General features: G+C 47.0%; 4 protein-coding genes across 4 annotated transcripts; 3 read left to right on the plus strand and 1 right to left on the minus strand.

Annotated features, from left to right (window-relative positions):
• Positions 1 to 3,357: 3,357 nt before the first annotated feature.
• LOC122946680 (torsin-1A-like) lies at positions 3,358 to 11,804 on the plus strand. Its single transcript, XM_044306442.1, has 5 exons — positions 3,358 to 3,562; positions 6,264 to 6,529; positions 7,482 to 7,657; positions 9,897 to 10,024; positions 11,214 to 11,804. The coding sequence occupies exons 1-5, from the start codon at positions 3,391 to 3,393 to the stop codon at positions 11,456 to 11,458; spliced, it is 987 nt and encodes a 328-aa protein (XP_044162377.1). The 5' UTR covers positions 3,358 to 3,390; the 3' UTR covers positions 11,459 to 11,804.
• Positions 11,805 to 15,350: 3,546 nt separating this feature from the next.
• On the plus strand, positions 15,351 to 29,925 carry LOC122946081 (torsin-1B-like). The gene is made up of 5 exons (XM_044305411.1): positions 15,351 to 15,575; positions 18,430 to 18,695; positions 21,204 to 21,379; positions 24,670 to 24,797; positions 27,100 to 29,925. Exons 1-5 carry the CDS (start codon positions 15,362 to 15,364, stop codon positions 27,342 to 27,344), a joined length of 1,029 nt encoding a protein of 342 aa, XP_044161346.1. The 5' UTR covers positions 15,351 to 15,361; the 3' UTR covers positions 27,345 to 29,925.
• A 7,656-nt stretch (positions 29,926 to 37,581) lies between these two features.
• Positions 37,582 to 43,074, plus strand: PTRH1 (peptidyl-tRNA hydrolase 1 homolog). The gene is made up of 5 exons (XM_044306430.1): positions 37,582 to 37,711; positions 38,596 to 38,815; positions 40,698 to 40,797; positions 41,859 to 41,904; positions 42,006 to 43,074. The coding sequence occupies exons 1-5, from the start codon at positions 37,616 to 37,618 to the stop codon at positions 42,213 to 42,215; spliced, it is 672 nt and encodes a 223-aa protein (XP_044162365.1). The 5' UTR covers positions 37,582 to 37,615; the 3' UTR covers positions 42,216 to 43,074.
• Positions 43,075 to 47,990: 4,916 nt separating this feature from the next.
• On the minus strand, positions 47,991 to 57,165 carry CFAP157 (cilia and flagella associated protein 157). The gene is made up of 9 exons (XM_044268461.1): positions 56,866 to 57,165; positions 55,452 to 55,723; positions 53,617 to 53,770; positions 52,997 to 53,264; positions 52,298 to 52,428; positions 51,115 to 51,265; positions 49,447 to 49,625; positions 48,265 to 48,436; positions 47,991 to 48,175 (listed from the first exon to the last, which is right to left on the minus strand). The coding sequence occupies exons 1-9, from the start codon at positions 57,003 to 57,005 to the stop codon at positions 48,074 to 48,076; spliced, it is 1,569 nt and encodes a 522-aa protein (XP_044124396.1). The 5' UTR covers positions 57,006 to 57,165; the 3' UTR covers positions 47,991 to 48,073.
• Between the last annotated feature and the right edge of the window lie 1,702 nt (positions 57,166 to 58,867).

Genomic DNA, 58,867 nt, shown 5'->3' on the forward strand with positions numbered 1-58,867 from the left:
CTACAAAAGATCTAGGAAGACCGAAGCTGGGCAAATCACAAGTGGAGATGGTCTATACCTGTAGACCACAGGACAACCTGCCTCCAAAGCAGTTATCTATCCTGAAGAGCAGCGGACAGAACGGCATGCTGGATGACGACATAATCAACAAGGCCCAAGAGCTCCTGCAAAATCAGTTTGAGGACTTTGATGGCCTACAGCCCGCCGCTGCTCTACTGATTCCAGGGTACTGTGTACTAAAGGAGGCAGTGCAAATCCATTACGATGAGGACAGGGTACATTGGCTGACAACCTGCTTTAAAGATGGCGACATCTTAGTGGCTGACAGCATTAACAGGAACAAGCTGCCTCCATCCATCTGTGAGCAGATAACAAACATCTACGGTGTAATGGTCCATGAGCCTCTGAAACACCTGAAATTTCTTAATGTGGATCAGCAGAAAAACAGTTATGACTGTGGGGTATTTGCCATAGCGTTTGCATTTAAGTTCTTGACAGATGATGGTGACCCCACAGCTATCTTCCGGCACCAGATGATGAGGGAGCATCTAGTATCTTGCCTGCAAAACGGCAGGATCACAGGATTCACAAAAAAGGTCAATTAGTAACTCCATGTTTTTCATGACATGTCGAGTCTATGATGACCTTCAGCCTGACACCAGCCAAGACAAGCCAAGGTCCTCCATCTCACCAACGGTCTGTAATAACCAAATGAGTCAAATAAACAATCTCTATGATATTAAGTAATGTTGTGTCTGAGCTTCTTTAAGGATCTTCATCGTACTTAATAGAAAAAAAGTGGTCAACCTCGGTGGTGTGACGTGACTATAAAGGGTGCAGGGTCACACCTTGGCCCGGATCACTATAATACCCCAAGGCAGCTACACGGTCTGTCCCTAGGGTATATGGGCCCTCGCCTGCAGCCATTTTCTCCATACAATTGGCTTGTAAACAGCTTAGAACCTGAGACACGGACAATAAGTCACATTGGGTTCTGGGTGAAGCTCCACTTTTCCGATCTTATGGTAGGAGCGGTTTTTGATGTAGATAGCCACAACCTGACTGTGTGATAATGACCTGAGCGGTGCCATGCTGGCCATACACAGTAGATGACTGGCGGCTGAACATTGCTGCGGCCTGCAGTTAAACGTAATTACCCCATTAACATGATTGTGCCAACCAAAAACACGCACGTAACCCCTAGGCAGGCGGTAGACAAGTGGTTGTTAGACAAGTCCCTATTCTAATACAATAAAAACAGATTTTGCATAAAACGCATAATCAATATCTCAATAGAAGACTAATGGGAATTTAAAAAGTTTTGGGGAAAAAGTTTTAATCCACTTTTCAGTGTGCTCTGCTGCCACCCAGTGGATCTAATTGATCATTACATTTTTGTGACTGCATAAATCCAGCTCTAAAAAAAAAAAAGTGAACGGGACGGAGGAGCTGTAATTACACTGTCCCGCCGCTGCGATGGCCAGCAGGTAAATAGTGAAGAAAACGTGCGCGTGCCGTGGCTGTTCACACAGCTGATCAACGGAGGTGCCAGGAGTCGGAACCCCGGAGATTTGATAAAGATGACCTGTCCCGAAAATAGATCATCAAGAAGATAAAACTGGACAACCCCTTTAGGGCTCATGCACACAACAGTATGCCCTCCGAGACATACGTTCTGTGAGCGGGCCATATGTCCCGGAGCGGCATACATAGATTACAATGATGCCGTGCATGTCGGGCCACCCGCGGGGCGATGGTCCCGCACTGATATGATTTTATGAGTGCGGGACAATAGTCCCGCGGGCGGCCCAAAGTGCACAGCATCACAGTAATCTATGACGCTGTGCGCACAATGTATGCCGCCCCGGGACAAATGGCCCGCTCACGGACCGTATATCTCAGAGGGCATACGGTCGTGTGCACGAGCCCTTAAGAACACAGTTTTTCCCATTCTCTAGAGCAGGGATCAGCAACCTTCTGCACTCCTGCTGCTTGTGAAACTACAACTCCCAGCATGCGCACTTACTCGGCTGTATTTGGAACTCCTAGAGAAGTGACATGAGGATTCTGGGAGTTGTAGTTTCAGAACAGCTAGAGGGCCGGAGTTTACTGATCCCTGATCTAGAATAATTATAACTAGGGATGAGCGAATCGACTTCGGGTGAAACATCCGAAGTCAATTCGCATAAAACTTTGTTTCAATACTCTACGGGGCGAGCGCTCCGTACAGTATTAGAATGTATTGGCTCCGATGAGCCGAAGTTATTACTTCGTGAAGTCTCGTGAGACTTCGCAAAATAACTTCAGAAATTGATTTATACTGTAAAAAAACGTTTTGCGTACCACTTGGAACCGAACCCGAGTTCGGGAAATGTTTTTTACAGTATACGTAAATTTTTTAAGTTATTACCTGAAGTCTCGCAAAGTAATAACTTTGGCTCATCGGAGCCAATACATTCTAACAGTATTGAAGCAAAGTTTTATGCAAATCGACTTCGGATATTTCATCCGAAGTCGATTCGCTGATCCCTAATTATAACATTTACCACATTTCCCTGGAGACCCGGAACATTTCTAGATTTTTCGACGTGGCGGTACCAATTATGTTTATTTTATATGTAAAAGTAGGAAAGGGGGGTGACCAGGATTAACCTTATCTCTGATCCCGGTTGGGTGTCGGTTGTACTATATGGAGCAGGACCAGCTGATGACCCCTTTAAACGCACCTCTTGCGTACTCTTGTGTCAGGGGCCATGCCGTATTACATATGTCATGCACACGACCCTATGCATTTTGTGGTCTGCCCAAAAAAAAAAAAAATGATGACGTCTGTGTTACATCTGCTTTTTTTGCGGATCCATCGTAACAATGCCTGTCCTTGTTCGCAAATGGACAATAATAGGACATGTTCTATTTTTTGGGGGGAACGAACCTGCGGACATATGCATACGAAATGCACGCGGAGTAAATTTTTTTTTAATTTTTTTTAGGCCCCATTGAAATGAATAGGCGGCAAAAAAAACGGAACAGAAAGGGACAAGAAATACGTTGGTGTACATGAGCACTTCGTTAGCAGCCATCTTTTTCTTGCTTTGATGAAACTGAAATTAAAAGTTAAACATCTTTGCATGAAGACTTTATGTAAAAAGAGGAAAAGCTATACAGCTCCTGAGCAGACTCATGCGTTTCCATGGTTACAACCTGCAAACCCGTGTGACAGTAACTATCGAACTCCATTCAGTCCCGACCACTCCGTAGCAGGAGCAGCAGGTGAACCAGAAAATCGACCCTGTTGCCCTTTCTAGCAATGGCCGCCGCGGTGCAGCGGAAGTGACGTCATGACAAGCGTATCGCGCCCGCCCGCACCGATGCTATTGCTATGTCCGTGTTATGAAGTGGCTGGGGGTGGCGCTGTGGTTACTGCTCCCGGTGATATCCCGGGGTGAGCCCATCACCATCACGGTGGGGACAGTGTCCGTCATCACCGGGATCATCTCTTACTATGGGCTCCATAACTACTTGTGGGGCAGCAGCCGGATGGAGGGAGCTGTCAACGTCACAGGTAATGGAGACACTGCCTGGGGCCAGCTTACTGATCTCTGCGAGAGGTTCTGCTGAGAGTTGTAGTTCCATAGCAGCTGCAGATCACTGTGTGTCGTCATGCTGGGAGTTGTAGTTCCACAGCTGCTGCAAATTACTGAGAGTGGTCCTGCTGGGAGTTGTAGTTCCCTAGCCGCTGCAGATCCTTGTGAGTTTGCAGATCCTTGTGAGTGTTCATGCTGGGAGTTATAGTCCCTCAGCAACTGCAGAGCTGTAGGCTGCTGACCACTGAATGGACATGCTGGGAGTTGTATTTGTTCCACACCAGATGCAGAGCTACAGATCACTGTGTTGTCATGTTGGGAGTAGTGGTTCTACAGCAGGTACAGATCACTGTGTGTTGTCATGTTGGGAGTAGTAGTTCTAAAGCAGGGCAGATCACTGTGTGTAGTCATGTTGGGAGTAGTAGTTCTACAGCAGGTGCAGATCACTGTGTGTAGTCATGTTGGGAGGTGTAGTTCTACAGCAGCTGCAGGTTGCAGATCACTGAGTGGTCTGAGCGATTTACTGTGCATCGAAAGGGACCGTGAGTGCTGGGCACACCCCCTGCCTCCAACCATGACTAAGGGCACTTACACACTTGCCTCAAACTTTTCCGGCACTGAGTTCCGTCCTAGGGGCTCAATACCGGAAAAGAACTGATCAGATTTATCCTCATGTATTCTGAATGGAGAGTAATCCCATCAGCATGCGTCAGGGTGTCTTCACTTCAGTCCTTTTACGGTATTTGGACAGAGAGAAAAAAAAACGCAGCGTGCTGCATTTTTCTCTCCGGCCAAAAATCCTGAACGCTTGGCGGAATGCCGGATCTGGCATTAAAATTGCCGCATTGACTGATCCGATCTTCCGGTCTGCGCAGACCTTTAAAAATATAAAAAATAAATACTGGATCCTTTTTTCCGGATGACACCGGAGAGAGACGGATCCGGTATTGCAATGCATTTGTGAGACGCATCCGGATCCGTCTATAAATGGTTTCCATTTGCATACAGATTGCCGGAATCCAGTGAACGTACCCTAAGGGCTCATGCACACGACAGTATTTTGCGTTCAGTATACTGGACGTTTTTTGAGCTCAGTATACGGAACATATACTGAACCATTCATTTCAATGGTTCAGCAAAAAATACTGAAGTGTCTCAGTGTGCATTCCGTTTCAGTATTTCAGTATTTCCGTGCCGTGAAAAGATAGAACATGTCCTATACTTGTCCGCAAATCACGGTGCTTGGCTCCATTCAAGTCAATGGGTCCGCAAAAGAAACGGAACACATACGGAAATGCATCCGTATGTCTTCCGTTTCCGTTCCGTTTTTTCCTGAACCATCTATTGAAAATGTTATGCCCAGCCCAATTTTTTCTATGTAATTACTGTATACTGTATATGGCATACGGAAAAACGGAACGGAAAAACGGAAAGGAAACGGAAACACAACGGAAACGGAACAACGGATCCGTAAAAAACGGACCGCAAAACACTGAAAAAGCAATACTGTCGTGTGCATGAGGCCTTAGGGTGTCCTGATAGCCAAGACCAGACATGATGATGTTTACACTGCCTGGCCCTGTCAAAGTGCAGAGGGCGCAGCAGTTGCAGAGAGAGCAGAGCCTCTAGGTGTAATGGTAACGCCCCCGTTGCTCCTAGAGGCTCCTTTGCATATAGTAAAACATCATTTTTCTCAGCAATGCGGGCACATATGAACATGGGACCAACACAGACGTCTTCAGCTGCCAAGTGCACATGTAACAGGTCAGCCAGTGTCATAGGTACAAAACTGCTGACAGATGCCCTTTAGAAAGACATGGTTGCCTTCTGCCAAAAACAGCGCCACACCTGTCCTTAGTTTGGGCGTGGTATTGCAGCACAGTATGAAACACCAGCCTTAGGACTCTTGCACACGACCATATCTAGCATCTGTGCCCGATCCACATTTTTGGTGGATCGCACACGGATCCATTCATTTCTATGGGTCTGCAGAAAAAAAAAAAAAAAACAGCACACGGATGTAATAAATCATGAAAATCTGATTGCTGGGGCCTGACGCCTGGGACCCCCACGATCAGCTGTTTTAAGAGCTTGCCACAGCACAGCGCTGTCCATTGTATAGTGGCCGTGCTTGGTATTGCAGCCCAGGCCCATTTACTTGGAGGCCATGTGACCGATGAACGTGACGTCATCAGAGCGCCGTAAGCTGATTGGCAGACCCTCACTGATCAGACCCTGTATTAAACATTAGGACAACCCCTTTAATGTATCTCCATCTTGTTCCTATTCACTGACAGCAACAGCATTTTTACCAACAACTCCTATAAAACCAGCACTGGTTGACCCTGCATACAGCAGCCTAGATCTCTGCTTCCTGCAGGTTTGTGGGGGATGGGCTATCAAGCTTAGATTCAGTTGAAGGGCATCTGTCAGTAGATTTGTACCAGGTCAGCCAGTTTCATAGGTACAAAACTGCTGACAGATGCCCTTTAGGGTCCATTCACACGTCCGTTGTTTCTTTCCTGATCTGTTCCGTTTTTTTGCGGAACAGATCTGTACCCATTCATTTTCAATGGGAACGGAACAGATCAGGAAAGAAACAACGGACGTGTGAATGGACCCTAATCATGTGATGTCCAGGCCCTTCGAGGGTGATGACTGTTGTCCTCCATTTTCCAGCTCTGCAGGTGGACTTCGACCAGAACATATTCGGGCAGCACCTGGCCAAGCACGTGATCCTGAAGGCCGTGCCCCGATTCCTGAGCAATGAAAACCCTAAGAAACCCCTGGCGCTCTCCTTACACGGCTGGACCGGAACCGGCAAGAACTACATCAGCCAGATCCTGGTCCACAACATTTACTCGGAGCCCATGAGGAAGAAGTGCGTGCGGACCATCGTGGCGACGCTTCACTTCCCGCACGCCAATCGAATTCAGGAATACAAGGTAATGAGTGGCACAGACTAGACCTGGGGCGTCTCCATGGTAACAGACTACAAACCATCCCTCTGTAGTCTGATCCCTTATTTTTAGGACGCCCTAGGAGTTGTGTATAGTTTGTAACCCTGGAGATGCATAGGTCTACGTCTGAGCTGCAGACACGAAACCGGATGGGAGTTGAATTTTTTTTCTTAGGGAATTACATTTATTTTTATTTTTTTGTTAACCCTTTGGCGTCAGGGCCTATTTTCATTTTTGCATTTTGGGTTTTTCCTCATAGCTATAGGAGGGCTTATTTTTGGCGAAACGCGATGCAATTTTTTTAATGCCACCATTTGATTTACCATATCTCATATTGGAAAACGGGGAAAAAAATTCTCTGTGTGGCAAAAAAACAACACTGCCAAGGTTTTTGGGGTTTTGATATCACGGCGTACACTGTGCACTAAAAATAACCCGACGTCCTTATTCCGCGGCTCAATACGAATGCGTCAATACTAAAGTTAGTCTGACAGCCATAACTTTTTTTTTCTATATTTTGGTCTACAGAGCTGTATGGGGGCTTGTTTTTTGCGTAACAAACTGTATTTTTTATTGCTACCATTTTTCCATTACGTCGTTCAACATACAGGAATTTTTTTCTGTATGTTGAACTGAGGCATTATGACTAGAGATGAGCGAATTTCATATTTTGAAATTCGTTCGCGCTTCGTTTGGTGGTAAAAGCAGAATTGTGTTATGGATTCCGTTACCACGGACCATAACGCAATGCCTTTAGAGACATTCCGTCATCATGGAAGTCTATGGGCTGCAAAACGGATCTGCCCCTCTTTCCGTTATGCAGGAGAGGACTTCCTCCCCACTTTCATAAGCGGAAATTCGCTCATCTGTAATTATGACGTAACTGTACGTCAATGCGCAAAGGGGTTAAACGTCTCTTATCTCCTCCTGCCGACAGGACCAGCTACAGACCATGGTTAAGAGCGCGGTGAAAGACTGCGAGCGCTCAATCTTCATATTTGACGAGATCGATAAAATGCACCCAGGCCTCATCGACGCCATCAAGCCTTTCCTCGATTACTATGACCACATTGACGGGGTGTCGTACCGGAAGGCCATCTTTATATTTCTCAGGTAAGTAAGTCGGGGGGGTTGTATCCCTCGTGTGTGTAGGGGCATCATTGAGGGGTTCCCCCCTTTCTATGAGCCGGTAACGGCGACGCCCACTCTACCAGACTTCGCCTTTAATCACGTCTTTCTGATATCCCTATTTTATTAAACGGGTGGTCCCTCCATAACAGCTTATCCACAGGGAAGGTGATGAGTAGATGATCGGTGGGAGTATGACCACTGAGACCCCCAACTAGACCGGGCGTCCCTGACTCCATAGAGCGGCACGACAGTCACATATGCCAAAAGGAGGGGATTTAAATATGGCTTCCCTACTCGCAGGCATAGCCGCTGGGTTTCAAACAGCAGAGGTCTGGGGCTAATGCCTGCGAACAGCGATAGCGACGATCACAGATGTTTAACCCTTTAGATTCCGTGGTCAAATGTGACCACGGCATCTAAATGCTGAAAACCCGGAAGCATGCTCTTGTGCACCTGGAATGGCATCCTCATGTGGTGATCGGGGGAGCCGTTCCTTCACACTTAGGCCTCTTTTACACAAACGTGTGCGCTCTGTGGCCGTATTGCGGACCGCATTTGCGGATCCGCAATACACGGGCGCCGTTCCGTGGGCATTTCTGCATCACCGATGCGGACCCCTTCACTTGAATGGGTCCGCAAATCTGGAGATGTGGAACGGAAGCACGGAACCTTATGGGTTTCGTCCCGTACTTCCGTTCCTCAAAAAGATAGAACATGTTCTATCTTTTTGCGGAACGGCCGGATCGCGGACCCATTACAGTGAATGGGTCCGCTGCGGCTGCCCCGCGGTTGGTGTTCGTGCACTGCGGCCCACAGCACGGCCACATGGGCGTTAGTGTGCAAGAGGCCTTATGCAGAGCTGTAGTTCCTATGGAAGCCTGCAGGTGGCAGGGCTCCATAGGATAACAGCAAACCAGGTGTACATAGTGGTTCAATAGGTAAACAGCCTGCCGGATCCGTGCTGCCGCTAGTGCGCGCGTGCCGCCGGAGGTCCGCTCCGGCCCCATTGACTATACGGCAGCAGCATGGAAACATGTCGTAGTTTTATTCCGGCCGCCTTTCGGCATGTTTGCCGGGCTGCCGCCGAAACTCCGGCCTGCCCCCATAATAGTCAAGGCGTGCACTAGCGGCAGCACGGATCCGGCAGGCTGTTCACCCACCGGAGAAGGTTGCTGCTAGTGTGAGAGTAGCGTAAGCTATAAGCGACCTGCAGATCCCATATTTTAGCGTCCTTGGAGGCTAAAAAAGTTTAAGAAAAGTTTTAAAAAATCTAAAAATGTAATGAAAAATCACTCCCCTTTTCTCAGAAATAAAAATAAATAGTACAAAAAAACATAAAGATCATAGCCATCGCCACGTCCCGAAATGCCTGAAGTATTAAAATATAAACATATCCCATACGGCGAATGGTGTAACCGAAAAAAAAAATCTAAATGGCCAATTCGCCCTTTTTTCATTGCTTCACTTACCCAAATTTTTTTATAAAATGTGATCAAAAAGTCACACACTCTCCAATATGATATCAATAAGAAGTACAGATCGTCCCACAAAAAATGAACCTCCACACAGCTCGGGAGACGTGACAAGAAAAAAGTTATGGGGTCAGAATATGGCGATTTAAAAGAAAAAAATAATTCTTTCAAAGTTTTGACATTTTTATATATTTTTTTTAAGTATAAAAACACAAGAAAAACTATATAAATGTGGTATTGTCCTAATCGTACTGACCTGGAGAATGAAGGCAAAAACCAGTAAAAAGTGTTGAATTACTTATTTATTTATTTTTTATATTTGGAATTTTTTCCAGCTTCCCACTACATCGTAGGCAACAGTACATGGCGACGACGATCCTGTGACCCCTGTATGATTGGAGCAGTGGATGAGCTTCCCATAGAGTTGAATGGAGCTCAGCTTCATTCATAAGAGGGGTCACGGGGGGCCCCCCATTTTTGTGATTTTGGGGGTACCATCGGCCAGATCTGCTTGTAACGCTTTATCTCACTATAGGGAACATTAGCCTTTGCATACAGGTCTCCCTCCCACCACCTGATTGTGTTAGGCCCCCCATGTTGCTGGCTGGGATGAGGGGCGTCCAATCCAGGTAACCTATTTAAAGGGCACCTACCTTACGACAGCTACTTTGTATGACGTGTTCTGCATTTCAGCACCAGACGTTCTGGAATATCAAATAATGTTTTTCCCCCCTCATTTTCTGTGTCAGTAACGCAGGAGGAGAGAAGATCACTGAGCTAGCCTTGAAATTCTGGAGGGCCGGGAGGCCTCGAGAAGAAATCAAATTATCAGACGTGGAAAGGGACGTGTATTTATCTGCCTTCAACAAGAAAGACAGTGAGTATGGCGTATGCCGATCCTTTTAACCCAAAGTTTCCTCGGTGTCATTAGGTGGGGGTCGTCTTAGATTTGGTCCAGGGTCTTGATCATTGTACCCCCCCCCCCAGGATATGCCATTCCCAGGTATAGACCTAATGATTGTCTCAGAGTTTAAGAATACAGAGGTGCTCATAGGCTCCGGATATTAATCCCCCATCCTTAGGACAGGTCATCAATATCATATCGCTAGGGGTCCGACATCCGGCACCCCCACTGTTCAGCTGATACGGCAGGCTGGACACTATACTGTGTACGGAGCTGGAGGAAGACAGCGCTGTACACTGCTTAGTGGCCATGCCAGGTACTGCAGCTCTGCTCCCATTTAAAGGGGTTTTCCGAGATTTAAATTTTATTTTATTTTTTTACTGTTGACTTATCCTCAGGATACGTCATCAGTATCTGATCGGTTGGGGTCTGACACCCGGGACCCCCACCGATCAACTGTTTGAGAAGGCACCAGCTCTCGCAGTATCTCCATGGCCTTCTCTCAGCTCCCCAAGCACAGCGCCGTACATTGTATACTGGCTATGCTTGGCATTGCAGTTCAGCCCTACTCACTTCTATGGGGCTGAGCTGCACTTCAGCGCTACGTGACTGATGAAGGTGACGTCCCATGGCCTAGACCAAGCAAAAGAAGGTTGCAGTCCCAATGCCAGGTGTCGGACCCCCACCGATCAGTAGAAAAATGTTGGAAAACCCCTTTAAGTGCACTGCGCCTGCTTCTGCTCAATACACAGTCACTTTCTGGCGCTGCAGCTGCCCCAGGGTATCGGACCCTCATGATCTAATATTGATGGTGTCTCCTAAAGGACAGGTCATCAATATCTATAGCCTGGAGATCCCCTTAGACTTGAGTCCTAAGAGCTCTTACTAATCCACTCCCAGCACATGAGTTTGGTGGGCTGTGGACTCCAGCTGAAAAGGACCATTGGGAGGAGCATTGTGATCTGGTGTCAGCCAATCAGAATCACTGGGAGTGTCCTCCGCCGTATTGGCTGAGAGCAACTGAATGTCCTGTCTAGCTGGATGCCAAGCACTCGCTAGTTCTATGTTTCATGTGCACCGGTCACATAAACCCCCGATTTTATTACATTTTTAAAAAAATTTGATTACAACTGGATTGTGACGGTGTTCTCCCCCATTTCAGGTGGATATTGGCACAGCAGCCTGATAGATAAAAACCTCATTGACGTCTTCGTGCCGTTCTTCCCCATGGAGTTCAAGCACATCAAGATGTGCGTGAAGACGGAGCTGGAGCGTCGCGGTTTTGTGGCGGATGAAGAAATCACAACCACCATCGCCAAGGACATGACCTATTACCCCCCCGAGGAGAAGGTTTACTCCGTGAAGGGCTGCAAGACTGTGTCCACAAAGCTGGACCTCTTCCTATGACGCGGCCTTTGCCCCACAGACTGGTCGTACCTTGCCCGAGCGCTAAGGACGTGGCACTTTCTTAAGGCCTTTGAAGGAACTTAGATACATTCCTGGTGGCCTCAATTTTTTTTAACCCCACGTGGACAGTAATTTTGTGCGCAGACCGGTGGTTAATGGTCTGTTGGTTTTTACAGTGATGGAGATGATGTAAATAATAAGTAATGATGGATCCGATACCTGAGTACGGTAATTAGAGGGCATCTGTCAGCAGTTTTGCACCTATGACACTGGCTGACCTGTTACATGTGCACTTGGCAGCTGAAGGCATCTGTGTTGGTCCCATGTTCATATGTGCCCGCATTGCTGAGAAACATGATATTTTAAAAAATATATGCAAATAAGCCTTTGGAGCAACGGGGGCGTTACTGTTGCACCTAGAGGCTCTGCTCTCTCTGCAACTGCTGCACCCTCTGCACTTTGATTGACAGGGCCAGGCAGTGATGATGTTTTCACTGTCTGGCCCTGTCAAAGTGCAAAGGACGTGGCACTTGCAGAAAGAGCTGAGGCTCTAAGTGTAAAGGTAACGCCCTCGTTGCTCCTAGACTCATTTGCATATATTAAAACTTCACCTTTCTCAGCAATGCCGGCACATATTAACATGGGACCAACACAATGTGCCGGCATTGCTGAGAAAGGTGAAGTTTTAATATATGCGAATTAGCCTCTAGGAGCAACGGGGGCGTTACCTTTACACTTAGAGCCTCAGCTCTTTCTGCAAGTGCCACGTCCTTTGCACTTTGACAGGGCCAGACAGTGAAAACATCATCACTGCCTGGCCCTGTCAATCAAAGTGCAGAGGGTGCAGCAGTTGCAGAGAGAGCAGAGCCTCTAGGTGCAACAGTAACGCCCCCGTTGCTCCAAAGGCTTATTTGCATATATTTTTTAAAATATCATGTTTCTCAGCAATGCGGGCACATATGAACATGGGACCAACACAGATGTCTTCAGCTGCCAAGCGCACATGAAACAGGTCAACTAGTGTTATAGGTGCAAAACTGCTGACAGATGCATTTTAATAATTATCTACATGAATTGGCGCCCATCGGCTCCAACCTGTGACTCTCCAGATGTTGCAAAACTACAACTCCCAGCATGCCATCAGGCTAACCATACCGGTTTAGGTATATGGCGCAATGGGGCATGGCTAGGAACTTTACTTTGTAAATCTGCCTTAATGAGGTTTTCCAAAATGTTGATATTGATGACCTATCAATATCAGATCGGCGGGGGTCCGACTCCCAGCCAATCAGCTGTTTACAGAGGCTGCTGCCGCGCTTCGGTGAGCCCCGCGGCCTCTTCCTAGTTTCTTCCTGTCTTCATCGGTCACATGGCTTCGGTGCAGCTCAGCCCCATTCAAGTGAATGGGCCTGAGGTGTAATACCAGGCACAGCCACTGTACAATGGACGGCGCTGTGCTTGGTAAGCTGTGAGGAGACTGCGGTGCTCACTGGAATGTCGCGGCCTCCTCAAACAGCCGATCGGCGTGGGGTGCCTGAAGTCCGACCCCCGCCATTCTGATATTGATGACCTATCCTGAGGAAGAGTGGATGAGATTTTCGGAAATCTCAGTCGCGCTGCCGAAAAAAATCGGGAGCGGAAATTGACTTGCAATGCACATATCCCCATGTAACTCAGATGACGTGGCCGTAGCCTCACGTAGAGATCCGCGCGTCTCACGCCAAGACCTGGCCGCAGCAGCTAACCTACTTTCTGACGGTTTCCAGGAATCATCAGTCTATGTTTTTATTGGCAGCAAAGAGGAAATCAAACGAAATAATGAATAAAATCATCAAAACTATTAAGAACCACTTAGAAAGTTACATTGACTGCCTCTTCTAAGCTTATATACATCCCTCCGTTTTTTCTTTACGGGGGATTTTTATATTATTATTTTTTTCTTCCACTTGTTTACATTTCTTTTTTTTTTTGTACTGTATGTTGTAAAAAATCTTTACTAAGAAAATGATCGCTGTGAATGTAGCCGAGGGTGTAATAAACGTCTGCGGCGGCTGAAAGGTCAGTGGCTCCGGGTTAATGGATAATCCGGAAGGATGAGGCCGTTATAAGAAAGTTCAAGGGGGTCGGCGTTCAGACAGGGGCGTAGTTATAGATGGCGCGGAGATATCCGCCTGACCCGGTCCCTGAGGGGCTCAAAGGTCACACAAGGAGACACCAGTATCGCACATGGAGGGGCCCTGATCCAGATTTTTCACTGGGGCCCTTGAGCTTTAAAGGGGTTGTCAAGCTGTTGGTATTGATGACCTATCGTCAGGATAGATCATCAATATCAGATCATCGGGGGTCCGGGAGAGAAGGCGACGCAAAGTGTAAAGACCAGAAAGCAGGAGCGCCGCCTGCTCGTCTTGGCTTATCGGTGCCAGGCGTCAGACCCCACAAATCAGGTATTGATGGACAAACCCCTTTTAAAAGGGTTTCCCTGAGACTTTTATACTCCTCACTTGGGGGTCCAACACATGCTGATCAGCTGTTTGAAAAGGCATCTGGCTTACAGTAGTGCTCACCATGCACAGCGCCCTCCATTATATTGTGGCTGTTTCTGGTATTGCAGCTGTCTCATTCACTTCTATGGGGCTGAGCCACTCCTAGGCCAGGGGACCATGTCATTACTGGCCTAGGAAAAGCAGAGAGAGAAGGCCGCGGTGGTCACCGGGGTGACGGTACCCTCTCAAACAGCTGATCAGCGGGGGTCCTTGGTGTTGAACCCCCACTGGTCAGATATTGATGGCCTGTCCTTAGGATAGATCATCAGTTTAAAGGGGTTTTCCAAATGTTTTTTTTAAACTGAAGGCTGAAATTGGACTACCGCGCTCCCAGGATGGCTGGGGGTCCAGTGCCAAGGGACCCCACCAATTCTAGCCGCTGGCTGGTGCTGTATCTACCTTTATTATATATTTTATTTCATCGATCGTCTTTCTAATATCTATTTATCTAATATCTATGAGTTTAAAGGGGTTATCCCCCCCCCCCCCCTTATAGAGATTATACTTTTGCTTCTGTTCCTCGCACCGCCTCGTTCACACATTAGTCAGTGATTTCCATCAGTGAATGTGAGCCAAAACCAGGAGTGGAGTCTCCACAGACATAAGGGAAGGTGCCCAAGGGGATGTCCGTTAATACAGGGCCGCGCCCAGCGCCGCGCTCCCTGTCAACAGTGCCGCCTTCCTCACCTCAGCGCCGCCTCCGCTATCCTCCCGTCCCTCTGCCAGATCCCGTGCATGCGCACTAGGCTCAGCCTGATGCGCCCGTGCGGACTCCTGGCAGCGGCTTCGCACTAGGCCGGCGCATGCGCGCTTCGCTCAACGAAGCCGCTGCCAGGAGTCCGCACGGGCGCATCAGGCTGAGCCTAGTGCGCATGCGCGGGATCTGGCAGAGGGACGGAAGGATAGCGGAGGCGGCACTGAGAGCCACAAGCAGGTTTGATAAGGCCAGCTTCGGATTCATGGTATTAGTACGGACATGGGCACATGCTTAGGTTATAGGGGTAAAATCTCATGACAGAATCCCTTTAATGTCATTGTATGATACTGCTGAGGGGGCCCGGACAATGAAATATTTTAGTCTTTCTCTTGAGGAGGCCCCTTGTGGGTCTGGGCCCCAAAGCAGCATCTTCCCCTGTAGCTACAACCCTGGGTTTTCCCCAGGATTCCTCCTCTTCTCGGAAAGCGAAACCTGCTGCGCCATCACATCCTATGTGGGGGCGTGGCCAAAACAAACGCATAACATAGTGGGCGTGGTCCTCGAAAGGAAAAAAAAAAAAACACACACACAAGGAGCTGATTGGGCAGTGCGGACCTCAGCAGCAGACACCTCTGCCGCGCATGCGCATTGCTCCCAGCGTCCATGGCTGCGGTTTGGAGGTCCGGTCCCGGGACTCGGCTCCTCTTCCTGCTGCTGGCGGCTCCGCTCCTCCATGTCGCCGTGTCCCTGGAGCCGATCAGCGTGGGCATCGCCATAGCCGCCGCTTCGGCCATTACAGGCTATGTGTCCTTCCCTGAGTTCTACTGCGGGCGCCTTGTGGAGTGCTGCCAGGTGGACAAGCCCATCAACGGCACAGGTGAGACGGCGGGGGTGCATGAAATGTTGGGAGTTGTAGTACCTCAACATCTAGCATGCTACAGTGCAAGTGCAATGAGTCTGATGCGCTTAGTTATGCACGCTGCATTTCCAGGGGGTTGTGATGGGTCTATTTGTTTTGGGAATTGGGGGGTCCTGAGCTCATCTGATCCGTCCCTTTAATTCGTCAGGAGATTATACATCCCCTCTTCTTGAATAACTGAGTAATGAAACGTTCTGCAACTTTCTAATCGGCTTTGTGTTTCCATTCCTCACCATTTCCAAGATCTCTGCTTGCTGTCAGTGAATATAATTCCCTGTTGAGGTTTGCTAGGCAAAAAAAAAAGCACATGTCCTATTATTATCCGTATTACGGACAGGGATAGGACTGTTTCTATGAAGGGCCGGCTGTTCCGTTCCGCAAAATGCAGACTGCACACGGCTGGTGTCTGTTTTTTGCACGTCTGCAATTTGCGGACTACAGCTAGAGTGTCAGAGGTTGCAGACCCCTGCTTTAATTATTTAATTAGCCTATCCTCGGACCCCCGGCGATCAGGAGAATGGAGGTCCCGGATACCCCATGTGTACGGGGGAGTAGTGTGCATGCCTGACCATCGCTCCATTCACTTCTTTGGCACTGACAGGAGAATGTGAATGGAGCATGCCCACTACTGCTCCATACACATGGGGTATCCTAGCAGTCCAGACCCCCAGCCACCAAACATTTCCCCCCCCCCCTGTGGTTCTTTTTTGTGGGAAAATCCCTTTAAGAGTATTCTCCTGGGAATTTCGGCTACTTTCACACCAGCATTTGTACTGGATCCGGCAGGGTTCAGCAAAAAAACGCTTCCGTTACTGATAATACAACCGTTTGCTTCCGTTATGAACAGATCTGGTTGCATTATTTTTAACATAGTCAAGATGGATTCGTCATGAACACCACTGAAAGTCAATGGGGGACGGATCCGTTTTCTATTGTCAGAGAAAACCATCTGATCCGGCCCCGTTGACTTGCATTGTGGGTCATGATGGATCCGTTTAGATCCACATCCCAGGACGGAAAGAAAACCGCAGCATGCTGCTCTCCGGTATGAGAACGGAATGCCTCTTGGAGCACTCCGTTCTGTTGAGTTACATTTCGTCCCCATTGACAATGAATGGGAACAAAATGGAAGCGTTTTTTCCTGGTATTGAGACCCTATGACGGATCTCAATACCGGAAAATATTAACGCTAGTGTGAAAGTAGCCTTAGTCAATGGAAATATTACATTATTCCTTGGAGATAATCAGCTGCCAGACCCCTTGAGGCGCTGCTTATCTCCAGGGAAAGTAAGGCTGGGTTTACACTGGCGTTGCGGGAACATGCGCCATTTTTTTCTCCGCAAGTGCAAAGCGTTTTAATGCGTTTTGCACGCGCATGAGAAAAATCGGCATGTTTGGTACCCGAACCTGGACTTCTTCACTAGTGATGAGCGAACTTCTGTTTTAAGTTCGGCGTCTAAAGTTCGGCTTCCGGTTAGCGGAGAATCCCGATCTGGATCCGGATATGGATTCCGACTTCCGTTGTGGTCCGTGGTAGCGGAATCAATAATCGGCCATTATTGATTCCGCTACCACGGACCACAACGGAAGTCTGAATCCATATCCGGATCCAGATCGGGATTCTCCGCTAACCGGAAGCCGAACTTTAGACGCCGAACTTAAAACAGAAGTTCGCTCATCACTATTCTTCACAGTTCGGGTTTGGGTTCAGTGTTCTGTAAATTGTATTATTTTTCCTTATAACATGGTGATGAGGGAAAATATTAGCATTCTTTAATACAGAATGCTTAGTAGAAGGTCAATTAAGGGTTAAATTTTTTTTATTAACTCGCCTCCTCCAATTGATCGCGTAGCTGCCGGTCTCCTGTTCTTTCTTCAGGACCTGTCAAAGGACCTGTGGTGACGTCACTGAGCTCATCACATGGTCCATCACCATGGTGATGGATCATGTGATGAGCACAGTGATGTCACCACAGATTCTGAAGAAAGAACAGGAGACCGGCAGCTACGCGATCAATTGGAGGAGGCGAGTTAATAAAAAATTTTTTACCCTTAATTGACCTTCTACTAAGCATTCTGTATTAAAGAATGCTAATATTTTCCCTTATAACCATGTTATAAGGGAAAAGAAATACAGGGAATAGACTTTCATCCTAGCAACCATGCGTGAAAATCGCACCGCATCCGCACTTGCTTGCGGATTCTTGCGATTTTCACGCAGCCGCATTCACTTCTATGGGGCCTGCGTTGCGTGAAAAACGCACAGTATAGAGCATGCTGCGATTTTCACGCAACTCACAATTGATGCGTGAAAATCACAGCTCATGTGCACAGCCCCATAGAAATGAATGGGTCCGGATTCAGTGCGGGTGCAATGCGTTCACCTCGCGTATTGCACCCGCGCGGAAATTTCGCCCGTGAGAACCCAGCCTAAAGGATCTTGCAGCACTTTGCTTTTTCCACCTTGCCTCTCCTAATTGAACAAATTTTGGTTTACTTTTCCACTACTAGTATTTTAAAGATATGAGACAATTGCCTAACGGGAAATTTCCTAATGTAATGTTATTGTGTTAATATTCTACTGCACGCTCATAATTCTTCTTTCCATCATTGGAAACAGTCAAGAATCTTTGTTGACACATGCAGACGGTCAGTATTTCCTGTGTATGTTCCCACTGCACCGCCCAAAAGGTAAAGAAGTAGAGCAACTTCTGTGCGGAGATTGAGTTCAGCTCTGAAGTCTGCAGAATTGTGAATGCTGCTCTGGAGTATAACGCAGGATCACCTCAACATATTATTTTTTTCTCTCCAGCCTTACAGGCCGACTTGCAGAAGAAACTTTTTGGGCAGCACCTGGCACACGAAGTCATATACAGGACATTGACTGGATTTATGAGCAATGAGAACCCCAAGAAGCCCCTGGCGTTATCCCTGCACGGCTGGACCGGCACGGGCAAGAACTTTGTCAGCCAAATGATTGTGGAGAATATTTATGAAATGGGAATGAAGAGCAAATTTGTCCATCTCTTTGTGTCTACCGTTCACTTCCCGCACAACAACCTGATCCCCCTCTACAAGGTACGCCCCTGCCTCCGTTCACAGTAGGGCATATTTAGGGCACTGGAGCGTGCTCGTCTGTTAGGGAAGCCTGGTGATGCCTGCCTAATACATTAAAGGAGTATTCCGGTTAGATTGTTATCCCCTATCCATAGGCTAGGGGATAACTATTAGATCGTGGGGTTCCTACCGCTGAGACACTCGCCAATCGTTGGAACGGGGGCCCCATACCCACCGAAGCCCCCCCTAACCGAGCTGCCAGTCACAAATGTGTCGCCGCTCCATTAATTTCTATGGGAATTCCGGAGACAGCCGAGTATTGCCTACCTCTGGAATTCCCATAGAAATTAATGGAGCGGCAAGAGGGGGCACCCATTCTTGTGATCAAATAGTTATCCCCTCTCCTGTGGAGAGCGGATAACTTAATCTAACTGGAATACCCCTTTAACATTACCTTCCTTATATACTACGGAATTGCTTACGTAGCAATTGTCTAATACAGCAACTGTCCAATAATCCGGCATACAAAAACCCAAAAGTGCCAGATTATTGGGTGGTTATGTGGTCCAGACCGTCATAGTAAAGGGGTATTCCTTTCTTGTAAATCAATGGGAAGTCGCTTTACGATCCAAGCTGTCTAGTACCCCCCCACCCCCTGAACCTGAGAATGAAGAAGCCGCATTGTTGCGTCACCTTGATTCTCGGCGCTGTGCCTCCTATTAAGATTTCCCTGTGGAGGGGCGCCACCCAACTGTGCAAGGAAGAATGGGGGCGGCTGCAGCGCTAAACTGCGCCCTCTTCAGTCTCAGATTTCTTAGATTCGGTTGGAGCTATATACCATCAAATTACAAGATGGGAATAGTCCTTCAATAAATGTATTAATTCTACTAAAAATTAAAGGGGTTCTCCGCTACTTAAATATTGATGGTCTAGCTGCAGGATAGGTCATTAAGGGGGTTTTCTGGCAATTTGCCTAAATTCTCTCTTTCAGCCAACCAATGAAAGGAAGACACTACGGAAGGGTAAGTACCACTGAAACTGTCTCCCCTCTGCAGGTTAGCTGAAGGAGAGAATTTAGGCAAAGCCCCGGGAACGCCTTTAAAGGCTATATACACCATCGGGGGCATTCTTTATTTATTTTTTTATCGCCTTTTACTCATTTTGGGCAAAATGTCATCATTTTTTTTTTTCCAGTTGGTCTTCATTAAAAAAAATATTCAGCTGTTCTGTAACAAAGGGTTAACAGTTTATCTAGGTGTGTGAATCCCACTTTAACTTTCTGCTAATAAACCTTATCTCTAAATTAAAGGTTACAAACACTTATTTAAGCCACATTCTTAGCAGTAAGATGAGAACTGAGCTATAATGAGTGTTTATAAGGTCAGAGATCAGAGATGAGGAGCCGTCAGCTGAGGAGCTGCTGACGGAACAGAGTGAAAATTCAGATCCTGCTACTGGAGAAACTGAAGGCTGTACAGAGAAAGGGGCTCAAAATTCTTAATAAAGACCAATTGAAAAAAAAAATTCAGTGTAGATGTGACGTCACATCTACACCCGGCGCAGGCGCATTGAGGATGGAGCGGCCGAGCGAGCGGCCGCTTCTCAGTGCGCCTGCGCCAATTGAAGACGGGTACGGCCGTGGCGCAGGCGCCAGATTTTTAATGCAAACAGGCAGGGCCAGCAGAGAACGATTCCGTTCCCTGACCCTGTCAATCACAATGTGGAGGGGGCATCTTTAGGATCGGAGGATGCTGGTAGCAAGGTAATTTACATATTTTAAAAGCATGTTTTAAACAAAATCTACAGGACCAAAATGATTAATTAGATCATGTAGGCAGAAATCGCAGTGTAGGGATTATAAGTAAGCAAAAAAAAAAAAAGGTTTAATGGGGTGACAGAAGCCCTTTAATGATCTATGGATAGGCCATCAATGCCTAAGTACTGGAGAAGCCCTTTTATGACCTATACTCAGAATAGGTGATTATTATCTAAGTACAGAACCCGTTTAAAGGGGACTTCCAAGATTTTTGAATTTTAGGTCATCAGTATTTGATCATTGGGGTCTGATACCCAGGCCCCCCGCTGATCACCTGTTTCAGAAGGCAGCGGCGCTCACAGTAGCCCCAGCTCACCAAGCACAGCGCCGTCCATTGTTTAGTGGCTGTATTTGGTATCACAGGTCAGCCTCATATACTTCAATGGGGCTGAGCTGCGCCTAGGCCACGTGACCGATGAATGTGGTCATATGGCCAGGGGAAAGCTGCGAGAAGGCCGCGGTGCTACTGCGAGTGCCGGTGCTATCTCAAACAGCTGATCGGCGGGATGTCCAGGTCCTATGGCACATGGAAATGTCCGCATTGGCATGTCTGTGCTCCCCCCAGGAGGCCTGTATGGTTATTGGGTGTCGGATTAATAGAATTTTAGTATAAATTTAAAGGAAACACCCCCTTCAGACAAATAGACCACACATAGACGGAGCTGTCCGTTGTATATGGACGTGATGCAGCAGAGTATTTTTTCCTCCCTCAGGACCAGCTCCAGTCGTGGATCCGAGGAAACACTAGTCGTTGCGCTCGCTCCATATTTATATTCGATGAAATGGACAAGCTCCACCCTGGTCTTATTGATGCCATCAAGCCCTTCCTGGACTACTATGAGCACATTGATGGCGTGTCCTACCGCAAAGCCATCTTCATTTTCCTCAGGTACTTGACCACAGCTTGGATTTATTATAAAAACTGACTGTTTAAGAAAAACCTAATTGATCAAGAATGTATGGTATTATTGCCTATAGCAACCAATCATTGCTCAGCTTTCATTTTTCCAAAGCAGATTAGGAGATGAAAACTGAGCTCTGATTGGTTCCTAGGGGGCAGCAGGCCTAGTTTTTTTTCAAGATAGTATTGGTAAAGGAGAGAGACTGTCCTGGCAACCAATCACAGCTCAGCTTTAATTTTTCCAGAGCAGCCTAGGAAATGAAAACTGAGCTCTGATTGGTTGCTAGGGGCAGCAAGGCCTAGTTTTCTTCAAGACATTATTGGTAAAGGAGAGAGAATGTCCATGGCAACCAATCAGAGGTCGGCTTTAATTTTTCCAATGTAGATTTGGAGATGAAAACTGAACTCTGGTTGCTAAGGACAGCAAGGCCTAGTTATTCTTAAAGAATCTGGTTACTATTGGCAACTAAGCCAGTTATACTTTACACCAGTTTGATAAATGACCCCCAATATTGGTAATAAAGATAGAATGTTCATAGCAACCAGTCAGAGCTCAGCTTTCATTTCCTAAACTGCGCTGGATAAATGAAAGCTGCGCTGTGATTGGTTGCTATAGGCAACAAGGCTAAATCGCTTTAATAAGTGAGGCCCATAAAAAAAAAAAATAATAATAATAAAAAAAAGGCACTGCATGTACAAATACTCCTTGTTAAGAACGCCATTGAGCTGTAATCCAGGGGTCAGCAGCCTCCATTACTCATGTTGTTAAACTACAACTCCTAGCATGCTTTCAGTTCTGTGGGAGTTCTGAGAACAGCCAAGCCAGTGTGCATGCTGGGAAGTGAAGTTTCCTAACAGCCTGGAGGTTGCCGACCCCTATAGTAATAGTTTAGACATGATAAAGGGTTTGGCTGTCTACATATCGGGTGTCTCCCCCACTAAATGCAAATCTAAGACCGGATTCGGACACAATAGGCGGGCGATTCTTAACACATTGTGAGATCGTGCAGGGCAGGGATGCTCAACCTGCGGCCCTCCAGCTGTTGTAAAACTACAACTCCCACCATGCCTTGCTGTAGGCTGATAGCTGTACGCTGTCCGGGAATGCTGGGAGTTGTAGTTTTGCAACAGCTGCAGGGCCGCAAGTTGAGCATGCCTGGTGTAGGGCAACGACCTGGTGTTTGCCAGAGACTGTTGATTCCTGTGGTCTCCAGGTCCATGTTCAGTAAGAGACGGACCAGAATACCGTACGCCCAGAGTTTCTCCATATGGACCCTTGGTCATGTGAAAAACAGGTGTGAATTGCACTATTGACTTGTATTTATCTGTGTGCAGTCCCATAGAAGTGAATGGGGCTTCAGTGCGATGCGTTTTTCACTGATGGTTGCTAAGAGATGTTGTTTTTAAACCTTCAGATTTTTATCACGCGTGTGAAAGACGTATTGCACCTGCACGGAAAAAACTGAACGCAATCGCATACAAAACTGACTAAACTTGCTTGCAAAATGGTGCGAGTTTCACTGAACTCATCCGGAGCCAATCCTTCACGCTCGTGTAAAAGAGGCATAATGCTCATCGCTGGGCTGCGCGCCTGGAACCTGTATGGTGCTGTCCGTGCTGTTCTTCCCTAGTAGAATAATAATTTTTCCTTGTGGACATCATTCAGAGGGTAGTCGGGCTCCATATCTGCATATTATGCCCCTGTACAAGCCCGTCATGTGCACAAGGCCTTAGGTTCCCCAGGATGACCTACCTCTACTATAATACAGACCCATAGGCAATCCGTGTGTTAACATATTATGTCCCTGAGGAGCTATATTATCTCTTAGAGCTAGTTCACTTGGTATTTTTTGGCGCTGATTTGGGAGCATTTCCGCCTCAAAATCAGCTCCTAAAATCACCTCAAAATGGCCACCCATTTATTTCAGTGGGAAGCAGCGCTTGTCCCCCCCCCCTATCTTGGGGCAGCATGCCCTATCTGAAATAAATGGGAAGCATAAAAAACTGCTCCATATAAGTCCATGTGTGTTCTCCTCCACCTGTTTTTTGGAGCAGATCCGCACCAAAAACCTTGAGCTGAAAATGCAGCTTTGTATTGAATTAAACACGTAAAAAAAACTGCATCAAAAACATGTACAAAAAAAACACAGTGCTGGGGGGGAAAAAAAGCATGTAGACTCTGCGCCGATTTTTCTGCGCATTTTCAAAATCCATATGGCTACCTGTACACGGGTGCCGATTTACAAACAGAAATTCCGAACAGATTTCCGTGCGGATTTTTGTGCATTTCTGCACCAAAAACAGCATCTGTTACTTGCGTTTCTTGTTGCAGATTTGCTGCGGATCTTCCCTTTGCATGGCATAGGGTGAAACATTAACCAAAAAAAAAATGCACAAACGATTGACATGCCGCGGCAGTTCAATTTCCGTATGGATAAAAAAAATGCAACGTTTACATGAGACTTGTCTAATCTCACACACTTTCTGGTGCTGTATTACACTGTGGTTTTCCGTGCGTAATCCACAACACGTGCAAGTAATCTTAGGCATCCTGCACATGACCGCATCCGTTTTGCAGTCGGCAAATCACGGATCTGCAAAATATGGATGCGATCTCACTGTGAAAAAAAAAAACACCAAAAGGCACCACTGCAAAACAGACAAGAATAGGACTGGTTCTAAAATTTGCAGCCTGGATACAGACAGCACATTTTTTTTGCAGACTCCTAGAAATGAATGGATCCGTGTGTGATGCGCAAAAAGTGCGGCTTGCACATGGACCAATAATATGGTCATGTGTGTGAGGCCTTAGAGGTAATACAGATACATTGGACCTCCATGTGCCTACCGGTAAAATCTGAGGAACAGTATGGGCTTGTGGATCGGCTGTGTGGGTGAGCCCCCATTTTGGATTGGCAAGTGATGTGAAATGGTAACCATACATTACCCAGCTTTTCTAGGGATGGATAGAATAATGTGTGTAAACTGCTGGATCGTATTTTTTACGCATTGAACAGTTCTGCAGCCCTCCAGCTCGTGTGAGACTACAACTCTCAACATGTCATGCTAGGAGTGTGAATTTCATGCCAGTTGGAGGACTGCAGGTTGCACACCATTTGGATTTGACAGATAAGGATGAGTTAGACACTTGTACATACTGGGAGCTTGTCATCGCCCTCTCTGATTATAGTAAGAGTGCGATCAATGTGTAATTTAAATTGGAATTTAACCCCCAGTGGAGTATTTTCCAGTGTATAATGTGTGCTGTTCTTCTCCAGCAATGCCGGTGGTGATCTGATCAATAGGCAGATGTTGGAATTTTGGAAAGCGGGGAGGAAGAGAGAGGATCTGGAGCTGAAGGATATGGAGAACGCGCTGTCTGTTGGACTGTTCAACAACAATAACAGTGAGTGGCGGTGGTGTGTCCGGGCAAAGGAGTCTGGAGCTTAAATTGGGAATTAAATTTTGATGAGTTACCCATAGGGTAAGGTCATCAATATCTGATCGGTGGGGGTCCGACTTCCAGCACCCCTGCCGATCAGCTGGGCCTTTTCATAGTATACTAAGCACAGCGCCATACACTTTTTATAGAAGCTGTACTCTGTATTGTGTGTCAGTCTCATTCATTTAAAGGGGTTCTACGGGAATGTTTCAAAATGGCTGCCATCAACCTGTCCTGAAATGTGAGTAGGACTGGTTTCCACCACTTGCAGAGCTGCCTAGGGAGGTGAGGCCTCGCTACACCCTACAATAGATGGTAATGGTGTGATCTTGCCTACCATATGCTGTCATGGCTGAGCAGCCTAAGGCCCCTTTCACAAGGGCGAGTATTCTGCGCGGATGCGATGCGTGAGTTGAACGCATTGCACCCGCACTGAATCAGTAACCCATTAATTTCTATGGGGCTGTGCACACGAGCTGTGATTTTCATGCATCACTTGTGCGTTGCGTGAAAATCGCAACATGCTCCTCTTTGTGCGTTTTTCACGTAACGCAGGCACCATAGAAATGAATGGGGTTGCGTGAAAATCGCAAGCAAGTGCGTATACGGTGCGATTTTTCACGCACGGTTGCTAGGAGACAATCGGGATGGAGACCCGATCATTATTATTTTCCCTTATAACATGGTTATAAGGGAAAATAGCATTCTGAATACAGAATGCATAGTACAATAGCGCTGGAGGGGTTAAAAAAAATAACATATAATTAAACTCATCTTAATCCACTTGCTTGCGCAGCCCGGCTTCTCTTCTGTCTTATTTTTTGCTGTGTGCAGGAAAAGGACCTGTGGTGACGTCACTGCTGTCATCACATGGTCCGTCATATGATCTTTTACCATGGTGATGGCCCATGTGATGACCGGAGTGACGTCACCACAGGTCCTTTTCCTCTACACAGCAAAAAAAGAAGACAAAAGAGAAGCCGGCTGCGCGATCAAGTGGATTAAGGTGAGTTAAATTATTTATATTTTTTTAACCCCTCCAGCGCTATTGTACTATGCCTTCTGTATTCAGAATGCTATTATTTTCCCTTTATAACCATGTTATAAGGGAAAATAATACAATCTACAGAACACCGATCCCAAGCCCGAACTTCTGTGAAGAAGTTCGGGTTTGGGTACCAAACATGCCGATTTTTCTCACGTGAGTGCAAAACGCATTACAATGTTTTGCACTCGTGCGGAAAAATAGCGCATTTTCCCGCAACAAACCCGCCTCTTATCCGGGCAAAAAACATGACGCCCGTGTGAAAGAGGGCTTACCCTGGGTTCAGACCTGAGCGTTCTGAAACGAGCGCTCTGTATGCGCGATTGTACCGGCGTTTCCAATCGCGCATACAGAGACAAGCGAACACACATTGTCGCGCGTTCCCGCTGAAGTCTATGTACGGGAACGCGCGACAAACGCCCCCAAAAAAGCTGAAGAACTTGTTTGAGCGTCGGGCGTTTTACAGCGCGATCGTACGCGCTGTAAAACGCCCAGGTGAGAACCATTCCCATAGGGAAGCATTGGTTTCTCCTTGTTGAGCGTTTTACAGCGCATAGGAACGCGCTGTAAAACGCTCAGGTGTGAACTTAGGGTTAGAGTGAATGGGAGCAGCGCTGCAGTAACCAGCTCCGTCCTGTACACAATGGACAGAGCTGTGTAGTTCCAACGCCAAGCTGATCGGTGAGGGTGCGGGGTGTCAGACCCCTGTCAATTAGCTAATCATGACCTCTCCTGAGGGTATAACATCAATATAAAAATCTTGGTAATCCCCTTATAACGCCCTGACCTTGTGTGCACTACTAGCCCAGGACACCACAATACCTCTCATGTCTTACCTGAGCACCCCAGTCCGCTGTCCCCTGCTACCCATGGATCCATTCTGTAAATGGCGGGTGCTGGCGGCAACCGCATCCATGGTAGTCACTTGATTAACCCATGTGACCTCTGCCGTGACAGCATTCAGCGCATGCACAGGTATACCAGATTCTGCTGCATTTAATGGACAATCGCATTACATTAGTAAGTGCCTTGTATTATCTTTCTCTATGTGATGCATGCTATTTGCTGAAGTGAGAGACCCCCTTTAATGCAGAATGTATACCACAGCATACCAAGTAGCTGGCATATAGAGGGTTCCTTTTATTGCAGGGATGCCCATACTACACATGGGCACACTTAGCTGGCAGTATTGACGATGCCTTTTCCTCCTTTCTTGCCCAGGTGGCTTCTGGCACAGCAGCCTCATCGAGAAGAACCTGATAGATTGCTTTGTCCCCTTCCTGCCGCTGGAGTTCACTCACGTGAAGAAATGTGTCCTGGCGGAGCTCAGACATCGGGGCTATGTAGAGGATGAAGAGTTGGCATCTGAGGTGGCGAAGGACATGACGTACTCCCCGAGAGAAACCAAGTTGTTTTCTGACAAAGGCTGTAAAACTGTGTCGGCCAAGCTGAGCCTCCATCTGTAGCTCCAAGACTGTGCCAACAGTGGTGCCAGGGACTGCGCAGATAGTGACTGTTCTGTTTCTTAAAGGAGTTGGCCCATCTCACACCTCGGTGGCGTATCGCTAGGATAGGCCACCAATGCCAAATAGGTGCAGGTTCCACCTCTGGGGAGCGCTATGCCACCAATGTGTGAGATCAGCCGACCCCTTAAATGGCAGGAATTGAGAAGTTTCTATCCACATTGACTGTTACACTAATACCTACTGATCTCAGGAAAACTTGCCTTGTACATCAAGGTTTCGCCTTTTGCGCGGACGATGATTTGGTGACGCTCGTCTTGGAGCAGCGATCCACGAATTAAAGACGTCTCCGCAGTTGCTCCTTAGGACTGGCAGCAGAAGAATTCTGGTACCCAGGTGGATGCACTTGGCTACGTTACTAAGACGCAAGGGGATCATGGGTTCATACCCATTTTCATGCATGGAACGCCCTACCTGAGCTTGGCATGGGGGCAGTTCAGGTCGACAAGGAGGTCTTCTGGTGGGTGGGCATGACTCTGTGCGTATCTGAATGTGGACAGGAGGGATCTGGGGTGGCACGATTTACCACTTATTAACCTTCACCACTACATTTTAACGCTTTGTCACTATTGCCTTAGGATGGCTGGTGTGGGATGCCAGGCACCAGCGGGCAGTGCAGTTTGGCTTTTATGAAATTGGGTGCTCATCTACTCTCGCCCGACCCCCATACCCTTTGGACATCTTTGTATTTGACAGGTACCCCTCATTACTAAGGGGTTGCAACGTGGAAGGATTACATGGCACCCACTAAAAGCAATATGCCATGCCAGCTTTCAGGATGGGGACCCCCCCCTAATAACTCCATATTTCAAGAGGATAGCCCCTTTAAGTTGCACTCCTTGTCGCATGACCAGATCCTGTCACAGAATGATTGTGCAAATGCGTATATATTCCTATGGGTGTGATTATCGTGTCTTTGGGTGTCACATGTCACTGTCTTAAAGGGGTCCTCCAGCTTTTTAACACTTTGCCTTCCTGGACCTGTGGTGGGAAGTTTAGTTCCAGCTCCTTCGGTCCAATGTTGCGTTCACAGTCCCCCCGCAAGTAAATTTCCGGCAGAGGCCAATAAATGGCTGCTTGTGCGTCCAGCAGCAGCACACATGAAACGCAGCTCCTTTCCCAGTCCATACTGGAAATTTACAAGAGGGGACCAGAGCATGATGGTGCGAAGAAGCCGAAAGCGAGCTGTGGGGAGCACGTGTCTGTCAGGGAGGGGGAGATGGCAAAAGCTGGCGAACCCCTTTAAACTGCACTTATCAGCAGGATCAACTCTATTAAATCGGGTATACTTCCTGGTAGGGTTGATTCTGCTGATTAAAATGATATTTGTCTTGTGAAAATTGTTTGCGGCGTTCCGGAGGGGAAAAAAGACTTTTATTCTTTATGCAAATGAGGGTTTTAGTGCACCGAGGGGCGGGGCCTGGCTACCTCAGCTTTCCAGTGTTCACCACGCCCCTCGAATCGGCACGATCAACCCTACCAGGCAGTATGCCCAGTATGATAGGGTCGACCCTGCTAGCAGGTGCTTTTTAAGATTATATGTTACAAAAAATTATGGTCGAAATTGACTAATCTCCTTCCAGTGAGTGATTTTATGCTACTTGTGATCAGTAACATGAAATTGCACCGAAAATTCCGGTAATCCAGAAAACGCAGCTCTTTCTGGATTATTGGGTGCGTTAAATTTCCACTGAAAAGCAAGAGAACCCATCCCGCTCAGAGGTCCATAAAGCTGTTCTGCAGAGGTGGATTTTGCACGTTGAGGTCTGGCAAGAGGAGGGTTAATTTTTTCTTTTAATTACAGTAATATAAATTAATGGAAAAATCTGTTTTTATTTTTATATATTTCTGTATGGCAGCAGGAAAATTGAGTTTACGGTGTGGTAAGGTGGGTAGTGGATTTTTGCAAAATTTAAAGAGGAAGTACACAAAAAAGAAATCGGGTGTCGTCTTCCGAGTTGTTAAAGGGGTTCTCCGATTTTCCTATATATCCTTAGGATAGATCAGGCATGCTCAACCTGCTGCCCTCCAGCTGTTGTAAAACTACAACTCCCAGAATGCCCTGCTGTAGGCTGTTCAGGCATGCTGGGAGTTGTAGTTTTGCAACAGCTGGAGGGCCGCAGGTTGAGCATGCCTGGGATAGATCATCAGTTTAGGAAACGCCTTCTATTCAGCCCTGAAGAAAGCTGGGTGACCACCGGCAGCTGAATCGTATTGCTTGTCACTCATTTTTTTTTCTAGAAACAGCGCCACTCGTATCCAGTGGCTGCATCTGGTATTGCAAATACCAGATGGACGCAATGGACAAGAGTGGCACTCTTTGAGGGGGGGTGGGAGGCTGGGCAGACAACCCTAATTTCTAAGAGAGCCTTTAAAAATACAAGTGATTTTTATTTTTGAATTGACAGTTCATTTTTGTAAATGCCCAGCAGGTTACCAACAAAGTGATATTTTACCGCCTGTTATGGTTACCAACATTTGTACTGATGACCAAAATTCTGACTAAAATAAATTAAAATTTTTATTTTTGAAGTCTTTTTGTTCCAGTTTTTTTTATTTTGGATGACTGTAGTTTAGCTTTCCATTACATTCCCATCAGGGCCCTCCTCTGTTAGCCTCTATCACCCCCGGAGGACCCATCATGTCCATGTGTTACTGCTCATTGATTTCATTATTGTAATACTTCTCTTCACCTGTGATGGCGCTGCAGTGGAATTGAGCACCTGCTGCCAGGTTCCAGATCAGATTACAGCTGATTGCTGGGGATCGCAGCTGTAGTACAGTCTGTGACCAGCTTGTCATCCAAAGCAGATTCCTCACAAAAATTATTTACCACCTGTTCACGGGATAGGTGATTAGGGACCCCCCCCCCCCCCCCCCCCGTAATCCAGAAAACAAGGGGTCCCCCTCTGAATGGAGTGCGTTACCCCCTTTAAAGAGGGGACCTAGTTCTCAGGATTGTTGGAGGTCCCAGCAGTCGGAAACACCCGCAACTGTCCTATGGATAGGTGGTAAATCATTTTTGTGGGGTAACCCCCTTTAAATATTGTCACCATAAATTGCCCAGTCTGTGTATAGTAGGGGGTGCACCCTCTCTGCTAGTCTGAGGGCTACAGGTTCAGTCATCCCAAGGATCTGATACATTTATGGCATATAAAAGGTGTTTAACAGGTGGAGGTCCCACCTGTCGGATTTCTACCTATCGGGAGAACGGGGGTCCCCCTCACCCCTGTTGAGCACTCCATTTATCAAACTGGTGTAAAGTAGAACTGGTTTAGTTGCCCATAGCAAGCAAACAATCAGATCCCACCTTTTCATTTTTCAGAGCTCCTTTAGAAAATGAAAGGTGGAATCTGATCCTGGCAACTAAGCCAATATTCCTTTACACCAGTTTTGATAAATCTTCCCCTATTGTATTTTTTTATTATTGCTTTGTACTTGATTTTGAGCTAAAAATCTGATCTAAGACTTTTGAGCCCCTTTCTCTGTACAGCCTTGAGATTCTCAATTTTCAAGCTTTGTATTTTTACTGTGTTCCAGCTGACGGCTCCTAATCTCTGACCTTATAAACACTTATTATAGCTCAATTCTTATCTTAGAGAAAGTTCACATCTGCTTTTCATTTCCCATTCTTCCGATCCCATCCTGCAGTATTTTTATTTTGGTGTACAGGATCCGTTTTTTTACATTATTTTTATTTATTTTTTCTGTTCTTTTGACAGATCAGAAGAACAGAAAATGAAACGGAGATGTGAACTCTAAGGGATCATGCACACAAACGTATTTTCTTTCAGTGTCCGTTCCATTTTTTTTTTTGCGGACCGTATACGGAACCGTTCATTTCAATGGGTCTGCAAAAAAAACAGACGTTAGGGCACCTTCCGTGGGGCAAGAGCATGGGGATCGCAGACCAATTCACTTGAATGGGTCTGCGATCCTTCCGTTCCCCAAAAAGATAAAGCAAGTTCTATCTTTTTGCAGTGCGGAAGCACGTAACGGAACCCCAGAAAGCACTCCGTAGTGTTCCCTTCCGCATCTCCGGATTTGCAGACCCTTTGAAATGAATGGGTCCGCATCCGTGATGCGAAATGGCCACGGAAGGGTGCCCGTGTATTGCGTAAGGGGCATCACACGTTCGTGTGAACGAGCCCTTACTCTGTGTGCATTCCGTTTTCCATATGTCCGTATTTCTGTTGTGCAAAAAAAAGAACATGTCCTATTATTGTCCGCAATACAGACAAGGATAGTACTGTTCTATTAGGGGCCAGCTGTTCCGTTCCGCAAAATATGGAATGCACACAGATGTCATCCAGATTTTTTGCGGACCGCAACGGTCGTGTGCATGAGCCCTAACTAATATGAATGTGGCTAAAGGGCCCTTTACACGGGCCGAGAATCGCATAGATCATCGCTAACGAGAGTTCATAGTAACGCTCATTAGTGATGATCTGGCGGTGTAAATGTACTGCCGATTACTTTGGATCGTTTATGTGATCTGCTGCTGGGAAACAAGTCTTTATGGGGAAGAAGGATAGCATTAGCGATCGCTCCTTCCCATCTCTGGAGGAGATCGCTGCATGTAAATGAACTGGTCTCCTCCACCAGCGAGCAGCAGATTGTCGGGAAGGAACGTTTCCTTACGGACTATCTGCTGTCATATTGTCGCGTTTAAAGGGACCTTTTAAATAAGTGTTTATGACCTTTTTGTCATTTAGAGAGAACTTTTATTGGATCACCGGCACCAAAGTAAAAAGTACCATTCACACTGCTAGACAGTTAACCCTTGTGACAGAACAGCTGAATATTTTTCCTAAAGACCAATTGAAAAAATTATATTTAGCCCAAAATGAGTCAAATGCAATCATAAAAAAATATGTCCCCGAAGGTGTCCATAGCCATTAATGGAAGTTTGAAAAAAACTAGCAATTCACTGATTAGGTGACCCACATTCTCCCAATAGATGGGAGTACCACAGGTGTCCATGTAGTGCACCATGCGTTCTTACAGGTTCCTGAGATGGAACATGTACAGCTTGCCCCCATGACTGGGGGTCCGACCCTGACTGATCACAAGGGCCCCTTCAGCTTGTTCCCTGTGCTGCGGCACCATGGCTACCCATTCTGTCGTAGCTCGCTGCACTGGTTAGGACTGCCGTTGCGATGGGAGTAACTCTTTGAAGGAGCATGCTGCTCCTTCATCTTGATGTTGGGTCTTGGTGGTCAAATAACTATAACAATGACTTCCCCCATAAACATGCACAGACTTAACCATCTGTAATATCCTGGACCCCCCCCCAACCTCCAGTTCTATTTAAATGAACTTCGATTACCATACAGTTCTAAAGGAATCAGTTTGGGGGTCCCTCCCTAATACATGAGTGAAAGCACATGGGAACCTTGGGATGCACATCTCCGTCATTTATTAAAGAAGCCTCCAAATTTCTTTTTGGTATTTTTCTCTTTTGTGGCTTTCTTCGTCTTGGTTTTATTCGGTTTGGTGGCTTTGACCTTCTCAGTTTTTACCTTTTTCGGTGCTTCCTGCTTCTTCACTGTCAACTTTTGGGCTTTTGGTTTCTGGTCCTTTTTCTCGCTTTTGTCCTCCTTCTTGGTCTTTTCAGTTTTTTTCCTGGGATCTTTCATGGTCTTTCCCACCGCGCTCTTGTCTGGTTTCTCGCCAGCTTCCTTCTTCTTGTGGTCTGGTTGCTCACTTCTGCCTTTCTTTTTTAGGTCTAGATTTTTCCTAGTTGTTATGTCTTTCTTGGTGGGATCTGACTTCTCTGAATTTTCACCCTTCTCATTTGTTTTCGCCATCTCCTTATGAATTTCTTGGCCTTTTGAAGCCTTGGCTTTGCCGTGGAGCTCATTTTTGTTTGGCTTTCTTAGGTCTCCACCATGGACCTCGCTCTCATTCTCTGGCTCTTCTTCGTAGTTTACTTGTTTTCTCGTCTTCCTGACCATTGGTTTCATTAGACCTCCAGGGGACTGTGTTAGGTTTTTTAAGTTCTCATTTCCATTCTGCACATCCTCCTCCTCCTCCTCACTTTCCTCCTCCTCCTCCTCCTCACTTTCCTTATCCTCCTCGCTTTCCTCCTCCACCTTGTCTACTTTGCGTCTTCTAATTTTGCTAGATATCACGTGTCTCATGAAAGTAACTGAAACACAAAATACAAGTCAGAAGTTGGTGTCAAGCGTCAAGAACCCGCTACAGGAAGGGTCAGCAACCTCTGGCACTCCAGCTATTGTCAAACTACAACTCCCAGCATGTTTCATACACTTCTGTGGGAATTTTGAGAACAGCCGAGCAAGTGTGCATGCTGGGAGTTGTAGATTCACAATCCTTGAGTGGCGCTGTTTCTGCAAAAATTCCCTGATCTCAAACAACCCCTTTAAAAAAAAAAAAAAAAGGCGTCTTATTATTACCTGGCTTGGTGATGTGCATCGCAAAAAAAACGGTCTCCAGGTCTTCTAACTGTGGCTTAAAACATCGTCTTCCGGCCAAGAGATCTTCTTCAATTTCAGCAAATCCTCTTTTATGTCTGCGACTGAATTGTAAAAGATAATATAATAAAAAAAATGTGGCCTCTAACAAGACTGGCCTTAAAGGGGCCCTAAAGAAGCTCAATATTAATGGCCCATCCTATTTGATTGAATGCAATACCAAGCATGGCCACTATACAATGTTCGGCGCTGTGCTGTGAAGAGCCACAGCCTCTACAAACAGATGATCGGTGGTGGTCCCAGGTGTCAGACCCCCACAAATCGGATATCGATGACCTGTACTGAGAATAGACCATCGATATTAAACTTTAAGAAATCCCGCCCCCCCCCCCCCCTTTAAATTTACGTATATAGTCATGCAATGCACTGCGTATAACTTACTAGATGTAACAGAAAAGCCACAGTCCAGCTCCCAAAGCCATGAGAATGAAGGACGTTCCAAGCACGACGACTTTGGCCAAAATTGGCCGTCCTGAGATTACTGGTCATAAAAAAAAAAATATATATATCTGGGGTAAGAGAAGCAGAAGGGGCATCCAATACAATTGCACAGTTTAATCTCCCATAAATGCTACCCTTTGGGCTATGGGCAGCCACCACTAGGGGGAGCTCACTGCATATGGATTTATACAGCTAGTATTGAGCGCAATGGGAGCTGTATACATTCGCATGCAATGAGCTCCCCCTAGTGGTGGCTGCAGGTAACCACCATGACAAGCCCAGTTTCCTTTCGTTTCGATGGACATTCAAGGAAACTGTCTAAATGAAAAACGGTCCGTGTTGCCCACAGCGCAGCTTTGATTTCGTGCCCTGCTCCTGGAAAATGGAAGCTGTGCTGTGATTGGCCGCTATACGCGACCGTTTCATAATTCGGCCCTGTGGTTTTACAGCGCTACAAGGAGATGGAAGCTGATAATCTACGTACCTGAATTCCAGGATCGTTTGACCAGTGTGTGATAACGGGGAGTGACCGCCGATCCTTTAAAAAGGAAGAAGCATCAATGAATTAAAGGGGTTGTATAGGATTAGAAAAACATGGCTGCTTACTTCCAGGCAACAGCACCACCCCTGTCTACAGGTTGTGTGTGGTATTGCAGCTCAGCTACATTGATGTGAATGGGGCTGTGCTGCAATACCACATAGAACCTGAGGACAGGTGTGGCGCTGTTTTTTCGGGAAGCCATTTTTTTTCTTTTAAAAATACATGACTTTACCCTGGGGTATACTCACCGTTTACTTGTAGACTGGAGCGATATTCTTCATTTTTGTCTGAAATGACAAATATATTGTAGATTGTGAGTGCGGCATTTACACCCAAAAAAATGACGATTTTGGATCACTTCTAGATTATGACATGTTCTACTTGATCTCCGCCATATTGACTCCTTTAGTGTCTGAGAACCTGATGTGTAGACCGGGCTGACGCCATTGGCTAGAGGTGGGCATGCATACCTGAGGAATGTCCGCCATACCCGCCACCAGCCAACCATCTGCATGTAGGCAATGCCCCTCTGGAGTCACGACCCCTGACTTCTAGGGGACCTTCACCCCTCTCCCTAATTTCTACTCATGACCATGGGTAAGGTGGATTGACTTGTTGGCCCCCATCACCCGGGCACATGCCCCCCTAACCGTTGCTAGAGCAGGACATTGGTTAGGGTCACCGGAGCTGCCTGTCCGCTTAATGCACGTGTGGCGGTATTTACAACAATCCTATATTCCATATACTATAAGTTAGATATGCTTGGTGTCAGAATACACTGCACCTCTTGTATTATATTCATTATATTCATGTTTTCTTTCTGTGTCCGTTTCATATATTTTTTTATTTTTGCGGACCATATGGAGAACCCTTCATTTCAATGGGTCCGCAAATAAAAAGGAAGTTACTCCTTGTGCATTCCATTTCCGTGTGTCCGTATTTCCGTTCCGCAAAAAAATAGAACACGTCTTATTATTGTCCGCATTAGGCCTCATACACACGACCGTTGTTTTGGTCCGCATCCGAGCCGCAGTTTTTGAGGCTCGGCCCCGGACCCATTCACTTCAATGGGGCCGCAAAATATGCGGACAGCACTCCGTGTGCTGTCCGCGTCCGTTGCTCCGTTCTGTGGCCCCGCAAAAAAAAAAATAGAACATGTCGTCCTATTCTTGTCCGTTTTGCAGACAAGAATAGGCATTTCTACAATGGGCCGCCCATTCCGTTCCGCAAATTGCGGGAAGGCACATGGGCGGCTTCCGTTTTTTGCAGATCCGCGGTTTGCGGACCGCATAAAAACGGAACGGTCGTGTGCATGAGGCCTTACGGACAAGGATAGGACTGTTCTATTGGGGCCCAGCTGTTCTGGAATGCACACGGACCACAAAATACATTCAGTCGTGTGCATGAGCCCTAAGGCAGAGATTACTATATACTTTGATCTGAGCCATTAGATGTTACAATTCAGACACATTTGGTGTCAGTACATACCGCATTTTTTTGCATGATACAAATTGATTATTTTTTGACTGTGGAATGATTACCATATTTTGAACTGTGCCAGTGTTCACTACAAGTCTATATTCTGTATACAATGATTTAGATACACTTGGTGTCAGTATGCACTGCACTTCTAGTTTTATATTGATTATATTCAAAATAACCTCATGATACTATATACTTTGAACTGTGCCATGATATGTTGAGCTCTCTCTCACACACACGCACAAACTTTCAGCTCTTTGCTAACACTATGGGGGAGATTTACCAAACTGGTGTAAAGTAGAGCTGGCTTAGTTGCCCATAGCAACTAATCAGATTCCACCTTTCATTTTCCAAAGGAGCTGTGAAAAATGAAAGGTGAAATCTGATTGGTTGCTATGGGCAACTGAGCCAGTTCTACTTTACACCAGCTTGATAAATGACCCCCTTAGTTTTTACCTGTTCTGTTATTTGCAGTTGTCGGGGCCCAGACTTGGAGAATAGTCAGGAGGACGGCGATGTGAGCGCAGACGTATCTCATCTTCTTCCAGGTCAGCACGTTCTTCCCCCATAACTTGTAATCGCCATGCCTGGGGCAGGAATAGAAGGATTGCATCATCCAGACGACATTTAGAACCCGTGATGTCATAATGTGCCAGTATTCTCACCTTTGGCATCTCTTTCTGAACAGCGCCTTTGGGCTGTTGCCTAGTAACAGGCCACTCTGCTACTGGGTGACTACTCCAGGTCTCCGTGCTGTTGTGGAGGTGACTGCAGTCAGTTATACACAGAATTTACTTTTATCACATTCCCTAATCTTACACCTTTAAAAATTATCCTGGTCAGCCCCTTTAAATTAAAGGGATATTCTAATGTGTAAGAAATTATCCCCTACCCACTGGATGGGTATAACTTCTGGATTGATGGGGGTTTGACTATTGGGATACTCACTGATCACCAGAATGGGGGTCCAGTGTCACCTGTTTTAATGGAGTATGGTTAAGCATGTATATTTTATTCAGGGGGAGGGGACACATGCTATCTAATTAGATATTGTAGGTGCAGTTCCACTTCCAGCCAGCAGAGGCCTCTCTCCCCTCTAACGCAACGCTACGATGTTTCCTCCGTACTGTAAATTACACTCTTCTCTCTAGTGTTGTATTGATGGGATCACGTGAGTCAGCGTCATCAGCTACTGATGACAGTCACATGACCCGGAAGTCATCGGGTTATATCTGCCATGTTGGTGGAGGACCATGCTGCCGGCAATGAGAGCTGTGTGCTGTCTCCGCTTGGGTCGGTGCATGAGTCAGGCAGCCATTGGAGGTCCCAGTAGGGAGCAGCGCTTCATGGTGAATGAATTTGTTTTTCACAGTGTGACCTGCAGTGCCCAAATGTCTCAGCCATATTGGTATGGGAAGGTGTCCCCTGTGTAATCAAGGGAGTCTGCAACCTTCAGCACTCCAGCTGCTGTGAAACTACAACTCCCAGCATGAACACATGCTCGGCTCATCTAAGGGACTCATGCATACAAACGTATTTTGTGTCCGTGAATGCGGAACCATTCACTTCCATGGGGCCACAAAAAAAAAACGGAAATTACTCTTTTTTTTTTTTTAATTCCGTATCCGTATATCCGCAAGTACATTCCGCAGAAAACGGATCTTGTCCATTTTGCGGACAAGAAAACGGATGTAACACGGTGGCCACTCTGATGTTACCCGTTTTTTTTTTTGGCGGATCCGTTTTGCGGACCCCAAAATACATACGGTTGTGTGCATGTGCCCTAACTTCCTTAGAAGTGAAAGGAGCATTCTGGGACTTGTAGTTTCAGAACAGCTGGCTTTCTGGAGGTGCCTGTAATCTGTTACTAGGCAACACACGTATGATTCTGTATCACGCGTATTTACATAGTCCCATGTAACATGTATAAAAGTGATAAAAAAAAAATGGCGTCTGTGAATGACCGGTAGTCGCCATATTGGGATGTCCGCATGTTGAAGTAATGCAAAGTATACGCTGACCTCCATCTGTGCCCTTGCTCAGTGTGTCATACTGACCAGGGTATAGATACATACCCTTATGTGCCGCTTTGACGTGAGGGGGCAGTGCTCTTGCCTGTACTGATTGGAATGCCCCCCATTCTAGACAAGCCCCTTAAAATTGTGAAAGTGACAGAGTAAAATTGACTAGATATGGCAAATAACCAATATCTTATGCTGCCTTCCATGTCTAGGTGGTTGGACTGGGCAATCATAGCATGTCTGGCACTAGACACAGTGTGGGCATGACTGCCATTAACCGTCTGGCACGGAGGCTGAATGTCGCTGACCAGTGGAAGACGGACAGACGGACAGGAGCAGATCTCGTCACCGCCCAGCTGGACGGCGTTCATCTAGTTTTGATAAAACCCCGGCAGTTTATGAATGTTAATGGGACGAGTGTGGCTAATGCAGGTGAGGAGGACGAGTCCGGAGTAGGTCATATATGTATACAACAGTGTCACCATAACAGAGCCAGCCTGCAGCAGTGTCACCATAACAGAACCAGCCTGCAGCAGTGTCACCATAACAGAACCAGCCTGCAGCAGTGTCACCATAACAGAACCAGCCTGCAGCAGTGTCACCATAGTAGAACCTTCTGCAACAGTGTCTGACTCCCTATAACTGATCCAGCCTGCAGCAGTAGCCCATAGCAGACCCAGCTTGCCCCAGTCCTTATAGCAGATTCAGCCTGTAACCATGCCCCCATAGCAGAGCCACAGTACCCCTATAAAAGATCCAGCCCAGAACAGTGTCCCCCTAACATAGTCGGCCCGCAGCGTTGTCCCCCTAAGGCTACTTTCACACTTGCGTTCAGAGCGGATCCGTCTGAGACGGATCCGCTCATATAATGCAGACGGTGGCTCCGTTCAGTACGGATCCGTCTGCATTATATTGTTAAAAAATTTCTAAGTGTGAAAGTAGCTTCAGACGGATCCGTCCAGACTTTCAATGTAAAGTCAATGGGGGACGGATCCGTTTGAAGATTGAGCCATAGTGTGTCATCTTCAAACGGATCCGTCCCCATTGACTTACATTGTAAGTCTGGACGGATCCGCACGCCTCCACGCGGCCAGGCGGACATCCGAACGCTGCAAGCAGCGTTCAGGTGTCCGCCTGCTGAGCGGAGCGGAGGCTGAACGCTGCCAGACTGATGCATTCTGAACGGATCCGCGTCCACTCAGAATGCATTAGTGCTGGACGGATGCGTTCGGGGCCGCTTGTGAGCCCCTTCAGATGGAGCTCACAAGCGGACACCCGAACGCTAGTGTGAAAGTAGCCTAACAGAGTCGGCCCGCAGCGTTGTGCCCCTAACAGAGTCGGCCCGCAGCGGTGTCCCCCTAACAGAGTCGGCCCTCAGCGGTGTCCCCCTAACGGAGTCGGCCCTCAGCGGTGTCCCCCCTAACGGAGTCGGCCCTCAGCGGTGTCCCCCTAACGGAGTCGGCCCTCAGCGGTGTCCCCCTAACAGAGTCGGCCCTCAGCGGTGTCCCCCTAACGGAGTCGGCCCTCAGCGGTGTCCCCCTAACGGAGTCGGCCCTCAGCGGTGTCCCCCTAACGGAGTCGGCCCTCAGCGGTGTCCCCCTAACGGAGTCGGCCCTCAGCGGTGTCCCCCTAACGGAGTCGGCCCTCAGCGGTGTCCCCCTAACGGAGTCGGCCCTCAGCGGTGTCCCCCTAACGGAGTCGGCCCTCAGCGGTGTCCCCCTAACGGAGTCGGCCCTCAGCGGTGTCCCCCTAACGGAGTCGGCCCTCAGCGGTGTCCCCCTAACAGAGTCGGCCCGCAGCGGTGTCCCCATCACAGATCCAGCCTGCAGCAGGCAGCTCTTTTATGTGCTATGACTAGCCTTTGGATTGGGCATATTTTTGCAACTGGAATACTTCTTTGAATTTGCCAAGAAATGTGTAGGTTACCACCAAGTTTTATCCCACTTTTTCTGCAAATATTTCCCAACTGCTCATTCCCACACTTCTTGAAAGGGTCGTCTCATCACCTTTCATATGGGGGCCTCCTGATCTCCACAGTTCTAGCAGACAGAGCATTTTACCATAGGAAACCACAGCCAGCCGAAAAATGTCTTCTGCATTGCCTGCTGCAGGGGACATGGCAGCCATTCAGATGAAAGTCCGTCTGTCCATTCAATACCAGGATGGCTGGTGTCCACCAGGTGGGTTTCCATCTCTGCTGTCAGACAGTTTCTGCTCTAGATTCCCAATAATTCCTTCATGTCTGGTCATATATAAGAATTATCCTGTCTCTCAATATACAAAGTACTGAATTATTATTTCTTTTCTTATTCAGCTGGAAAGTTCCACCTGAGCCCTGAGAATATCTATCTATTACATGACGAGCTGGACAAACCTCTAGGGAAGGTGACCCTGAAGCTTGGAGGGAGCGCGAGGTGACTAGCTCAACGATCATCTATCAGGTCTGAAGACGGCATTGGATAAAGGACGAGACTCTGAGCTCAGGGTCGTATTTTCTATTATTTTTTACTTTAAATTTCATGCAGTAGTTTCATATAAAAAGCTGCCAGGATTTATAGAGAGAGCCTGTGAGTCCTGCATGCCCCTCCCAGAAGGTGTGATTGACAGACTCATGGGCGGGGCCAGCAGGACTCACAGGCTTTCTATAAATCCAGGCAGCTTTTTACATGAAAATACTGAATCCGAACCCTCAAGCTCAGGGTTTCTCTCATTCTTCTGTGCCGTCCTTATATATACCTGTGGGGGGGTTTTCTTAAAGGGGTTGTCTGAGATTTTGATATTGATGACCTGTCCTCGGTGGGGGTCCGACTCCAGACACCCGTTACGCACCTTAGTTCCAGTGAAGGGAAATCTTAATGCTTCAGCGCCAAGACATCCGGTGAGCACTGTGACCTCTTCCTAGGCCAGTGACACCATGTTTATTGGTCATGGCCTTTGTGCAGCTCAGTCCCATTCAAGTGAATGGGCCTGGGCTGCAATACCAAGACCAGCCACTATACACTGGACAGCGCTGTTCTTGGTAAGCTGAGAAGAGGCTGCAGCGCTCACTGAAGCAGTGCAGCCTCTTCAAACAGCTGATCAGCAGGGGTACCGGGGGTCAGACCCCCACCGATGACCTATCCTGATCAATATCAAAATCTCAGACAACCCCTTTAAAAGAGCTGGAGAGAAATGTATTATAATTGTTAGAACTGTCACTTTTATATCATTGACTCATTTGTATGTAAATGGTGGATTTCTGCCCTGTGATATAGTGGTTATGGAGGCAGGGTTATTCCTGGCCCTTCTGTCCAAGTTGGCAGAACAACCAATCTTTAATGACTTTCTATAGGTGCCCGAAATTTCTTATCCTAAAGTTTCTGATTCCTGTTTGATGGGTGACGCGTAGCTCTGCAGTGTAGCTTCAAAAATAATCCCGACTGCAACCTAGCGATGTGATAACATTCCGACCTCAGCCGTTCTCTGTATTTTCTAGGGGCCACAATGGGGTCCGTTCCTGCATTGACCACCTGAAATCAGATGTAAGTTCTTCAGCAGATGCCTCCTACCCTCAGTCCCTTCAAGCATGGCCACAAGGCTTCTGTAATGAAGACTATTATTTTTTTTTTTTTCTCCTTGGCAGACGATGACCAGACTGTTGATTGGTATCGGACGTCCGGGTGACAAGTCTTCAGTGACCGCATATGTGCTTGGACGCTTTACCAAGAGCGAGCAGGAGGCGCTGAGCCCAGTTCTGGAGAAAGGTCTAGACTTGTTACTTGGACACATCCAAAAACGGACTCGGGCTGCTAGTCCTGTGGCAAAATCTGTGCCAGTGGAAAACAGAGCATGATGGGAGTTACCCTCTAGAATATTCAATTCATAGACAGCGGAGGAGAAGCCGGCTAAGGTCTAGGACCACATGTGAAGAGATTGTAGGGACCACGGTCATTTTGGTTGGATCTCTAGTGTAATCTTCACTACTAGACAGGGCAGGAGGAGAAGTTGTCCAAACTCACATACCAACTTCTAGGAGTGTTCCTGTGATATATATTGATAATGTACCTCCACCAATCAGATATTGATAGCATCTACCATATCACTGGTATGGCTTCAATGCATAAAGCTGGAAAACCCCTTTAACGTGTATCTTAATCACTTTTTGTAATATATAATACCTCAGCTTGGTAAGATAGGACTGGCCGAGGGATTTCCCAGTCCACACCCCTCCATCACAGGTTTTTCCCCTAGCCCGAGGTGACCCCAGGTGAGGCCTACCGGGATCATAACTGGGGAATAAAGCAGACCTCAGAATGCCAGTCTGGGGGAATGAAGGCTGGAGATCTGAACTGTGTGGTTGGAGCTTGGTGACTGGCCGAGTGAAGCCTGATCTCCCCTGGTGTGAACAGGACTCTATAGGTGAGACCTAGACCGGCAGGTATTTATTTTTGCGTTATTTTATGCCGTAACTTCACCTCATCAAGTGACACCATAACTCGGATGCTAATCCGTTATGCTGAAGTGACGAAATAAAGGACTGTTTGGACTTTGAAACCCGCAATCTGTCATTTCCGACACCACTGCGAGTACAGATTCCTACAATATATATGAGCGCTATCATGCCTTATGTGTTCATAATGCAATAGTGCAGATACTACGAATAGTAGATCAAATGGGCAAAAGCCATAAACACCTTCAAGGGCATTTTTTATTATTGCATTCTACTTATTTTGGGCTAAAAATCATTTTTGCATTTGGTCTTTATTACAAATTTTAAGCAGTTTTTGTGATACATGGGTTCAATTTCAGTCTGTTTGCAGACTGTCACTCTAGGTCAGTGTTTCCCAACCAGTGTTCCTCCAGCTGTTGCAAAACTACAAAGGCTGTCCGGGCATGCTGGGAGTTGTAGTTTTGCAACAGCTGGAGGCACACTGGTTAGGAAACGCTGCTCTAGGTAATGGGTATTTATATTGATGGCCTATCCTCAGGACAGGCAATCAATATCAGATCGGACACCCCGCACCTTCACTTCCATGGGAGCAGGGCTGCAGTGACCAGCTCCGTCCACTGCACAACTTCCGGCACTGGAGCAACTTTAGAACAGCTGGTCAGTGGGGGGTGGAGGGTGTCAGACCACCGCCGATCAAATATTGATGGCCTATCCTGAGGGTAAGCCATCCATATTGAAAACTTAAACAACCCCTTTAAGGCCCTATACCAGGCAAAACCCAGTATAATAGTTTTCCCCGGATTGTTTCTTTAATTTTGTGAATAGGAAAAGTAATCACAGTTTTCTGTTTCCGAACAAATGTGAAGTTTAAATCTATACAAACCATTTGATTGACAGATGTATTGTCTTCCTTTGGTTCATTGCTAATGTCAGGTTAGGGCTACACCTCATTGACATACCTGTACCCCTCATGTGTAAGGTGCAGCGACTAAGAATAGTTAATCAAAAACCTTGGCCATTTTAGTGATACATGGGTTAAATTTCTGAGTCCCATTTACCCCTCTATCTGATCTGACTAGAGATGAGCGAATTTCATATTTTAAAATTCGTTTACTGGTAAAAGGTGAATTTGTGTTATGGATTCCTTTACCACAGACCATAACGCAATTCTATAATGAAATGCCTTTAGAGGCATTCCGTTATTCATTCCATCATAATAGAAGTCCACGGGCTGCAAAACGGATCCGTCCCGTTTTCGTTATGCAGGAGAGGACTCCCCTGCATAATGGAAACAGGACAGATCCGTTTTGCAGCCCACTTCTATTATGACGGAATGCCTCTGAAGGCATTCCGTTATAGAATTCCGTTGTGGTCCGTGGCAACAGAATCCATAACGCAATTCACCTTTTACCAGTAAATGAAGCGTGAACGAATTTCATAACCTGAAATTCGCTCATCTCTACTCCTGACCTCATAAACAGTCATTTAAGCCATATTCTTATCAGTCTCATAACAATTTAGCTACAGTGAGGTCAGGAGATCGGAGATAAGAGCTACATATGTGATGAGACTTAAGGCTACTTTCACATCTGCGGTTTTGTATTCCGGTTTTGAGATCCGGCAGAGGATCTCAAAACCGCAGCAAAACAGTTCTGTTTGCTTTAATGCACCAGGATGCATCTGTTCCGTCAGGATGCGGTTGTATTAAATCGAAACGGAACAAACCGGCACAAAAAAAACAATGTGAGTCAATGATATTGAATCTGAAAAAAAAACAAAAACGGATCCTGCACCATTGACTGACATTGTTTTTGGTACCAGATCCAGTTTGTCCTCTTTTGCAGACCAGACACAAAACTGAACAAACCGGAACTGATGCATCCTGAATGGCTTTTTCTCCATTCAGAATGCATAGTGACAAAACGGAAGCATTTTGCTCTGGTTTTAGGCTAGGTCTACATGATGACGTGTCACGCGACAGATAGGGCACAACTACACTGCAACATTTGTCACGCGACATTTTTGTCGCACTAATGTCACGCAACAATTTTTATGATAGTCTATGGTGTTGCAATGCAACATACTGCGACAATTGCAGAAAATGCCATCTCGAATGGATTTTTTGCGACTGTCGCAGTGCGACTCCATAGACTACCATTATAAAAATTGTCGTGCGACAAATGTAGTCGTGTAGACCTAGCCTTAAGATCCTCTGTCGGATCCTGGAATACAAAACTGCAGATGAGAAAGTAGCCTAAGGGCCCTTTACACGGGCCGAAAATCTGAAAGATAATTGCTAACGAGCGCTCGTTACTGATTGTCTGGTGGTGTAAAAGTGCCGCTGATTTGTTTCGCTTGTTCATCGGGTAATGGATCATTCCAGCGGACACAAAAATCATCATTTTCTGATGGCAGATTGTGCTGTGTAAATACGATCTGCTGCCGGCAAACAACGAGTCAGTATGGGGAAGAGCGATGGCATAAGTGATCGCTCCTCCCTATACTATGGAGGAGATCGTGGTCTCTTCCACTGACTAGCAGGCGATAGCCGGGAAAGAACGCCTCCTTCTCGACAATTGCCTGCTGTATGGTCCCATGTAAAGGAGCCTTTAGAGTAAACAGAAAGTGACAGTTTGCAAATAGACTGAAATTTAACCCCTGTAGCACAAAAACTGGTTTTAGCCCAAAATTTGTTAAAATGTAATCATAAAAAAATTGCCCCAAAGGTGTCCATAGCCTTTAAAGAAAGACTCCGGGTAAAACACCATGTTATGGCCTCATGCACACGACAGTATTTTTTCACGGTCCGCAGGTCCGTGATCCGTGACCGTTTTTTCGTCCGTGGGTCTTCCTTGATTTTTGGAGGATCCACGGACATGAAAAAAAAGTCGTTTTGGTGTCCGCCTGGCCGTGCGGAGCCAAACGGATCCGTCCTGAATTACAATGCAAGTCAATGGGGACGGATCCGTTTGACGTTGACACAATATGGTGCCATTTCAAACGGATCCGTCCCCATTGACTTTCAATGTAAAGTCTGGAGTTCTTTTATACCATCGGATTGGAGTTTTCTCCAATCCGATGGTATATTTTAACTTGAAGCGTCCCCATCACCATGGGAACGCCTCTGTGTTAGAATATACTGTCGGATATGAGCTACATCGTGAAACTCAGATCCGACAGTATATTCTAACACAGAGGCGTTCCCATGGTGATGAGGACGCTTCAGGTTAGAATATACAAAAAAAACTGTGTACATGACTGCCCCCTCCCCTGTAGTTAACTCGTTGGTGGCCAGTGTGCGCCCCCGCCCCCCCCTCCCTCTATTGTAATAATAGCATTGGTGGCCAGTGTGCGCCCCCCCCCTCCCTCTATTGTAATAATAGCATTGGTGGCCAGTGTGCGCCCCCCCCCCCTCTATTGTAATAATAGCATTGGTGGCAGTGTGCGCCCCCGCCCCCCCTCCCTCTATTGTAATAATAGCATTGGTGGCAGTGTTGGCCCCCCCCCCTTCCTCTATTGTAATAATAGCATTGGTGGCAGTGTGAGGCCTCCCCCCCTCCCTCCCTCTATTGTAATAATAGCATTGGTGGCAGTGTGAGGCCTCCCCCCTCCCTCCCTCTATTGTAATAAGAGCATTGGTGGCAGTGTGAGGCCTCCCCCCCCCTCCCTCTATTGTAATAATAGCATTGGTGGCAGTGTGAGGCCTCCCCCCTCCCTCCCTCTATTGTAATAAGAGCATTGGTGGCAGTGTGAGGCCTCCCCTCTTCCCCCCCCCGATCATTGGTGGCAGCGGAGTAGAAGCATCATACTTACCTGGCTGCTGCGATCTCTGTGTCCGGCCAGGAGCTCCTCCTACTGGTAAGTAACAGGTCTGTGCGGCGCATTGCTGTCACTTACCAGTAGGAGGAGCTCCCGGCCGGACGCAGACATCGCAGCAGCCAGCAGGTAAGTATGAATCTTCTACTATTGCTAAGGCTAAGTAACCATGGCAACCAGGACTGCAGTAGCGTCCTCGTTGCCATGGTTACCGATCGGAGCCCCAGCGATTAAACTGGCACTCCGATCGGAACTCCGCTGCCACCAATGATCTGGAGGGGGGGGGGGGGTGTGAGAGAGGGGAGCGCACACTGCCACCAATGTATTAAAAGAATAGAGGGAGGGGCGCACACTGCCACTAATGCTATTATTACAATAGAGGGAGGGAGGAGGGAGCCGGGGGGGGGGGGGGGGGGGGGCGCGCACACTGTGCCACCAAGGTTATCATTACAATAGAGGGAGGGAGGGGGGGCGCACTGGCCACCAATGAAATTTAAACTGGGGAGGGAGGGGGGTCTGCCTGGCAGCCCCGGATCTCTTATAGGGGGCTATGATAGCACAATTAACCCCTTCAGGTGCAGCACCTGAGGGGTTAATTGTACGGATCACGGCCCCCTGTAAGAGATCGGGTGCTGCCAGGCAGCAGGGGGCAGTCATGTACACAGTTCGTTGTATATTCTAACTAGAAGCGTCCCCATCACCATGGGAACGCCTCTGTGTTAGAATATACTGTCGGATCTGAGTTTTCACGAAGTGAAAACTCAGCTATGAAAAAGCTTTTATGCAGACGGATCTTCGGATCCGTCTGTATGAAAGTAACCTACTGCCACGGATCACGGACACGGATGCCAATCTTGTGTGCATCCGTGTTCTTTCACGGACCCATTGACTTGAATGGGTCCGTGAACCGTTGTCCGTCAAAAAAATAGGACAGGTCATATTTTTTTGACGGACAGGATACACGGATCACGGTCTCGGCTGCAAAACGGTGCATTTTCCGATTTTTTTTCCACGGACCCATTGAAAGTCAATGGGTCCGCGAAAAAAAACGGAAAACGGCACAACGGCCACGGATGCACACAACGGTCGTGTGCATGAGGCCTAAGTCTGAGGCGGCGGAGCATGACGCATTCTCTCCCTAGCGTTCTCTGAATCCCGGTGTCATGCACCGCCCTTTTTAAAGGGATATTTGGCATTGGTTATTGCCGATGTCCGGTTAGGGCTACGCATCATTAGGATACCTATACCCCTCATGTGACAGATACAGCACTTTCTAAGGAGACAAGAAGCTGCATGTCTACAGTTGCACGCTGGTCACATGATCTGTAATGGCTCCTGTGGGAAGGTGGCGTAACTACGTGAAAGGCTTCATCCATTAGTCTTTATTATAATCATGGAGCTTTTCAGCTCGCATCGACTCTCATGCATTTAGATGTCACTTATTGTCATTTAGCCATCAGAAGCGCACTGCCGGTCGATGTCGAGGAGATTCCTGGTAACGCTTTCGGTTTCGGGAGCTTTCCATCTTGGCTTAGTGTCAGCAGGTCCTGAAAGGAGACAGAGGCAGTGTAGAGTCCACATCTCATACATGAATACAGAGGGCAAAGACATCCTTGACTCAGTAGTGGTGACTTACCTTGGCTAGGGCAGGGTTGGCTTGGAGCGGACCAAGCTTTGTGGTTCTGGACAGCATCCCGATCTTGCCGAGTATGGCATTGGAGACGTCTTGTCTGGGCACCAGTCCCAGATCTCCCATCCGATAGTGAGGGATTACACCAGGGCCCTTTAGAGTAGGGGACACGGTCTGCCTAGGGAGGAACTCACACCAATCTGACTTATTATCTGCACATTAAAGGGGGGTTTGTGCGATACTGTACATTGAGTTGAGGGTTAATACAAATCTTACCGCCAAAGCCATAAAAAAATCAGTCTAGTGTGACCCCATTATGCTCGGTGTTGAGGTCAAACCCACCACCAGTCAGGCTATGGTATATCTTGCCTTCATTGCTTAGGGTGGAAATGCCCTTTAAATGGGTTTTCCAAGACTTTTATACTGATGACTTATCCTCTGGATAGGTCATCAGTATCTGATCGGTAGGGGTCCGAAATCTGGCCCCCCCCGCCGATCAGCTGTTTGATAAGGCAGCAGCGCTCACAGCAGTGCCGCAGCCTTCTCTCCGCTCCCTAAGACTTCTTTTACATTTGTGTTTCAGTTTAGTCCTCATGCATTCTGAATGGAAAGAGATCCGAAGGCCGGTGCCTTTTCAAACAGCTGATCGGTGGAGGTCCCAGGTGTCGGACCCCCATCGATCAGATACTGATGACCGATCCAGAGGAAAGATCATCAGTATAAAAGTCTCAGAAAACACCTTTAAACTTTATATCTAGTGTTGAGCAAACTTTTGTTTTAAGTTCGGCGTCTAAGGTTCGGGTTATCGAAGAAACACAAGTTCGCTCAACACTATTTATATCACCCCTTTAAGTGTCATATTAAAGAGATATTCCCAAGTCATAACGTGATATCCCATCACTTTATTATCATGGGGTGGGAGACACCCCAATCCTGAGAAGGATTCAGCACTGCAGCCCCTTCTAAAGGCATTCCGTTATGCATTCCGTCATAGAATTGCCTTATGGTCCGTGGTAACGGAATCCATAACGCAATTCACCTTTTACCAGTAAACAAAATATGAAATTCGCTCATCTCTACCGGCCGCCCGCTATGCAGGGGAACTGCAGAACAGTGAACGGGCATTGCTTAATCAGTAGCCTGAAGTAAAGCATAATAAGCCTTTAGAACTAATGAATCTTCATGTACCTCTTGGGGGGCATATATTGCTTCACGTAGTGAGTGTCTTGGCTCTGGAATTCGTGTAAGGCAGGACCCAGACCTAGGGAGGCCGCACTGTCCAGTAGTACCAGGAGACTGTGCAGCGTCTGGTTCCGTTTTGCTAGGGATTCGATGTGTTCATCACCGTCCTCACCACTGGACTTCTCCTGTAAAGGGGCAATGTGAGGATATGTGGATACTGGGAGTAGTTGTTCACAAGGGAGAAGGGGGTGGAATTGTTCTTGGTACCGACATATATAAATAAAGTTTATTAAAACCTTCAGAAAATGCCCTAAATTTTTTTTTTTTAACCTAATATAATGTATTTTATATATTTTTTTCCCCATGTGATATAGATGAATATCAATCCATACCCCTGTACACCGTTATTTGTGGGAGAATAGATTCCCCTGCGGATGCACTTTGCGCTGTAGAGGCAGGAGGTCCATATTCCATAGCACATCGCTGCTCCTGTCTGTACCAGCGGTGCTGTCCTACAGCCTGGCATAGATGTGTCATGCCAGGCTTTAGCAGAGCCGGCACGGGCGGGATGTACTATGCTGAGCTCCTGTGCTCACTCCACTCTGCTAGACCGTGCACCACGCAGGGCAGAACTGGTGGTCGCAGGGCAGGTGCTCAGCAGAGTACACCGCTTCTCTGCCGGTGCCCGCTCTGCTAAAGCCGGGCATGGCACATCTATGCCAGGCTGTAGGAGTTCACTGCAGCGATGTGCTATGGAGCTCCTGACTGTACAGTGCTCAGTGTGGCCACAGGGGAAGCCGTAGGTTTTTATAAACATTATTTAAAAGTTTAGTTACACTTTAATATGAATGGGCAACTGTCTAACACATGGTCTCCCTGAGTCACCCAGAGCTCTGACTTGTAGTAGAAGGGGGTCCCAAGTGGATGAGACTGAGCTGTAATACCAGGCACATCTACTACAAAATGGACCAAGCTCTGCCTGGTAAACAAAGTAGGGGATACGGTGCTCGTCCTCTCACGCAGCTGAGCGGTGGGGTGCCAGGAGTAATGATTGGCCAGCAGTATAAAAGTCCCAGCAAACGTCCACAGCCCCTGTAATATCTGGTGGCCATCACACGGCTCCTTTGCTCTATGACAGGAATGGCCAACCTGCGGCTCTCCAGCTGTTGCAAAACTACAACTCCCAGCATGCCCAGTCTGCCTACAGCTATGAACCTACAGCAGGGCCTGGTGGGAGTTGTAGTTTTACAACAGCTGGAGAGCCAAGGGTTGGCCAGCCCTGCTCTATGAGTTGACGTTTCTGTTGATGGGGTCGGGGAGCAGCCCTGGAAAATTAGATTTTCCTGGTCTTGTTCTCCCACTGGTAAAGGGTCACTGTGGTGGACATGTCAGTGTTGATCAGTTGGGGTTTGGATGCCAAGACACTGTGAGAACAAAGGGGCAGAAGAGCTCTATGGCCCATACACAGCCACCCCTGCCTCATCTGAGCCAAAGCGGTTCAGAGCTTAGCCACATGCTTCTGACCTTCGTTCTAGTAATCGTGGGGGTCTCAGCACCCGGAGGGGAGGTTACGAATTCCTAACCACCCGACCATCACACTGTGTGACTCCAACCTTTTGTTGCTTCTTCAAGAAATGTTTGACCCTTTGAATTGTCAATGGTGAGGTCTCATACCATGAGCATGTCCTTCAGAGAAGAGGCCGCCTGACTTAGGACTTTCTCCACTGATTGCCTCTTCTTCACCTCCTCTTCTAGCTGCTTGTTGGCATTGTCCCTCTCCTCCATCAGTCTTTGCACCTCTTCCTCCAGGGATGTCATCCTCTGCCTAGAAGAAATGCATGTCCTGTTACCAGTCAGCCATGTAATATGACTATCTGCTTCTTGGTGCAGGACGCCTCTTTGAGGTCCGTGTGACCAGTCTGCAACCTGTGGCTCCCCAATTGTTGTGAACTACAAGCGGGTAATGACTATAATTCACTCCCCACCCTTCTGCTGTCTTTGTTATTGGAGGTTAGATGAAATGGGCAGGATCAGACTACACAGAGGGTCCATTTGTAGTCTGTAACCATGGAGACACACTGGAATATGAGCTGTAACAACAGCAGGCTCAGACTACACACGGTCCATTTGTAGTCTGTAACCATGGAGACACATAGGTTGGTATATATACTTTAAAATATGATTGCAGGGTCAGACTACTCATAGAATTTGTCTGTAACCATGGAGACACATATAGTATATATGCTAACCTGTGTCTCCATGGTTACAGACAAATACATTATATGAGTAGTCTGACCCTGCAATCATATATTACAGTATATATAACAACCTAATATAGGATTGCAGGATCAGACTACTCATGGGTTTATTTGTAGTCTGTAACCATGGAGACAAATAGGTTGGTATATATACTGTAATATAAGATTGCAGGGTCAGACTACTCATAGAATGTATTTCTGTAACCATGGAGACACATAGGTTGGCATATATACTGTAATATAGGATTTCAGGATCAGACTACTCATAGAATTTATTTGTAGTCCGTAACCATGGAGACAGATTGGCATACAAGCTAAAAACATGACTGCAGGATCAGGCTACACATGGGATCTGTTTGTAGTCTGTTACCATGGAAACACAGACTGCCATGTAAACTGTAACTTATGATTGCTGGATCAGACTACACCTAGGGTTTATTTGTAGTCTGTAACCGTAGAGACACCCACGTTGGCATATAAGCTGTATACACAAAACGGTAATTGAGAGAATTTGTTTAGTGCTTCATATTTTGTTTTTGAATGCATTACCGCAATAAAACACCCGTCACGTATTACACATGCACTGTCCTGGTCCTCACCTGAGTGCTTGTGCCTCCTCTTGAAGGGACTGATGCTCCACGTGCAGATGATCCAGGTCCTGCTCCCTCTGGATAGCCAAGTCCAGCATTTCCTGCTGCTGCTGACATTTCTCCGTCAGCATACGGATCACCTATCACATGGAGAGGACAGAAAATCTCTTCTGTTACTCCATTTTGAGGTTCTGCTTGACCGGGTCGCTTTACTAACAATTTCTGCAGAGTATTTTTTTTTAAAGGGAAGATCCATCTTTGTAAAGGGGCGGTGCTGTTTTGTGTCAAGCTCCACCCCCTCAGGTTCAGCATAAGATGGAACAGTGATTTGTCTGGAGTGTTCCTTTGAATACACTCGGGCACAACCACATTAACTGTGAAGGTTTAGATCACGTGGGTCTATTTATTGTGTATTTAAAGGGGCTGTCTCATCTTGGACATTGGGGCCATATCACTAGGATATGCCTCCACCTATCCTTAAAATGAAGCCCGCAAAGTGACGTGGGGGGCACCCCTAGCGATATACCCCTAACGTCCAAGATGAGACAACCCTTTAAAGGGGGTTCCTCACAAAAGTCTTCCATGACGTATCCAGAATGAGGCCTACTCACCCATCTACTTGGGATTAATGGAGGTCCTACTTGTTGGACTCCCTGAAATCTTGCGTATATTATAAAAGTCAATGACCTGATCACTATACCCGTTTACCTTTTGGTTGCTGAGGTTGTTCCTCACAAACTCCTTCTCGTTCTCCTCCAGGATCTCCAGCTGTTTTCTCATGTCGGATTCCTGTTCTCTCAGCTGGTCGTTCTCTTGGATCAGCTCTAAGCTCTTTTCCGACATTTTGGCGAGCTGGGAACTGACAGCTACGTTCTCGCGGATCGCGCGCTTTGTGGTCGCCGCCATCTGGTCGTTGGATACTTTGCGGAATTCGGCCGCCACGGTGTTGACCTTCTGCACCATTTCCTTTTTCAACCTGGGAATACAATAGTCCATGTCTCTCTCAAACGTTAGCCTAACGTCGAGTGTCTTAGATGGTTTGCCCACTTCTAGACCTTAAATGGGTACTCCCATCTGGACATAGCCAAGTGCACTTACTCAGCTAGTGAATGGAGAACAAGCCGCGTATGCGTGGCCACCCATCCATTCAACACTATGAGATTTCTGAAAGTAGGTGAGCCAGTGCTCCGCTATTCTCGGAAGCCCCATAGCGGTGGGTTCTCATGCACGGCTTGCTCTCCATTCTCCTCAGGGCACCGTTCTTGAGAAAGGTGAGGGTCCTGCACCTATCTGACATTTATGACATATCCTTCTCACAGAGCACTGACCTGTCCTTGTCCAGCACTGCCTTCTTCTCAAGTTTGTACATCATGTCCTTGTGCTCTTCCTCCTGTTTTCTTAACTTCTCCTCCAATGCAGCAAACTTGGCCATCAGTTCCTCCTTCTGCACCCTGAACTCTTCCAAGGAGGCCAGTTTGCCCGCTGGAAATAAGGACATCCCTCAGATTTACAGGTAACTCTGCTCCTTTTCCCAGAAGGATTCAGAAGAAAGTCATTGAAGAAAGCAGAGAAGACGATAATGGGGTAAGGGGCACATTTACCAGGGCGACTGCAGCAGTTTCTGGCACAGGCACTTGGACAAGAATTGCCCTGGCAGGATAGCAAAAAGTATGAGACTTAGGCCTCTTGCACACGACCGTATGGTTTTGTGGTCCGTTTTTTTTTGTTTCTGTAGTGTTTCCGTTCCATTTTTCCGTTTTGGTTTCAGTTTTTTGCGAATCGCAAATGGAAACTGAAGCATACAATAATGTTTAAACAGTAAGTACATAAAAAAAATTGAGCTGGGCATAACATTTTCAATAGATGGTTCCGCAAAAATGGAACGGATACTGAAGACATACGGATGCATTCTGTATTCATTTAGTTTTTTTCGCGGAACCATTGACTTGAATGGAGCCACGGATCGTTATTTGCAGGCAATAATAGGACAAGTTCTATCTTTCAGCGGAACGGAAATACGGAAACGGAATGCATAAGGGCTCGTTCACACGACCATGGTTTTGGTCCGCATCCGAACCGCATTTTTTGCGGCTCGTGTGCGGACCCATTCAGTTCAATGGGGCCGCAAAATATGCGGACAGCACTCCGTGTGCTGTCCGCATCCTTTTCTCCGTTCCGTGGCCCCGCAAAAATTGAGGCATGTCCTATTCTTGTCCGTTTTGTGTCCGAATGCACACGAAGTACCTTCCGTTTGTTTTTTTTTTGTGGACCAATGGAAATGAATGGTTCCGTATACGGTCCGAAAAAAAAACAAAAAACGGAGCGGACACGGAAGAAAAATACGTTTGTGTGCATGAGCCCTCAGACTACACAGGGTCCTGTAGTCTGTTACCATGGAGATGAATAGGCACAACCACAAAAAAGGTAGTGGATTTATTTTGCTTCTTCTTTTAGAAGAAAGGACAGCTTTGTCCCCCCAATTTACATGTTTAGGGTCACTCGTATGGCACAATGATGCCTAGGGCCATGTGGTGATGTGTCACAGAGGAAAAATATTTGTGAGGCTCTTTTTGAGCTGAGATTCAGCTGTTAAAATAAAAAATATAAATTGTGGCTGAAAATTCCACGACTGAAAATCGGTTCCATTCACATTAATGGGGCTTGCAGAAATCCACGTGCTTGTTGTTCCGTTTAAATGAACGGAACGGATTTTCAGTCGTAGAATTTACTGCCACGTGTGAAGGCATCAAACTGATGAGAATATGGCTTAAGTGAGTTTTTATGAGGGTCAGGAGATCAGAGATAAGGATTCACATGAGCTGTCAGCCGACGGGACTGAGAAGTGATGCTCTGCAAAAAAACTGATTTTTAAACCCTTGTAACTCACAAATGGCTGAACATTTAGACCTACTGAAAAAATTATCTTTAGCCTAAAATGGGTAAAATGCAGTCATAAAAAGGGGGTATTCCCATCAGGACCTTTATGGGATATTGATAGGACATGCCATAAATTCCACCTCTGGGACCTTCTCCTATATCAAGAAAAGGGCCCCGCCACGAAGAGAGAGGATGCCACGCATGCGCAGCATTCTCTACTATGGGACTTCTGAATATAGCTGAGCGTTTGCGTAACAGAGTGTGAGCTCTTGGGGTGCAGTCTTACCTAGCAGCATGTTCTCGGAGGTGAGCCTCTCCTTGGTCTCCTGGAACTCATGCCTCATCTGTGCCAGCTGTGCCTCGTACGCGTCCTTCTCGGCATCCTTGGCCTGCTGCAGGCCGGACAGCTGGTTGTTGAGGTCGGCGATTTCGTCGAGGCGCTGGTTCAGGGTGCGTTTGAGAAAGGACACGATCTCCTTCTTGTCACTGGACAGCTGGTCAAACTGCGCCTGGAAGAAGTTCTCCTTTGCACAGATCTCGTCCCATTTCTTTTGGTATCTGATGGAGAACGTGTAAAAAAATGGCGCAATTTACAAGCTGGAGCCGTGTCAGTGCAGATCTTGGCAAATCCGACCACTGTTCACACAATGCAGTCAAATCGCATTTTTTTTTTTTTTTTTTACAGCCATTATCACAAATTGGCTCAATTTAAAAAAACAAATATGGTTTAACTGTGATTTCATGGCAAAAAAACTGCACCGTGTGAACGTATCCTCAGAGTAATGAAAATTAAAGGGGTATTCCAGACAGAAACACATGTTATATTGGTGGGGTCCGACTGCTGAGACCCCCGAGGAAGCAGGGAATGCAGCACTATGAAGCTCAGCTGCTTCCATCACTCCTATAGGGTTTGAATGCAGCGTTGCACTGGACCACCGCTCCGTCGTCGGGTAGCAGGTGAGGACCGGGCTCGGTAGGACCCCCCAATGTCCTAACATTCCCCCTCTTTTCATGGATACCTAGTTTTAATGAACCGACCATAAAGCCTGACTTTAAGGGCATGTTCATATGCCGCCTTTTGACAAGGATTTCTGCACTTAAAATCTGCGTAAAACACCGCTTAAAGGGGTTGTCCGGTATAAGGAAAACATGGCTGCTGTGTTACTAAAAGGGCACCACTCCCCTCCACAGGTTGCGTCTGGTATTGCGGCTGAGCTCCATTGAAGAGAATGGAGCCTAGTTGCAATACTGCGCACAGGTGCTGTTTTTGGAAGAAATCAGCCATGTTTTTCTTATCCTGGACAACCCCTTTAAAATAACCCCCTTCTCCCATAATTCCTACAATATAGATTTTTTTTTCCCTCCAAGTCATTTGTAAATCCGCATCTTGCTGGGGAAAAAAAGCATCTCCATTTTTGGCTACACATGGATATACCACAGCATGCATATAAGATGAACCTGTCCCTTTAATTCCATTTATGTCCCAAGTATGTCCATTGGGCTGGTGATTTATTATAAATAAAGTTATTTTTAAAAAAAAGCACAAAATGGGAAACTTAACTAAGATGGGCGGGGCAAGTCCTGTTCTTGAATCAAATAACTTTATTTATAAAGTGTCCTGGAATTAGGCCACTGCCGACGCAGAACCTCTTGAATATTAGCACTGACAGTCTATACAGCTGCAGTGCTGGCTCACGCACCTCTCCAGGCGGCCCTCCAGGTCCCGGATCTGCAGCTGGTAGTATTCCTTGCTCTCCTCAGACACCGGCTCCGCTTTGGGCTTCTCCACTGGTTTGTCCTTCTTGGCGCTTCCTTTCCCTTTCTTCTTCTTCGGCGGCATCTTGCAGCTCCCGGTGTCAGGCGATCAGAAATCAGGCACCGAATACAGCGTCCTGTTGCTAAGCAACCGAGACGGTGCGCCCCGCCTTGCGATACGCCCACAGCGAGGCCACGCCCTCACTGGACAATCGCTAGTGGGCGTGTTCTGGCAGCTGGGCGGAGTTTAACACTACGCAATGCCATGCTGGCAGCGGGAGAGGTCTGGGTTCGATCCCCCTTCTAAGGATCTGCAGCCATTGCATGGGGATTTAAAGGGATATTCAAATTTTTAGCAAATTAAAGGGGTATTCTATTCTAGATAAGTGACTGGTGGGGGTTCTGACAGCTGGGACCTCCACTGGGGTCTCATGACACCTTTTTGAATGAAGGGGTGGTCAAGCATTTCATTCAAAGCCTATGAGACCTGCAGAGATCTGTGTCAGTCCCATAGACTTACAATGGAATGTCAACACGCCTGCTCAGCCATTGCTCCATTCAAAAGGGTGACACGGGACCCCAATTACACCCCAAGTGAATAGGTGATGGTTACAATTTTCCCAATATACTTTATGTTTCAGTTCTTCAAGATCTCTGCTTGCTGTCAGTATAGAAACCTTCACCTTAAAGGATAGGGCTTAAATATCAGATCAGCGGGGGTGGAAGGGTGTGTGTGTGTGTGTGAATAGACCACTGCCCTCACCTAGGTCTAGGCCAGAGACATCACTTCCAATGGTCACATGACCTAGGCGCAGCTCCTATTCAAGCCAATGGGATTAGCTGCAATACCGAGCACAGCCACTATGCAATGGACGGCGCTGTGTTTATAGAGCTGACAAGAGGCCACGGTGATTCGGTGAAATCGGTGCCAACAGTCGGATCCCCACCGATCTCCTATTGATGAGCTATCCTGAGGCTAGGTCATCCGTATCAAACATCCAGGAAACCCCTTTAATTCCAGGGGATACAAATCCATCCTGATGGACACGCTAGTGAAGGGCTCGTTACCGTACGGTCATAAGATCCATGCGAGACGAGCCGCACACCTGTGTGTCCATCACGTGACCAGGACGGATTTGTATCCACTGGAAATATGTAAAGAGTGACAGCAAGCAGAGATCTTGAAAACTACGAGGAATGGATAGAATATATATGTTAGAAAAACATGGAAACAGCGCCACGCCTGCCCATAGGTTGTGTCTGGTATTGCAGGTCAGTTCCACGGATGTGAACAGGGCCGATCTGCAGTACAGCACACATCCTGCGGCCAGGCGGGGCACTGTTTAAGGAATGAAGCAGGCATGTTCCGCCTGTATGTATCCCCTCCTCCAGTATCCGGGGCAGATCTGGTGCTGGGCCGGCAGACCTCGTCTTATACGTGGCAGCATGGCTCCCCTCAGCCGCTCTGCGTGGTTTCCCAATTAGTAAATCTTCCGCTTCTGCACATGCCGCGTCTGCAGCCAAGTGCGGCTCTGGAGGAATGGAATCGGGCCAGATTTATGATCTGCTTTAATTAGTACATCATTAATGTAAACCATAATTAACGGTCCTCACAGCGGGTTCGTTCCTAGGCAATGCGCTGAGCAGCAAGGAACGTGAAACCTCAGCAGATTTTATTTTTATCTTTAACTTCATGACATTTTGACTTTCATAGGATCAAAAAGATGATTATTTTTATTTATTTTTTTATACAAAAAACAGTGCCTCATTTGCCCGTAGGCTGTGACTGGTACTGCAGAGCCGGGTCAATGGGGCTGAGCTGTTGTATTTCACCCCTGTACTGGAAACAGCTGTCCAGTAGGAAAACATGCACATAAATGGTGGCCTGATGCTTCCCCATTGGAGTGTCTGATATTGATGGTCTTTCCTCAGGAGACAGGTCATCAA

Source organism: Bufo gargarizans, chromosome 9 (assembly GCF_014858855.1).
Source record: "Bufo gargarizans isolate SCDJY-AF-19 chromosome 9, ASM1485885v1, whole genome shotgun sequence".
In the NCBI taxonomy this organism is placed as follows: Eukaryota; Metazoa; Chordata; class Amphibia; order Anura; family Bufonidae; genus Bufo; species Bufo gargarizans.

What these genes read in the sequence shown, in the direction of transcription:
- LOC122946081 (XM_044305411.1), top strand. Translation starts at nt 15,362, where the DNA reads ATGGCTGCGGTTTGGAGGTCCGGTCCCGGGACTCGGCTCCTCTTCCTG. An exon ending in CAAGCCCATCAACGGCACAG is followed by an intron (nt 15,576 to 18,429) that starts GTGAGACGGCGG and finishes TTTTCTCTCCAG; the next exon opens with CCTTACAGGCCGACTTGCAG. An exon ending in GCCATCTTCATTTTCCTCAG is followed by an intron (nt 21,380 to 24,669) that starts GTACTTGACCAC and finishes GTTCTTCTCCAG; the next exon opens with CAATGCCGGTGGTGATCTGA.
- LOC122946680 (XM_044306442.1), top strand. Translation starts at nt 3,391, where the DNA reads ATGAAGTGGCTGGGGGTGGCGCTGTGGTTACTGCTCCCGGTGATATCC. An exon ending in GGGAGCTGTCAACGTCACAG is followed by an intron (nt 3,563 to 6,263) that starts GTAATGGAGACA and finishes TCCATTTTCCAG; the next exon opens with CTCTGCAGGTGGACTTCGAC. An exon ending in TGCCTTCAACAAGAAAGACA is followed by an intron (nt 10,025 to 11,213) that starts GTGAGTATGGCG and finishes CCCCCATTTCAG; the next exon opens with GTGGATATTGGCACAGCAGC.
- PTRH1 (XM_044306430.1), top strand. Translation starts at nt 37,616, where the DNA reads ATGCTGCCGGCAATGAGAGCTGTGTGCTGTCTCCGCTTGGGTCGGTGC. An exon ending in GTAGGGAGCAGCGCTTCATG is followed by an intron (nt 37,712 to 38,595) that starts GTGAATGAATTT and finishes TTCCATGTCTAG; the next exon opens with GTGGTTGGACTGGGCAATCA. An exon ending in AAGCTTGGAGGGAGCGCGAG is followed by an intron (nt 40,798 to 41,858) that starts GTGACTAGCTCA and finishes TGTATTTTCTAG; the next exon opens with GGGCCACAATGGGGTCCGTT.
- CFAP157 (XM_044268461.1), bottom strand. Translation starts at nt 57,005, where the DNA reads ATGCCGCCGAAGAAGAAGAAAGGGAAAGGAAGCGCCAAGAAGGACAAA. An exon ending in GCAGTGCTGGACAAGGACAG is followed by an intron (nt 53,265 to 53,616) that starts GTCAGTGCTCTG and finishes TTGTATTCCCAG; the next exon opens with GTTGAAAAAGGAAATGGTGC. An exon ending in CTCTGAAGGACATGCTCATG is followed by an intron (nt 49,626 to 51,114) that starts GTATGAGACCTC and finishes GCCCCTTTACAG; the next exon opens with GAGAAGTCCAGTGGTGAGGA.